Source organism: Musca vetustissima, unplaced genomic scaffold, assembly GCF_032173495.1.
Source record: "Musca vetustissima isolate MV318-11 ecotype Yass unplaced genomic scaffold, APGP_CSIRO_Mvet_v1 utg80187, whole genome shotgun sequence".
In the NCBI taxonomy this organism is placed as follows: domain Eukaryota; kingdom Metazoa; phylum Arthropoda; class Insecta; order Diptera; family Muscidae; genus Musca; species Musca vetustissima.
In genome coordinates this window covers 10769-82857 of record NW_026887036.1, presented here as the reverse complement: position 1 = coordinate 82857, position 72089 = coordinate 10769, and the positions used below count along the sequence as shown (strand labels likewise).

General features: G+C 37.4%; 3 protein-coding genes across 3 annotated transcripts; 2 read left to right on the top strand and 1 right to left on the bottom strand.

Annotated features, from left to right (window-relative positions):
• Nucleotides 1-11219: 11219 nt before the first annotated feature.
• On the top strand, nucleotides 11220-14996 carry LOC133334513 (venom protease-like). The gene is made up of 5 exons (XM_061542827.1): nucleotides 11220-11242; nucleotides 11278-11308; nucleotides 13752-13888; nucleotides 14042-14621; nucleotides 14689-14996. The coding sequence occupies exons 1-5, from the start codon at nucleotides 11220-11222 to the stop codon at nucleotides 14959-14961; spliced, it is 1044 nt and encodes a 347-aa protein (XP_061398811.1). The 3' UTR covers nucleotides 14962-14996.
• A 4037-nt stretch (nucleotides 14997-19033) lies between these two features.
• LOC133334512 (lon protease homolog, mitochondrial-like) lies at nucleotides 19034-26290 on the bottom strand. Its single transcript, XM_061542826.1, has 10 exons — nucleotides 25922-26290; nucleotides 25583-25835; nucleotides 22841-23004; nucleotides 22521-22801; nucleotides 22330-22459; nucleotides 21665-22199; nucleotides 21413-21605; nucleotides 20628-21350; nucleotides 19282-19471; nucleotides 19034-19213 (listed from the first exon to the last, which is right to left on the bottom strand). Exons 1-10 carry the CDS (start codon nucleotides 26288-26290, stop codon nucleotides 19034-19036), a joined length of 3018 nt encoding a protein of 1005 aa, XP_061398810.1.
• Nucleotides 26291-37197: 10907 nt separating this feature from the next.
• On the top strand, nucleotides 37198-53996 carry LOC133334511 (cysteine sulfinic acid decarboxylase-like). The gene is made up of 6 exons (XM_061542824.1): nucleotides 37198-37403; nucleotides 49686-49873; nucleotides 49990-50115; nucleotides 50479-50827; nucleotides 53258-53746; nucleotides 53808-53996. The coding sequence occupies exons 1-6, from the start codon at nucleotides 37317-37319 to the stop codon at nucleotides 53994-53996; spliced, it is 1428 nt and encodes a 475-aa protein (XP_061398808.1). The 5' UTR covers nucleotides 37198-37316.
• Nucleotides 53997-72089: the final 18093 nt, after the last annotated feature.

The window sequence follows — 72089 nt, the reverse complement described above, 5'->3', positions numbered from 1 at the left end:
TTGGGCGATCATAAATAAAGACCATAAAGGTTTCCCAAACCAAATCAATTTACACTTCCACTGTATGTATTTGAAATGCATTGTAGTTTTATGTATTAATATGTAGCTTTAGAGTTAAGAAAATATTATAAATAAAATAAGTTCACCTCGAACCACGGAACAGACAACATCATGTGTTTCTTTTTTCACAGTTTTCTTCCGTGATGAGTCGGCTCATCATCAACCGAAATAGACAGTAATGCAAGTAATAGGGAAGTATTGCGATCAGCGTTGCCGTTTTGAGCATTTCGGTCCTATACACCATTACTTTATTACTTAGATGGCTTGTAACAGAACGTTTGTTCCATAAGCAGAGCTTAAATAAGATTTCCAGGCGCGTCGATCTTGTGCGCACTCATCCAATTTGAAAGACCATCTTCCGTGATGTTGTATTCTTCCTTCCATCTGATTCGTGACCTTCCCCTTCTGCGTAAACCATCACTTGGCTCGCTTTTATATACCTTTTGATCTGGGGCATCTTCATCCATTCTTACAAGATGGCCTAGCCATCGTAGTCCCTGCAGCTCAATACGACAGACTATGTAGATGTCCACGTACAGATTGTAAAGCTCGTGGTTCATTCGAAGCCGATATTCACCGTCAACGCAAATCGGCCGTAGATCTTGCTCATGTACCCATGTTTCTGATCCATACAACAGTATGGGTTGTATCAGCGTCTTGGAGTATGAGTTTGGTCTGGCGGGAGGTGGTCTTCTTTCTAAACTGCTTACTTAGACCCTATTAGCATCTGTCTTGTTCGTTGTCTATTAGTCTTGTTCGTTGATACCATCGTCATTTACTGCCAGACCCACTTTGGCAGACTCCTTCTCAATTTGTTCAAAGGCTGTTGTTACCGCTCGCAATGTTCGACCCATTATATTGATGTCATCGGCGTAGGCGAGTAACATGTGTTGTTTGGTGTACAGAGTGCCATTTCTGTTCACCTTCGTGTCTCGTATGACCTTTTCCAGCAGGATGTTAAAAAGATCACACGACAAACTGTCACCTCGTCTGAATCCTCGTTCGGTATTTAAATGATGACCTTGTGCCACCTAAAGTTATCCTGCATAGCCGTATTAATTTTGCAGGAATGCCAAACGCAGACATGGCATTAAACACCTCTGAACGGATAGGGCTATATAATGCGGCTTTATAGTTGACGAATAGGTCGAGTTGTTTTTCCAGGATTTGGCGATTGAAAATCTGATCAATGGTGGATTTGCCATGACTGAAGCCCCATTGGTATGGTCCATGACATTATTGGACCATTGGAAGGAGACTTATTCCTCTATAGTTGGCACCATGGACGTAAGCAGGATGATTTTTTTTCACAGTAAATTTATGTTTGCAACAGTGAATTTTTTCATTTTGTACTACCCGTACTGTAACTGCCATCAGGTTTCCATCTTTCACTCTACAGGAGGATGTGCCTCCAGCAAAGCTTTCGGTTTGGTGTTTTACTCGTTGGTAAAATTTCCGCACTTCATTCTGATTCCTGTACATCTCGTACGTTTTTCTTGTTCTTTCTTTTTTCTGAAAATACATTTTTCCTCTCTCCTTTTCTCCCGATAATTCTCCGTCGCATTACCTGTTGCTACTGTCTGCAGGGTTGCCCTATACGCTGCGTTTTTTACATCAGTAGCATTGTAGGGAGGGGCAATTCTTTGCCATTGTGCTTCTATACTATTATCGGGACAAGAAGTGCTTTCGTCAAGCAGGTGGGATTCTTTTTCCCCATATTTATATAAGCTCTTTGTTTCATATAAATTTTTATAAGTTATATTACTTTGCATACATTTACTAACATAACGGCTATTTACTACGTAAAGGAATCGATGTGCATGAAAACCTTCACCCTGGCCATGATAAGTGCACTGATGAAATATGAACCTGTTCTGACTACCAAAAACGTAAGTGTTATATATGAATGTCTGGATAAAATGTCATTAAATAATAAGCAACGAATACAAAACACGTTTTCAAAAGCCTATGGGATATGGAATGGAATCTCAGATATTTTAAGAAAATAATGAAATTGGGAGAATTTTAGGAGACTGCAATGTAGAAGATGTGTACCCACGAGAACGCCTCTACAGTACACAGTAGGAATAAAAAAGGTTCAATGAGAACAGTTTATCCTCCCTGGTACTGTGTTCTATTATTATATATTTTTAGACAATGTTGAAAAATGTAATTTTTAACAAGGTAAATTTATCATTATATCAGTAAATTTTTTGACATATTTATATAACTCAAGAAGTATCAGCTGTTCCTTTTTTAATGATCTCATAAATTGACCTTGTTTTTAGATTGCCTAAAATTTCACTTTTTAACCTTGTCCACCAACATTTATTAGAGCAGAAATATAATGCATTATGCATAATATTTGATAATATATACAAAAATTAAAAACACATTTCTCTTTCCTTCGGAATTTGTATTACCCATATAACATGCAAAATATTTGGAGATAACGAAAGTAAATACGGGCAACTCTCAATATTTTAGAAAATAAAAATTCAAATATATTTGATATTTTTAAATTAAGAAAAAGATCTGAAGAAAGACCTCTAGAACTCTATACAATACATCCTCTTTTCAAAATAATAGCATCTTTTTTAATTGCAGTCGGTATTTCATTTATGGAATACCCCGGGAAATATAGGGCAGATTTTATAAAAAAAATCTTAGATCAGTCTGAAACAAATATGAGAGTAAAAAAGAATTAGAACAAACCAATTACGAGGCAAGCTTTGGCCTAAAAAAACGGAAATAAAAAGATATCCTGCAGCAATGCGAAACAGAAACTAAGGGTCAGATCGGTCCACCAATCACCCATGGTAAATTTGACTGTGTCCCACTGGAGACATACAATAAAATGTAAAAGGAGTAAACTCAACATGCTAGGGACTCGACCTTCGTACAAAGTGGTAAGAAGACAGACTAACCGTCGATTTATCCTAAAATATCAAATTAATTTGAAAAATAGTTCCAATATACCGAATAATAGGAGGTACGGTTCCATGAGGACTTCCCCGAATATTCTGTTTATAATTTTTGGAAGAGAGATTATCTACCCTATGAGAACCCAAAATATCAAATTACAGCTAATTCAATTGAAACTCGTGCCCAATATTCCAAAGATTCGATTATATGGGAGGCTTGAGGGCGAATTTCCTTCCCCCTAATTACGGAAGCTGGCTCTTCGCACATATAACTACTTTATAAAAGCTATACTGTAAGCCGGCATTTAATGTTTTTTCTTCGCGTTTCATTTTCTCTGTTTTGAAATTCAAGATAATTTTTTTTTTGTTTCATAACAACAACATCAAAATTCTGTTAAAACTTGAAGATGATGGAGGCGATCAGTGAAAACATATGACATACATACATGTACCATATTACATACTTATAATAGTAGTTAATATCAAATATTGCCAATTTGCCCACCCCGCATACTTGCGAATTGTAGATATGCATACAGATGTAGTGAATGGGTTTACACTAAGGTGCAAAAGTGGTATGCAAAACGATTTTATATTTTTTTTTTCAGGTTTTTAGTAGAAAACGTTAATTCAGCCTGGCTGATTTGGGTTTTATACAGGAAAACTTGAATTCAGCCTGGCTGAATGAGGTTTTCTACAGGAAAACTTCAATTCAGCCTGGCTGAATTAGGTTTTCTATAGGAAAACTTCAATTCAGCCTGGCTGAATTAGGTTTTCTATAGGAAAACTTCAATTCAGCCTGGCTGAATTAGGTTTTCTATAGGAAAACTTCAATTCAGCCTGGCTGAATTAGGTTTTCTATAGGAAAACTTCAATTCATCCTGGCTGAATTAGGTTTTCTATAGGAAAACTTCAATTCAGCCTGGCTGAATTAGGTTTTCTATAGGAAAACTTCAATTCAGCCTGGCTGAATTAGGTTTTCTATAGGAAAACTTCAATTCAGCCTGGCTGAATTAGGTTTTCTATAGGAAAACTTCAATTCAGCCTGGCTGAATGAGGTTTTCTGTAGGAAAACTTCAATTCAGCCTGGCTGAATTATGTTTTCTATAGGAAAACTTCAATTCAGCCTGGCTGAATTAGGTTTTCTATAGGAAAACTTCAATTCAGCCTGGCTGAATTAGGTTTTCTATAGGAAAACTTCAATTCAGCCTGGCTGAATTAGGTTTTCTATAGGAAAACTTCAATTCAGCCTGGCTGAATTAGGTTTTCTATAGGAAAACTTCAATTCAGCCTGGCTGAATTAGGTTTTCTATAGGAAAACTTCAATTCAGCCTGGCTGAATTGAGGTTTCTATAGGAAAACTTCAATTCAGCCTGGCTGAATTGAGGTTTCTATAGGAAAATCTTAATTTTTCCTTGATATTTTCTATAGAAAAGTATAAAAAAATGTGTCTCTTCACTTTTGTGTCACACTGTATGTACTTGTATTGTTTTATTATTATTTATAGATACGCGATACAGGCGACATTTAATTCGAACTTGAATTTTACTTAAAACACAGTCAACGTACGAAAATAATCACATAAAATTTGTTCAACACAAAAAAACGAAACAAACACCAACCTAAACAAAAAAAGCGGGAAATCAACCGGCAGCCAAACAGGCATATAATTTTTTTTGTTTGACCGGCATCTGATAGCCAGCCGAACCACGACGAGAAGAGAACAATTTGTTGCTGAACTGAAACATTGAAATTCACAAAACTTCGTTGCTTTATTTTAGTCACTGACAGTTGCCATTCGATTTCAGTGGCAATCATCGTTCGTCCGAATAATTTTTCAGTTTCGCTGAGTGCGCGAGTGAAATAAATCGCATGTTTAAAGAAAAAAATTAAAGAGAGTTATAGAAAAAATTTATGCCGGAATTAAGGTGATTAAGAGCCGTTTTTTTTATTAAAAAATATTTCAATAAAAATTTATAAAAAAGTGGGATTTAAAAAAATTCCCTCGGGGAGGTGTGAAACTTCAATTAAAGATGAGTTGCGATTAAAAAAGAGCGACATGTTCGAAGTGCTTCATACAAATTATTCAAACCTCATTGTTAAATTTTTAAGTTCCGGAAAGTCGTATCTATTCGGAACATAATATCATCGTAAATAATCATATAAATCGAATATAATCCAGCTATTTATAATCATCAGAAAGTGTTCCAATTTTCAAATAATGGTGGCGATTTTCTAGATGTCTTCGACTGATAAAAAAAAACATTTTAAAGAACAACAGGAAGCCCTTATAAAGATCGGTCTCGTTCAGAAGATATATAGAAGAAGAAAACCATTCAAATCTCCATCCGTTAATAGTTTCTCTAGTAAAGTCAGAACAAAATTCCCATTTTTGTGATTCATTGGCTTGTGAGCTATTCAGCTTTTGGTCTGCGTTTCAATACTAATTTTATATGATTTTTTTTGTGATAGAGATTTTGATTGGTATGTGCTTGGAATAATAATTGCCTTATTTTGTGGTAAATGAAACTATAAATATGTTTGTGTATGTGTGTGTATCAGATGTTTATTTCCCCTGGATCGGAATATTACATCAATATTGAAATGACAGGAGTCATAAGGTAGAGTGAGCTAATAAGACAAGGTAATGAAACCCTCAAGTATATTAAACCCAGTGAGCGGAATAGTTTAGTAGGACGGTACCGATCATATGATACCCTATCCAACTACCACGGAACTCTTAACTTTCTGTGGATCTATTTACTTACTTACTTAGCTGGCTTGTGACAGAACATTTGTTCCATAAGTCGAGCTTTAAAAAAATGCAGGCGCGTCAGCTCTTCCATTTTGAAATACCATGTTCCGAAATGTTGTATTCAACTTGATCTTTCCATCGAATTCCTAGCCTTCCCCTTCTTCGTGAACCATCAGTTAGCTCGCTTTTATATGCCTTTTGAGCTGAGGCATCCTCATCATTCTCACAACATGACCCAGCCAACCATGTTCCGAAATGTTGTCTTCCAATTAATCTTTCCGTCGAATTCTTGGTCTTTCCCTTCTACGTGATCCATCTGGTTGGCTCGCTTTAATATGCCTTTTGAGCTAAGGTATCCTCATCCATTCTCACAACATGACCTAGCCACCACCTAGACGCTGCAGCTCGATACGTCTGACTATGTCGATGTCCGAAAATATATGGCAGAACTTATGGTTCATTCGACGCCGATATCATCCGTCGACGCAGATCGACTCAAAGATCTTTCGCAGAATTTTTATCTCAAACACTCCAAGAGCTGCCTCATCTGCCTGCGCAAATACCCATGCTTCAGATCCATACACCAGCGTCTTACAGAGTGGGAGTTTGGTCTGGCAGAAGTGTGAGTTTGGTCTAAACTGCTTACTTAGACCATAGTAGCATCTGTTGGCCAACACTATACTCCTCCGGATTTCAAAGCTGATTTTATTAGTTTTATTTATGGCGGTACCGAGGTATATAAAACCGTAATATCGTTTCAAGTTCCACAGTTGGTCTGAGTCTACATGGTACATTCGACACCGATATCAACCGTCGACGCAGATTGGCCCATAGATATTTTGGAGAAAATTTTGGTCACACGAGAGGCTGTTACCTTCTCCGAACCCTCGTTCGGTATTAAAGGGCCCTTTCCGACTTTAACTGCTGATCTTGTGCCACTCAAAATTATCCTGCATAACCGTATTAATTTTGCAGGAATGCCGAACGCAGACATGACTTTAAACACCTCTGAATGGACAGGGCTGCCGAATGCGGCTTTTAAGATGACGAATGGGTGAAATTTGTCTATATGTTTTTGTGGGTCTTTTCCAGTAGTTGGCGCAGTGTGAAAATCTGGTCTATGCCAGGTCTAAAGCCGCATTGGTATGGCCCAATAATGTCATTGACCATTATTGGTTTCAGTCATTCACCCAGAACGCTGGATAGCACTTTATATTCGATGGGAAGGAGACTCATTCATCTATAGTTGGCATATATGTGATGTGTAGGAGTCAGAATGAAGTCCGGACATTTTGCGAACGAGTAAAACACTAAACCGAAGGCTTTGGTGCAGGCACATCCTCCTGTAGAGATGAAGATGGAAACCTGGTGACAGATAAAGATAGCGTGTTGAGAATCTGGAAAGAGCATTTGGAAAAGCTTCTGGTATCATTTAGTGTCGTTGAAGAAGATACCCCAGAACCAATAAGAGATGACGGTATAGAGTGTATACCACCTAGCCAAGATGAGGTAGAGTAGCAATTAATCGACTGAAGAACAATAAAGCAGCAGATACTGATGGATTACCAGCCGATCTATTCAAGACCGGTGGCCAGACGCTCGTCAGGAGCATACGTCAGCTGATTAGTACAGAGGAATGCATGCCCAATGATTGAAACATCAGCATCCTGTGCCTCGTGCACAAAAAAGGAGGCAAAACGATAACTATAAAGGAATAAGTCTCTTCCCTTATGGCAGAACGGTTGTTCCATAAGCCGAGCTTAAAAAAGAGCGCGACGGTCTTGTGCGCATCTCATCCAATTTGAAAGATCACGTTCCGAGATGTTGTTTTCTACTTAATCTTGATCCATTGGTTCGTGGCCTTGGCTCTTGACTTGGTTGTCGTATCCACGGGTCTGATCAATTTCAAGAAAACTTCCGATACCATCAGACAAACTGCCATATGGTAGGCATGGAGCAAAAAAAAGGGAGGATCCTAGAAAATAATCCGAATAATAAGAGCAATGCAGAACTCTTAGTAATTCACAGCGGGAACATAAGCCAACCATTTCGCATCTAGGTAGGAGTAAAACAAGGATGCCCTCTGTCATCCCTACTCTTCACAATTGTACTGGATGAAATAATGAATGAAGTCTGCTCTCGAAGAAGATACGTAACTAAAAGGCTAACAAAAGCAAGAGCAGCATTCGGTCGACTGCAAGGTGTATGGTGAAGTACACATATATCCAGGAAAACAAAGCTTAAAATATTCGAAGGATGAATAAAGTCCATTCTGCTTTACGGCAGTGTGTCAAATACCATCACGCAAAATCAACTGGTATTCATAAACATATGCCTCAGGATCATATGCAGAATATTTCGGCCCAACACCATAAGTAACGTAGAACTTTGGAACCTAACGAACCAGGAACCCATACACAAATAGATAAAAAGTAGGAGATGCATTGGCCACACCTTAAGAAAAAATGTCCATAGCATAACCAGAATGGCACTTGAATGGAATCCCCAGGGATCCAGAAATCGAGGTCGAACAAAATAAGATAACCTTACATGGGAAGACTAAACGAGTAAAATGACGGTGTTTTGTGGAAGCCCTATGCTCCGAAGAGGAGTAGCATGGAAAAAATGTATCACATTGTGGTTTCCTCTGAATGAAATGAGAAGGTAAAGAATTTTCCAAGAAGTATTGCAAATAATGTAGCTGAATTAACTCGACCATATCGTCAATGAAGTTTTCAAAGTATGAAGGGAGTAAAAAACCCAACCTAAGTTCCTGGAACTGTCAAGCAAACCATGACACACATTAAGGAAATGCCACAAAGCCATGGTGAAGACGCTTTTTTGTTACCGCTGTGGAAATCCAAGTACGACCACTCCGAGGTGTCCGAACTGTCATCAGGGAAACCGGCAAAAGGGCATGGAATCAGCATGGAATATTTCAAATGATGATCTTACAGAATATACATGCAAATCGAAGATTGTAGCTTCCTAAAAAATAATTTCCATTGATTTTTGATTTCATGTAATAAATTATATCATCAGCCATAGTATTAGGCATAAACATAGACACAAAGGACATTTTAATGACCGGCGCCATTGATAATGGCCCTTGGGTAAGGACTACAATTCATGTCACATCATCATCAGCTTAATCTCAGGTCATTGTTGGTATATTAACTGTATTTAGAGGGAAATAAAACAAATTTGGTTGGGCGCCATTCTTTGTGTCTTCTGCTATTCATTTTCTACCATCTAAAAAAATAGAGGGAAGAATTGTAACTTACATAGGATAGTCATGCTGTGTTGTCTTTGTGATTAATTTAATGTTGAGATCAATGTTTAATATAGGTCCTTGTTTTGATATACCCCACAAATAAATGTTTTTTCCTTTTTAAATGGAAAATTTCGTAATTTGCACAGCCAACCAATCGACCTCGTTAATTATGATGCCTCTGTGGCCTGTTTTAAATAATAAATTGAATAATAGGTTTTATTCACACATATCATCAGTCGGTGGAGAGAAGAGACTCATAATATGGTGGAAGAAGTGAGCAAAGACATTGCTAAGGGCAAGACATGAAAGGATGAACCTCAGAACCAAGAGATCCGGTTTATCTCTGTCATTTTTCGCCATTGTGCCTCATATACCTGCATATTTCATGACGTGTCTTTAACTATGCATTTGCTTACTTCTTCCACCATCTTATCAGTCTCTCCTCTCCTCCGGTATTCTAAGACAGTTATGATGGTCTCACCGTGTTCCCCCTTCTATCAGAGAGCTGATAAATTTCATATTTTCTACATATCCGCTTATGAATAAGCTACGATGAAGCTTATTAACAACAACAATACTAATAGCAATTTTATATTTGTTGTATTTTCCCAATGCTTCAATTTTCCTGGAAAATTAAAAATTGTATTAATACGGAACATGTCATAAGAATTTGCTGTCATAAAACTACTCCGCTATTTTTTCTCTAGAGAAATTGTAGTGGTCACCTAAACAGATGTTTGATAAAAAAATAGCTTACTTCGATACCCTACTGTAAATTAAATTAATATATTTTTTTTCAAAATTTCAACAGCTTATAATACCAAATGCCTATGCCGATAAACCGGAACGTAGAATAAGCAATAACAAATGCAAAAAAATGTTGCCTAAAATCACATTAATAATTGCATTGTGTACACAATTATTGGACCTGTCAAATTGTTTACTCTCCAAAGATTATATCGGTAAGTTGATTGACATTTGGGTTAAAATGTTGTTGGGCAAATAGACTCAGAGAAAAAGTGTCTATAAAATTAACAAAAAAATAAATAATAAGAGGTATTTGATTTGATTCAGAATCAAGGGCTATTAATGAGATCATCTAGGAAGATCGGCTGCTTCTCAAGTTTGCTGTCAAAAGCCGTTATTGTGAATAGTCCATGCACTATGAAAACGTAAAGAAAACACACATTTTTGACATTAGAAAAAAAAACAGATGATCAAGGTCTATTAATTAGATCATTCAGGGAGACCAGCTGGATATCAGCTGATTCTCATGTTTGCTGTCAAAATCCATTATTGTGAATTGATTTCTATTATGAAAACGTAAACAATGTAAATATATTTGACATTAGCAAGTCCCATAAATAAAGCCATCCAGGGAGAACGGCTGGATATCAGCTGCCACTCAAGTTTACTGTCAAAATTCACTATTGTGAATTGACTTCCATTATGAAAACGAAAACAAAGTCCAAATTGTTGACATTAGACTTGAGAAACCACGGCTGTCTTCCAATTTCGATTGCTACCTGGGTTGACCTTATTAATAGATCTTGGACATTAGACATGAGAACGAACAGGTGACTTTCGTTAGTTGGGTGACCTGATTAATAGATAGTTTAGATAGTTTGGCTACGTCTTAATGGGTGACCAAGGCCTATAAATAAGGTCATCCAGGGAGACCAGCTGGCTATCAGCTGCCTCTCAAGTTTGCTGTCAAAATTCCTTATTGTGAATTGTCTTCCATTATAAAAACGTAAACAAGGACCAAATTTTTGACATTAGACTTGAGAAAAAAAACATCTGACTTTCGCTAGCAGGGTGCCCTTATTAATAGATCTAGATGGGTTATCTTATTAATAGACCTTGTCTACATAAAACTGATACCTCAATTTCGATCATAAAATAACCATATAACCTCACATTTTTTTCTTCGAGTGTATAAATATTATTAATATCCCAGGCAATTATAATCCGCAGCAAAAACAATAGAATGACATTAAATGAACTAAAGATGATATTCGAATTATTATTCGTGTTTTTTGCTAACTGCATTGTATAACTGTTTGTTAATGATACTGATTATGACCCTTCCCTCACGCTCTTTCCCAACACCTTTTCCTATTAGATTTACTTGATTTAACGGACAACGATGAATTCTATTGGGGACGTCAGGAGAATAATGCCGCTGTTCGTGCACTGCAATCGAATGAACAACAGTCATCTGAAAATGTAACCGATTTCAAGATACGTCATCATTTGCGGAGACGTCGCCAGGCGAATATTAATTTTGTACAGGTAAGTGTCGGAGAATGTGAAAAGGTGATAAAGACTATCCGCGCCTAGAGCTCTTCCCAGCCTTTAGAAAATATTCTTTAAAAATCCACGCCTAAGCCTCTTCCCAGCCTTTAGAAAATATTCTTTAAAAAATCACGCCTAGAGCTCTTCCCAGCCTTGAGAAATGATTCTTTAAAAATTCACGCCTAGAGCTCTTCCCAGCCTTGAGAAATGATTCTTTAAAAATTCACGCCTAGAGCTCTTCCCAGCCTTGAGAAATGATTCTTTAAAAATTCACGCCTAGAGCTCTTCCCAGCTTTGAGAAAATATTCTTTAAAAATCCACGCGTAGAGCTCTTCCCAGCCTTGAGAAAATATTCTTTAAAAATCCACGCCTATAGAGCCTCATTGCCTTGAGAAAATATTCTTTAAAAATCCACGCCTATAGAGCCTCATTGCCTTGAGAAAATATTCTTTAAAAATCCAAGCCTATAGAGCCTCATTGCCTTGAGAAAATATTCTTTAAAAATCCACGCCTAGAGCTCTTCCCAGCCTTAAAAAAACCTTTTTTAAAAATCCACGCCTAGAGCTCTTCCCAGCCTTGAAAAAATATTCTTTAAAAATCCACGCCTAGAGCTCTTCCCAGCCTTGAGAAAATATTCTTTAAAAATCCACGCCTAGAGCTCTTCCAATCCTTGACAAAATTTTCTTAATTTTTTTTTATGGGAAAACCGTTCTTTTGGATCATGCCGAGAAAATCTTCTTTAAAAATCCACGCCTATAGAGCCTCCTTGCCTTGAGAAAATCTTCTTTAAAAATCCACGCCTATAGAGCCTCCTTGCCTTGAGAAAATCTTCTTTAAAAATCCACGCCTATAGAGCCTCCTTGCCTTGAGAAAATCTTCTTTAAAAATCCACGCCTATAGAGCCTCCTTGCCTTGAGAAAATCTTCTTTAAAAATCCACGCCTATAGAGCCTCCTTGCCTTGAGAAAATCTTCTTTAAAAATCCACGCCTATAGAGCCTCCTTGCCTTGAGAAAATCTTCTTTAAAAATCCACGCCTATAGAGCCTCCTTGCCTTGAGAAAATCTTCTTTAAAAATCCACGCCTATAGAGCCTCCTTGCCTTGAGAAAATCTTCTTTAAAAATCCACGCCTATAGAGCCTCCTTGCCTTGAGAAAATCTTCTTTAAAAATCCACGCCTATAGAGCCTCCTTGCCTTGAGAAAATCTTCTTTAAAAATCCACGCCTATAGAGCCTCCTTGCCTTGAGAAAATCTTCTTTAAAAATCCACGCCTATAGAGCCTCCTTGCCTTGAGAAAATCTTCTTTAAAAATCCACGCCTATAGAGCCTCCTTGCCTTGAGAAAATCTTCTTTAAAAATCCACGCCTATAGAGCCTCCTTGCCTTGAGAAAATCTTCTTTAAAAATCCACGCCTATAGAGCCTCCTTGCCTTGAGAAAATCTTCTTTAAAAATCCACGCCTATAGAGCCTCCTTGCCTTGAGAAAATCTTCTTTAAAAATCCACGCCTATAGAGCCTCCTTGCCTTGAGAAAATCTTCTTTAAAAATCCACGCCTATAGAGCCTCCTTGCCTTGAGAAAATCTTCTTTAAAAATCCACGCCTATAGAGCCTCCTTGCCTTGAGAAAATCTTCTTTAAAAATCCACGCCTATAGAGCCTCCTTGCCTTGAGAAAATCTTCTTTAAAAATCCACGCCTATAGAGCCTCCTTGCCTTGAGAAAATCTTCTTTAAAAATCCACGCCTATAGAGCCTCCTTGCCTTGAGAAAATCTTCTTTAAAAATCCACGCCTATAGAGCCTCCTTGCCTTGAGAAAATCTTCTTTAAAAATCCACGCCTATAGAGCCTCCTTGCCTTGAGAAAATCTTCTTTAAAAATCCACGCCTATAGAGCCTCCTTGCCTTGAGAAAATCTTCTTTAAAAATCCACGCCTATAGAGCCTCCTTGCCTTGAGAAAATCTTCTTTAAAAATCCACGCCTAGAGCTCTTCCCAGCCTTGAGAAAATATTCTTTAAAAATCCACGCCTAGAGCTCTTCCCAGCCTTGAGAAAATATTCTTAAAAAATCCACGCCTAGAGCTCTTCCCAGCCTTGAGAAAATATTCTTAAAAAATCCACGCCTAGAGCTCTTCCCAGCCTTGAGAAAATATTCTTAAAAAATCCACGCCTAGAGCTCTTCCCAGCCTTGAGAAAATATTCTTTAAAAATCCACGCCTAGAGCTCTTCCCAGCCTTGAGAAAATATTCTTTAAAAATTCACGCCTATAGAGCCTCCTTGCCTTGAGAAAATATTCTTTAAAAATTCACGCCTATAGAGCCTCCTTGCCTTGAGAAAATATTCTTAAAAATCCACGCCTATAGAGCCTCCTTGCCTTGAGAAAATATTCTTTAAAAATCCACGCCTAGAGCTCTTCCAATCCTTGACCAAATCTTCATTTTTTATAGGAGAACCGTTCTTTCGGATCCTGCCGTACACCCTCGGGAGAAGAGGGTACCTGTCGTCACATTGTCTACTGTCGTATGCCCGAATTGAAGGATGACGTGTGGCGTTTGGTATCACACTTATGTGTCATTCAGGGAAGGTAAGAATCAATAGACTTCTAGGGGTAAAATACCTCTTAATGGGTTTCTTTGATACCTCTCAAAGGGTCTGCTGTGTGTAGAAGGTCCCCTAAGACCCATATTCTACCAAAAATCTTTTATAATCCCATATCTCTTTCTCTCTCCCCTTCCAGCACAATTGGCATGTGTTGCCCTATGCGTATTTTAGATCGCCTGGGACCCCAAATCCTCACCAATGAAGATGTTACCGAACCCCGGGTTGTTAATGTCCACGCCGAACAAAGAGGTTGTGGTGTAACGACAAAACAATTTCCACGAGTATCACGTGGACGTCCGGCGGAACCCGATGAATGGCCATGGATGGCTGCCCTGTTGAGACCAGGTCTTCCACACGTTTGGTGTGGTGGTGTTTTAGTGACAGATCGTCATGTCCTCACCGCCGCTCATTGTGTATATAAAATCAAAAAGGAAGATATGTTTGTTCGCCTCGGCGAATATAATACCCTACTGATGAATGAGACAAGGGCAAGAGATTTCCGTATTGCAAATATGATAACCCACATCGATTATGATCCGCTAACCTATGAAAATGATATTGCCCTGATACGTATCGATAGGCCGACAATATTTAATACCTATATTTGGCCGGTTTGTATGCCACCGATTGGTGAGGATTGGAGCGGGGGTATGGGCATCGTGACCGGTTGGGGTACACAGACATTCGGGGGGCCGCATTCGGATATTTTAATGGAGGTGAGACACTCACTGAAACCTATATATACCCTATTGGATCTAATGTTCTTCTTAATTTCTTTTATAGGCATCCTTGCCCATTTGGAAATTGCAAGATTGCCGTGACGCCATTGTGGAGCGAGTCCCCGACACTATGCTCTGTGCCGGTTATCCTGAAGGTGGCCAAGACTCATGTCAAGGTGACAGTGGTGGCCCGCTGTTGGTTCAATTACCCAATAGACGTTGGGTCACTGTTGGGATCGTTTCCTGGGGTATACGCTGTGGTGAGCCGAATCGTCCGGGCATGTATACCCGTGTGGATAGATACTTACATTGGATTATTGAAAATTCCGATATCTAATTGTCGGATCTAAAGTGTTATGCCGTATTTTATTATTGTCATATAAATATATATAAATCAGGTTAAGTTGTCTAAATAGATTTAAGATATATAATTTTTTTCAAGAACTAAAATAAAAAGAAAATGATAAAAAAATATTAAAAAAAAATACTTTTAAGAGTCTAAAGTTAGGTTAGGGATGTACGGTTGTTAGTAACAACCCTCCACTCGGAGACTGATAACCATTGTGGTCATCATTTTTTACCTGCAAAGAGAAAGAGAAGAGAGAGTGGAAGAGCAAGCAAAAATAGTGAGAGAAGGAGAGCGGAGAAATGGTTAATTTATGCATGCCGGATTTTTTACAAAGCCTAGGATCTGGTTGGAGTCTATTTTAGAGAAATGGCTAGATTATCAATTTCATATCTTCCAAACTGATTTGTCAAAGCCTAGGATCTGGTTGGAGTCTATTTTAGAGAAAATGGGTAGATTATCAATTTCATATCTTCCAAACTTATTATGTCTTCTGCCGATCACCGATGGACATTTACAGAGGATATGTTCAATTGTTTCCAGTTCTTCTTCGTCCTCACATAGACGACAATAATCCTCTTCGCCGGAGTCCCACTTCGAAGTAAGAGGTCGAATCTTGCAGTGACCTGTTATGATCCCCACAATGATTTTGATCTCTCTCTTATTATGTGCCAGCAGCGAAGATGTTCTTTTGCGAGAGAATTCAGGCCAGATATATTTTGAGATTCTGCAACCAGGTTCTCTCGGTCATCTGTTAGCCACTACCTAGCAGAAGAACAAGCGGATTTTCCCAATAAAATAGCCAATGGGTGGTTTCAATAGGAAGATTGGACGTTTGTGAGCCCCCTCGAGCAAGCTCGTCGGCTATCTCATTCCCTTCACAGCCACTATGTCCTGGAACCCAACATAAGCTAACTATCTGTCGTATATCATTCAGAGCGACTTGCAATCATGAACTGCTTTTGAGTTTATAGTACACGACTTCAACGCCTTAAGGGCCGCCTAACTATCGACATATATAGTCATCGGTCCCGTAATGTCGCCAGTAAGTAATATTACTATCTATCTACTAAAGTCTCTGTGAGAGGGAACATAGTCCCTAATCTGAATATTTCCCCTCAAGAGGTCACAGCCTGTTATTGTGTTTAGGATACTAGCGTGACCATAGTTCAGCGATTTCCAGGCATCCGTTTCCCAGAGCCTCAGAGCACACCTGGCCGTCTGGAATTTAATCAGAATGTCCAGTGGTTGGAGATTCAAGATTCCATTCAAGGCAACCTGTGGTGTACTTCTTAGCGCTCCGGTGATCAGGATTGAAGCCGATCGCTGTCTGTAGCATCTTTTTGTTGACTTCTGCCACCAAACAAGCTAACCATGTATAAGAATGGGGAGAACGATCGTCACATACAGCCAGTGTATGATCTCCGGTCTTAGTCCCCAGCTCTTACCTATGGAGTTCTTGCATGAGTAGAGTGCTAGCAGTCCTTTCTTAGAGCGTTCCTCAACATTCCTATTCCACGTAAATTTGCGGTTAAGGATAGTACCAAGGTATTTTGCTTCTTCAGAAAGGGTTAGAGCCACTCCTCCCAGTGATGGCAGACGGAAACTAGGAATCTTACGTCTCCTAGTGAAGAGCACCAATTTTGTCTTAGAGGGGTTTATGCCAAGACCTTTGACGTATGCCCAGAGTAGCCATGCCTAAGAGTAGCCAGAGGACTCCATATTCTTCTCGATGCATCCAACCACCTCATGTAAGGTTGTATCCACTGATTTGCCTTTGATGTATGCATGCTGGGAGTTGCTAAGTTTGCTTTGCTCAATAGTGTTTCTAACTTCTGAGTCTAGTAACCTTTCTAAAGTCTTCAGTAGAAAGGAAGAGAGGCTAATCTGTCTAAAGTCTTTTGGTAACGTATGACTCGGCTCCCCGGCTTTCGGGATGAAGGTCACTGTTACCTCTTTTCATAGACTAGGAATGTATGATAGAAGTCGACAAGCCCTAAAAATGTTCTACAGAGAGGCAGGGTTGAAAACTATTTACCAACCATACCAGTTTTGGGTAGTTGATGCGCACACTGCGCACCCTCCCTATAGTCCTTACAACCAGGAAAGTGGGTTGACGATAGAAGATCAAGAGTCTCACTGCCAGAGTTTGTCCACGTTCCATCACTTTGCTTAATACTACTTATAGATTTTGGATCTTTAGATAGTACTCTGCGAAATCTGGCCGCTTCGTTGACTCACTATAGCAGACCCAAGACTTACGTTTAGCCTTCTTGATTTCGCTATTGTACCTATTGGACTGTCTTCTATAAACGTCCCAATCTGTACCGGAATTTGCCTTACTAGCTTGCAGCCTTCCTCAAGGATGAAAGGTTTTGTGATCACCATACCGGCTGAGATTTTTTCCCAAGGTATGTTAGGGAACAAGAAGCCTCATAGCTCTTCAGAAGAGTGACCGTAACATTGTTCACAGCTTCTTCAACATCCTCAAACGTTTTTAGACTCAGGAATGACTCAGGAATGCGGCTGCTGTTTTTGCTTTGAATTTTTCCCAGTTTGTCTTCCGAGGATTCCTATAAGGCTTCTGTTTACCCCTGGAGGTAGGAATCTGGAAAGATATCAGTCTATGATCCAAAAAGGAGTATTTCCCAGATACTTCCCAGTTCATAACCCCTCAATACTCAATTTATCATTGCGGGGTACTGAGGTCTTAGAAGTCTCAGGCACCAGCTTCTTAGGTGTACTAGAACCTCCGACAGGTTTCTCCTTCTTTGAAGGAACTACCGTGATGGTCTTTGTATCAGTACCAGTATACGATTCTACAGCCAATTGCCTGAGTAATTTCGCGACATCACTACAGGCCGTGGAGATTGAGTGTAGATAGCCAGGGTTTACTTCCCTAGTCAGCAACTGGGAGGGCTCTCCTTGCTTCGGAGGAGACGCCATGATCGCTACTTTTCACCGTAGTTTCCATGATGTCTTCCTCATCCGACAAGGGCGAGTCATACCAGAGCTAATGCTCTCCTGAGGGGAGGGTGGAATATTAAAATTCGGCTCCATAAAAAATGCTGTGAGGGGTTGAGATCGACCATGTCATAACCTCTTACCATGGCAAGGACTTGTCATCTAAGTGTGAATAAACTTGGTGTCAATAAGGCTCGTTCTAATACAGTCGGGACCCTGACAGCAAACCGTAGAACGCTGATGGGCACGAGGTCGCATGACACCCCAGCGTTAGGAGGGACACTTTTAAAAGGTTGTGACCCAGACCTTTTGAGATGGTTATATAGGGGCGCCATTCTCGCCAGGGATCATAGGCACTCGGTCATTTCCTCCGATATTCTTCCCCTGAGCCCGATGATTGTCCGCGACTGTTTATTTGTTAGTCACAGCTACCCAATGAATAGTATTGGGCTTCCCACTATCCACAACCTGTGGACGCGCCCGTTAGCATTCAGCTCCGCTCCCCAAAGGCGGAGAAAAATATGCTTAGGCTTGGGAAAATATTCTTTAAAATCCACGCCTTAAAAAGCTCTTCCAATATTGGAGAAAATATTCTTAAAAAAATTCACATATCGAATTCTTTAAACCTTAAGAAAAAATCCTTTAAACTCTACGCTTTTTCACAGATGCCACAATGTGTTTTTATTGTTGTAAGTTGTTCTTTGTTTTAAAACTATTTTCGTTTTTATTAATAATATTAACAATTACATGTCTATATATATTTTAACTCACTATAATTAACAATTCTATTGTGTGTGGATTTCGAAGTGTCTTTTTTTACATAAAAATTGTAAAAAAAAACAGAAGCAAAAAACAAACAATAAATGTAATAAAAAACAGTTACAAATATAACAGTTCCTTACAATTACATAATACAATAAAAAATAATTAGTTTCGTTTTGGTTTTGTTGTTTTTTGTATGAATGATGAGAGAAAGCAAAGAAGTCAAACGCGAAGAAAACAAAAAATGAAATTAATTCCTTTTCATTAAAATATAAACTCGTATAATGCTTAGCATTAATGACATTATGGATGATTATAAATCGTAACTATTCTACGGTTATTGTTGTTGCTGCTTTTGTTTTTGTTCTTCCTGATGGCCAAAGGCAATCCGATAGACATCATCGTAAACGGAGGCAAAGTGAACTTCTAGGCCATCAGTGATAAAGGCGGGTAATTCATCGTAATCTTTGCGATTTTCTTCGGGTAGAATGATGCATGTTACGCCACTGCGTTTAGCCTGGAATCGGAAGAAATATACAATTAATTATAACACAAAAAATCACCTATCTGAAATATAGGTCTTACCGCAATAGTCTTTTCCTTGATACCACCCACAGGCAGTACTCGGCCTTTAAGTGAAACTTCTCCAGTCATGGCAATATTTTGTCTGACAGGTTTATTCAAAGCCAATGACATAAGGGCGGTAACAATTGTCACACCAGCACTGGGACCATCTTTGGGTGTTGCACCCTCAGGAACGTGTAAATGAACATTGCTGGAATAAAAAAGAAATATTTTTTTTAAAAACATTTTATAAAATTCCACTTGAAAAAATATTTTTATAAAAATCCTAATATTTTTATAAAAATCCACGCCTTGAAAAAATATTTTTTATAAAAATCCAGGCATTGAAAAAATATTTTTTTAAAATCCACGCATTGAAAAAAATATTTTTTAAAATATTCTATGCCTTCAAAAAAAATATTTTTTATGAAAATCCACTCTTAAAAAAATATTTTTTAAAATATTCTACGCCTTGAAAAAATATTTTTTAAAATATTCTACGCCTTGAAAAAAATATTTTTTATGAAAATCCACGCCTTAAAAATTTTTTTTTATAAAAATCCACGCCTTGAAAAAATATTTTTATAAAAAATCACGCTTTGAAAAAAATATTTTAATAAAAAATCACCCCTTGAAAAAAAATATTTTTTTAAAAATCCACGCCTTGAAAAAATATTTTTATAAAAATTTACGCCTTAAAAAAATATTTTTATAAAAATATACGCCTTGAAAAAAACATATTTTTATCAAAATCCACGCTTTGGAAAAAATATTTTTATAAAAATCCACGCATTAGGAAAAATATTTTTATAAAAATCCAAGCCTTGAAAAAATATTTTTTTTTTATAAAATCCACGCCTTGAAAAAATATTTTTATAAAAATTCAAGCCTTGAAAAATTTTTTTTTATAAAATCCACGCCTTGAAAAAATATTTTTCTAAAAATTCACGCCATGGAAAACTATTTTTATAAAAATCCAACCCTTTGAAAAAATATTTTTATAAAAATCCACCCCTTGAAAAAATATTTTTATAAAAATCCACGTCTTGAAAAAATATTTTTAAAAAAATCCACGCCTTGAAAAAATATTTTTATAAAAATCCACGCCTTGAAAAAAAAAACATTTTTAAAAATATTCCACGCTTTGAAAAAAATATTTTTATAAAAGTCCACGCCTTGAAAAAATATATTCTAAAAAAATCTACGCCTTGAAAAAATATATTCTAAAAAATCTACGCCTTGAAAAAATAGTTTTTATAAAAATCCAGGCCTTAAAAAAAAATTTTTATAAAAATCCACGCCTCTTGTTGCCCTTTAGAAAAATATTTTTAAACATTTAATTTAAAAATTTATGATCCAATACTTACGTGGTATCTAAGAAATTGTTACTGGCATCGACGGTACTCATATAATTCCGTGCAACAGTTAAAGCGATTTGTGCCGACTCCTTCATGACATCTCCCAAATTACCCGTGACATTAACACTGCCGCTGGCTCCCTCCGATTTCGATGACTTCACCAAAGAACGTGGCGCTGTTTCAATATATAATGCTGAACCACCCATTGCTGTCCATGCTAGGCCCATAACAACACCGGGAGGTGTTTGTTCATACATACGATCCGACGAGAAGACATGTTTACCCAAGAATGTGGTCAAATTATTGGCATTCACTTCAAAGTGGTCACCCTCCTTTTGCACCAATTTAAAGGCCACCTTGCGTACAACTTTCTCAACATGTTTCTGGAGATTACGTACACCCGATTCACGGCAATAACTGCGAATCAACGTATTCAAAGCATCATCGGTAATGGTCAGTTGTTTCTCATCGACACCACAATCACGCATAGCTTGAGGAATTAAATATTGCCGAGCGATGGCAACCTTTTCCTCAGCCACATAGCCAGACATTTCAATAAGTTCCATACGATCACGCAAAGGTTCGGGTATGGTGTGGATAACATTGGCCGTGCAAATGAAAAGTACACGAGACAAATCGACGGGAACATCCAAGTAGTGGTCAAGGAAATTGGCATTTTGTTCGGGATCTAAGAGTTCCAACAGGGCAGAGCTGGGATCGCCTTGATAGCCGCTAAAATTTAACAAAAATCCTTAATAAATTGAGGTTTTATTGGACCTTTGAAAACAGCTTACCGTCCAATTTTATCCACCTCATCAATAAGTACCAAAGGATTTTCAGTCTTGGTCTTTTTAATGCATTGAATCACCTTGCCGGGCATGGCACCAACATATGTACGGCGATGACCTTTGATTTCGGCCACATCTGTCATGCCACCCACACTGAAACGGAAATATTCACGGTTCAAAGCCCGGGCAATGGAACGAGCTGAAATAAAAATGTCATTAACTTTTGGAACCTTGACTCTATTTGATATCTCTCCTTACCAATACTAGTTTTACCCACACCAGGTGGTCCATGGAAACACAAAATTTTACCCTGTGTTGTACCCTTCAGCTGTGAGACGGCAATAAATTCCAAAATTCTCTTCTTGATGTCATCCATACCGTAATGATCATGATCCAAAATCTCGGTGGCCTGTTCTAGACTGAGGTTCTCTTCACTGGAAACACCCCATGGCAACGAAGTCAACCAATCCAAATAGTTACGGGTCACATTAAATTCCGAACTATGTGATTCAAGGAAATTCAATTTATTCAACTCTTCATCGATGACAGCCATAACATTTTCTGGGACATTTTTATCCTTCAGTTTTTCACGATATTTTTCACCAATGGCATCCTTGTCATCCTTCTCGATGCCCAGTTCCTTTTTGATGGCTCGCAACTGTTCGTGTAGAATATATTTACGATGTTGTTGCTTGACTTTCTCCTCAACTTCGCGGCCGATTTTCTGTTGCAATTTCGAGAGTTCCAATTCTTTTTTCAAAATGGCCAAGGCCAAGTGAAGACGTTTGGTGATCTGGAAGGGGAAGAGGAAGAAAGGAGAGGCTTAAAAAAAATTTTTTTTAAAAATTCACGTCTTAGGAGAGCCTTGAGATTTTTTTAGAAGAGCCTTAAGTTTTTTTTTTAATCCAGGCTTCGTTACTTACATCCATTTCCTCCATAACTTTTTGGAGTTCTTCTGGATCGGCAGCCGACAAGGAGGCACCCAAATCGCACAGATACACAGGATTATCAACGACACGTTGATTTTGATGCAACATTTGTTGTAAACTTTCCCTGTAATAGAAGAAAACCAATTAATTACCCTTCCATAGAAAAATTTTAACCATTCACCTACCTATACAGCGGATTCATAATAACAATATCGCGTATGGTCTTAATAACTTCTTGCGTCAAGGCCTTTATTTCTTCAGTCTGTTTGAAGTTATCATGTTTAACATTGACAACTTCAACCATTAAAACTGGCATTGGTTCGGAAGGAGCTTCTGGTTCTGTAGATGTTGTCGATTCGGTGCTGGGTTTTTCCTTATCCTCAGTTACAGTTTCAGCACCAGTACTACTGGCTTTAGTATCTTCAGGTGTTAAAGGAGTCTTCACGACATTAGCATCATATAATGTCTCTGTGGTTGAGGTAGTAGTAGTTTCTTCTGGTGGTACTTCACGTTTTTGCAGACGTCCTGTTCTTGCCTTCCTGGCCATTTTACGACGTTCAAGCTCGTTATTGGATTTGCTGCTGCCGGTACTACCAGTTTTTGCCGTTTCATCTGCTGGTATTTGCATTTTAATATTAAATAGTGGATAATGTATTGTTGTTGTTTTTTCTGAGTAGAAACAAGAAAGAAATGAATCGGAGAGATAGAAGACAAAAGACATATAAAATGCATATACTCCGATTTTGAAGGAGAATACATAATGAATGAAATGTTGGGAGAGCTGGAAGTGGGGAACAAATGTGGAGAGGACATTGAAAGCTTTGAGACCCTATATACAACACTTATAAAGGTCTTAAGTTCGGCTGGGCATTCTGCCTTGTATATGAGGTGCCTAAAACCAAAATACGCGCCAGTGAAAAATTGCAACTTTCTATACGGCTGCTTCCGAAATGAGCATGATTTCAAAGGATTTACTTAAATACTTGTCCTTCCGGAGAACTTCTGCAGATAGTAGACGAATGAAGTAACTTTTAAAGGTCTATTAATAACGTCATATATATGGAAAGCTTCCGAAGTTCTTGTGTAAATTCATAATCTTATGAAGGATTTCTGTATAGCTCCGATGACGGAGTGAAATTCATTCAGCGCTGCAACAACTACATCAGTATGAATACTAATTAGACTTGCTCGATAGGCAACTTGATCTTGAGGCTCCCTTTTATAACGTTGGAACTTCCTCTCATGCAGATCCTTCCTGACACGCTTGGGTGGGGTATTTTTACCCACATATGACAATGATTATCCCTGAATCACCCAAGCAGGTACTACAACGAAAGTATATTGCTATGCTGACGTAAGGGAAGGATGGGGAAGCAGCCTGTTGCAGTTTTTAGGGCGTCGTTCTGACAGGCCTGAATATGTCTCCATAACGTAGCATAGTATTCGCAGACTGGGGAGAAGCAATGCCAAAAAAAGTCTTCGCTGTTGGTGTTAAAAGTGAAATCAGAAGAGATCTTATACGACGCAGTACTCTTCGCTTCGCCCTATCAGTCTGGGAATGCTCGACAAACTGTTGGATAAAATAACTTGCACATCTCTTCGGATCAGTCACAGTTTCGTCGTTTAACGTGACTGTGGTCCTATCATCCTTCTAACCAGGGTTCGAGAGCGACCTCACCTTTGTCCACAGTTTACTCACACCGGTTCCGATGTTGACACTCTTCAGATGCTCCAACCATTTATTCCGCTTATGCTTTGCGACTAATATACTGACCTCCAATCTGAGTTTCCTGACCCTGGGATCTGCTGGTTTAGGTCGACGGAGCTCATAACGCTCATTTGGTACACCAACTGTCTCTGCTGGAAATTAGGTCTCATCTGGGGCATTCGACCAGCAGATATAAATCTAGCGGTTGCAGCTGCAATGATGTCCTGAAATTTCCTTTCTGGTACCTGTACACCAAAAGTAATAGAAAGTTTTCTGAAACGCTGATTGGTAAACTCTCTGAATCCTTGACGTTTGGCATTCCGATGGTTAAGGAAAGTATGGCGTTCAGAGATGATGAAATCGGGCAGTCTTTTGATGGAGACGATTATGTCGGGCTGCCAGTTGACGTAATTTATCTGACGGGGTGACACAATGGTTATGTCTGGCGAACAGTGACACTCTCCTCTTATTCAGTGGAAGACGTGGATCTATCAATTTACTCTGCCAGCACTGTTCACATCTGATCATTACCTAGGACGGAATCCCACAACTCATGGTGAGAATTGAAATCTCATAGTACCAGAAGGCTATTGCCCTCCAATAGCAAGTTAATGTTAGGCAAATAATACGGTTCACATCTGTTAATCGGTTGTATATACACGTTACATTCCATGTATGGGTCACTAGAGTGACGATCTGGTGCGATCCTTCATCAGAACTTTGTAACCATCAAGATAAAAGGTTGTGCAATGTTCGGTTCAAATCGGACATTCCTTTCGGCTGATATTGGATTTATAAATATTGAAAATGTTGACCATTTGTGGGGAGGTATCAGAAGGAGTGGACCAATGGGGCCCATTTTCCAACTTGATCTAGGCTTGGCAAAGATAATAGGTCGGGCCAAGTTTGGTTCAAATCGGATATTTCATTCGCCTGATATTGGATTTACAAATATTGAATATTTTGACCATTTTTAGGGGAGGTACCAGAAGGACTTGATCTAGGCTTGGTTAAGACAATAGGTTGTGCCAAGTTTGGTTCAAATTGTATAGCCCGTTCGCATGATATATTATAAAATATTTATTTCACCATTTTGTGGGTGAGGTACCAGAAGGATTGAAGGATTTAAAGGGGAATTCAAAAAATTCTGGAGTAGTTCAAATATTTTACACCTTAAGCCTTAATGATTTTAGCCTCAACAGGGCCTTAAAACAGATATAAATGAATTTCAATCTTTAGAAGGTCCTTTGAGGGGTTTGATCTCTTCCGATACAAAACTATTTCGAAATTAAAAACAAATCTATAGTCGTTTATAACACAATTTGGCAATCCTATATAAGAAACCCCTAGAAACTCTCTTAATTAAACATTTCTCTTGAAAATTCAAATCAAAGAGAGAAAATTCTTCCCCCTCTTTCTCCCTTCATCGAACAGCTGAGTTCCAATGTTTTCTTTTTTTTTCTCGGAGGGAAGATGACTAGATAATGAATGGATGAATTAAATTACATCTCAAATGAATTAATATTTCAAAATGTTTACCTTGTGGCACAAGTTCTTCCAGAATTTGCCCTGTTATCTTGATACGTCTGTGGGCCACAACAACCATACGCAACTTATCACCCAAATCTTGAAGTTCTTGAATTTGGGCAAAGGTACCCACTTTGTAGACATCATCCAGATTTTGTACAACTTCCGCTTCATTTGTGCTATCTTTTTTAAGGAAGACACCAACATAGGGTTGATTCAGAGTCACTTTACGTCTAATCAAATCAATTAATTGGGGATTGGTGATCTACAACAACAATTGAACACGAAGTTAATTGTCAACAAACTTTATATAAGCACCGCCAGCTGACTGGGAAGAAGAACTCTACTCACCTCCATAATTTTCATAAAACGAGGAAACACTGGATTACGATGTGTCGTCAGCAGTGGAACATGTGGCCACACCTCCGGCACCGCAACAGTTGCCGGTAATTTTTGATCTTTGTTGACAATAAAATCCTGAGCATCCAAGAGATCTTCATCTTCGCCCTGCTTGTTATTACTGCTGCAAAATGTTCTCGAACTTACTGCCCCCAATGCCGTACGCAATTGTTGTTGTTGCCGCCGCAGCTGAGCATTGAAATTATTTCTCGCAATCAACACCGCCGAGGAGTTGCGTGGAGAAGCCACTCGGAATGCCTGCAATTGGCTAATCTGGCGAACATTGAAGAGGCGCTGTTTTGTAACCAAACGAGACAACATTTCACTGGAACTTTTTCTTGATTCGAAACGCACAAAATTACGAACTAAAAATCAATCAAGTTGCTGATGCAATGTTCAATCTTTCTGGACAAAATTTTCGGCCAAAAAAATGCCCGTAGTACCGCTCTGCTTCTTTATCAGACTTCTTTACGCCGCAATTTCTCTTTACTATCTGAAAGAAGAATTGAAATGGAAAATTGACATTTCGATTATGTGATTTCGTAAGTGAAATGTCAATATTTTAAGAGAGAAAACAGTGGGGAAGAGAGTTGTTCTGACATCATGTGCATGGCCCTATTATAATGGCGTTATTTTTTCAATGAACATTTCGCCTGTGATTGCGGCGAATTCATTTACCGGTAAATATTTTAGCAATAACTGTTACAGAAAATGAATATATTTTAGAATATTTTAATATATTTGTTGATATTTTGATATTTATTTCTCAAATAATATACAGTTTAATTAACATTAAATAAATATTGATATTTTTAAATCGTTTTCGGTAAATAAAAATATTTACTTGAAGTCTAGGCTGTTTGTTTATGCTTTCTTATTGTGAATGAAAAATCACAATACTCGTTTGTGTTGTGGGCTTGTCATAGCTGTGTTCGTGTATTTTCCATACCATTTGATTGAGGTTATAATAATTGAGTTCGCAACGGAAATTCGATTTTTTTGATTATTAGTAATTAATGTTCAGTTCCCATATTGCAAGAATCTAATTTTTTTCGATGCCAAGGAAAAATGGTTATCGTTGTAAAAATGTTACATACATTTTTTCAATGAAAATGTAGAGTGAAATTTGCAGTGGGGTTAGAGAATAAATAAATTAGATCGATATAAAATACATATACTTACTTATAGCTTTGATCCCCATAGAGGGGCTGAAAAAAGAAGGCACGTGTATTCTACAGAAATGTGCGTCATAATGTTTTACTATAAGTCTCAGAATAGACTAAAACTCATAAATCAGCTTAAGGGAACCCCACCCATTCTCGATTTTAATTTTTCAAGAATTTCAATGGGCTGGTAAATCAATACCAATGCTTGTTAAGGTTTGTAACTTTGCACATATATATTTGAAGATTTAAAAGAGAAGAAAAATAATTTACAAAAAATTTTTGTTATTTTTTGTTGTTGTTTTTTGTAATTAATGAAAAGTCCTTATTTTTTATGGCGGGCATGATAACTCCTCACTGGAACATCGGAATCCGAAAATTCCAACGGTGTTAGAAAGAGTACATGTCTGGCTCTCGTATGAACTAGGATTATTGACTTCGCTCTAAAATTAACAAAATAGTGGACCTTTGAAAAAATATTCTTGGAAAATCGCCGATTTTTTACCAAAAACCAAGTTAAAAAATAAGGAAGATATTCACCGATTGGCTTTATCCTAGTTCATACGAGAGCTATACACTCCCAGAGAAACGTTGCAAAATTTTGAACCGATTGGATTATTAGTTTTTGAGTTATCGTGCCCGCCATTCGCAAAAAAATGTTTAGAGAAAAACGCGTTTAAAGTTTGAGAACCCCTTTAGCCGTCACTTGATGCTGACACAATAAATCGGCTATATCTTCAAGAGTTCTTGAGATTTTCACTTGAAATTTTGTAGGGACATTCTTTAATCAGTGTAGATTCGAATTATATCAACAAAAATTTTGACCCCGAGAATGGGGGGGGGGGGGGGGGTCCCCTTAAATGGTAAAAATTTAAAAAAAAACAGAAAATCTTTTTAGGGTTAAATCGTACTTATTACTAGTTTTTGCCTTCTTCTTTTTTAAGCCCCTCTTTCATAATCTGTTGGACTTTCCCGGTGATTTTTTTTGTGTTGCACAGTGTAATATACGCCTCTTGAATGAATTATTATTTTGGATGGGTACAAATGTACCACGGTTATTGATCTACGTAGGCAATAACTTTAAAAATTTATACAAATTATTGTTCTGTTCCTGTACTTTTTTAATAGTAAATCTATTAAAAGGGAAACATTTCAAAATTGCTCTCAGGGTTTTGAAATAATTTGAAAAGTTCGGGAACGCAAATCTAGTAAATATGCCAAAATTAGATGGCAATACTTCAAAATCAGCATAACAGCCAATCAGAAGTTTGCATTCCTGTTTACCATTTTTACTCGGACAAATTTTTCGAGTAAAAAGTTTACAAAGAGGATGCCATTTTGTTTTGTGTTCGGATAAAAAGTTGCAAAACTTGTAAAATTAGTAGATTCTTTTAGGTTCTGGAACGGAACTTTTAATAGTTTTGTTATTTCCATGGCCCAATAATAATGTCGTGCGATAATGCAAAATGATTTTACCCCATAGATCCAGCTGTTGTTGAAAATAAATGCCAAAAATGTTGCAAATTAAAAGAAAAAAAATATAAATGAAAATCTCCAAATTTTAAAGAGCTTGTTTAGTAATACTTTTTTAACATTTTTTTTACAAGAATTTGTGTAAAAATTTTTATGAATCGGTTTATTTTTACAAAATGTTTTTAACATATCACAGTACAACAACCGTTGTTTATTGTACAAATTCGTCCATGTGGCTACCTTACTGAGTATAACATAATTTCATCCGATCTGTCAAAATTATTTTAATTTTGAATTCATCGTCTGAAAACGTATACACAAAATTTGACAGTTTGGGGGATTTTCAACCAAATTTGCTTATAATATTCGCCTCCTACACGACCTTTTTAATGGACGTTGGTTATTTCGTTAGTTACACCTTGAAACAATTATTTTAGACCCAGTAGATGTGGCAATTCACTTCGAAATTCGAATTTTCTAGTTTATTAATAATTAATGTTCTAATAATAGTTATTATTTTATTTTCGATATCATAAACGAAACATTTTTATAGTAGTAACAATTTGTACATTCATGCAAGTTCTGGAACCGAGACAATTATATAATGATGAATGATAATTTTCGAATTTCTCTAAAGGTTCTATTTAGTATTAATATGCGACTCAATGTTTTACTTTAAGGCTATATTTTCTACGGCGGATGTTGACGTCTCGAGGCCATATCCAAAATCAGAAATAGCATTTTTCTATTGCATTTTCGTCAATACAAGAACGTTCGGTCTTATACATATATGTAATTTCAAACAATATTAAAGGATAATTTTTTTAAGACAAACTCAAAAACATTTTAAAGAAATTAATATAGCACTATCTGTATATGGCCGAATATGCCCACTTTAAAATGTCGAATCTACCCCGAAGGTACTTTTTATAGTTTTCATTTCATTTTTTCTTTCATTCTGCTAAAAACATTATTGGTCTGTTCCCGTACTGCAAGAATCTACTCGATTTTACTATTTTCTTCGACATCATAAAGGAAAATTCGTTATCGTAGTAAAAAGTAGATTCTTGCAGTACCGGAACAGACCATATATTTTTAATTATTTTTCTGAGAGTAAACATTGTAATTAACGGCCTAAACATTGTAATTAAATACCTACGATATGGAATGGAAATATTACGAAAACATCTGTAAAAATACAAAAAAAAAAAGTGAATCTAAATGAGATTTTAAACTTTGCGACATGATTTCCAATGAGAGCTTCAAATCGAAAACGTCAATGCTGAAGGTGTCCCGATGCCGTCGCCCTGTCGCTTACACAAAAAAAAATAAATAAATCATCATTTATGAACGATTCGATATTGAACGAGAACGATATTGAGATTTCACTCTTTTACTACTATTAATGAAGTACGGGAACAAAACATAGACTTTTCTATTGTGAATTAAATTGCACAATAATATTTCGCTTCTTCAAATACCTGGTGTAAAAGGTCACAAAAGTTTTGTTTTTCCAAAATTCAATTAATAGAATATATAGATTCTTGTAGGTTATCGAATTTTTATGACATTGAATAAAGAAAAATGTTCATGTATGTTTTTATAACAAAATAAATCCTTTTTGAGTGTCAGTAAATTGATATTTTTATTAAATATTTATGATATGAAATATATTTTGGCAAAATATATATTTCATTACTTTAATGTTGTATCATGTTCTGCAAAAAAATGCCTTAAAAAATCCATTTAGCAAAATGCTGTTTGATGTTTTTACTTAACGCCTAAAAGTATGCTATACATTATTGCATGCGTGGCTTATGCGTGTTAATGAAATGTTTACATTCAATGGATACAATTTCTGTATATTTAATAAAAATATTAATTTAGAATTATTATCTATCCATTTATATAAATTTATTTGATTTTTAAAACCATCTAAAGAAAATACTCTGATGACAGTATTTGTATGTCTTAAAAGACCTAGAATATATATCCTATATACAACATCTTCAATTTGGGAAGCGAGAAGGGAGACTTTTAAAGCCAATATAGAATGTAGAGAAGGATGAGGAAATTTTTATAAGAGATCAGAAGAAAGACATAATACAGGAAAGAAATCAAAATTAATGACCGACAACGTTTGTTTGTTTATGTTTATTCGGATTATTGTTTATTCGGATTATTTCCAATTTTGTTGACCCCATGAAAAAAATTTCTATGAAATCAACACCCGTTGGTTTCGGCAATTAGTAATAACAAACCCCGATTTAATTAATCTAAATTAATGAGCGAAGGCTATAGAAAGGTGTTAAGGGTTAAACAAATTCTAATCAGTTAATAATCCCAAAGATAGAGACATGTCTATATTATTTTTTGTGCTCTACTTGTCGAGGAGGTCCACACAGTCCATAGAGATTTCGTTGGAATATTATCATCAAACAGTCGGTGGATTTTTTGCTATGTGATTTTTTCTTTATTTCATACATAAAATGCATTTATGTGTATATGAAGAGATGTGTTCATTTCATTAATTAAATAGATTAAAATTTAATTGCTGTAGACAGTTGATCATCAAATGCTCTAATTAAAATCCTGTAAACCTAGCCATGCCGATTAAATGTGTGTGCAGTTGGAAGCGCTTGATAGTGATTATGTTATGTACATAAATATATGTGTGGATTTACATACATACAATTATAATCAATTTTGAAAGGTACCCTACAATATGCTAACTAGGACTTACAATAATTTTATATTTATTACTAGGATGTTGTTTCTCATGTTGGGCGCCATTTATTGATTTGTTCTGTGGATTTTATTTTTTGGAGGGATAATCAATTTTTTATGATGTATACCTTTCAATATGTAAACTACAACTTGCAATAAAATTATTTTTATATCCAACATCTGTTTCCATGTTGGGCGCCATTTATGGAATTCTTCTGTAGATTTATTTTTTTTTTTGAAAGATCAATTTTCTATGATGTATACAATATAATATGTTAATTAGACTTTACTAAAATGTAATATTTATGACTAGCGTTGTTCCCAATGTTGGGCGCCAATAGTATATCTTTTTTAATTTTTTTTTTTCGAAAATGCATACCTAACTTGCTGTAGTATGACCTGGTTAACATATTGTAGGACTAGGTCATACAATAGTTTTATAATTGGAACTAAAAGTTGTTTCCAACGTTGGGCGCCAATTATAGATTTGTTTAATTTTTTTTTTAATTCATTTTTATGATGGATACTCTCTAATATGTTAACTAGGACTAACAATAAATAATATTTATGGCCAACAACTGTTCCCAATGTTCGATTTGCACGACATTTGGCATAGAGTACTGATTTAAGTCTAGAATGATGCGTGTTAAGTTTCGTCAAAATCGGTTCAGATTTAGTTATAGCTCCCATATATAATTTCATCCGATTTTAGATAAATAGTGCACCAAAGTTCCTATATATCCTTCGATTTGCACGAAATTTGGCATAACGTACTGTATTAAGTCTAGAATGATGTGTATTAAGTTTCGTGAAAATCGGTTCAGATTTAGATATAGCTCCCATATATATTTTCGTACGATTTAAAATAAATGGTGCACCAAAATCCCTATCTTTCTTTCGATTTGCGCGAAATTTGGCATAGCGTACTGAATTAAATCTGGAATGAATGATGTGTGATAAGTTTCAAATTTTAATATTTGTGATTAACCACTGTTTGGGCGCCATTTATTAAATCCTTCCGTACGATTTTTAAACTTTTTTTATTTTTGTAAAATCAATTTTCTATGTTTGGTACCCAACAAGATAAAGGTTACCACTTCAAATTTAATTATAACAACAAGTGTGGTCTAACTGTTGGGCGCCATTTATTAAATTTTCTATAATGGATACCCATGGTAGTATTAATTACGGCTAATAATAATACTTTTAACTGTTGGGCGCCATTTTTAAGATTCTTCTACAGATTTCTATTTTGTTTAACTCTATCTGCTGGGCGCCATTTTTATATTCTTCTGCAAATTTTTATTTTTTCCAGTAAAAATCAATTTTTTATAGTACGTTTACATTTAACCGGATTTCGTCAACCCAGTGGGTTTCAATTGTCAATTCCTCTGCATATATGTCAAATAAATCCTCATAAAGTTGGTTAACCCGGTAAAAATTTCTAATGTATATGCCGTTTTATAATGGATACCTGTTAACTACAACAGTTGGGCGCCACTTTTTAAAATTCATTTGTAGGTCGATTTTAACTTTTTTATTTTTGAAAAAAATCTATATTCTTTATTCCCCAACATCCATCTCCACATTCCTATTCTAATATTCACCGGTATTTATGTGATATTTTTAGAAGCAAAAAAAAATCAATTATGCCATTGCCAATTAAAAAAAATTGTCCCTTGTTCCAAAATCTGCTCAGACTAATAAAAACCTTATCAGTTTTATTGGAATGGCAACATATATTCCCAAAAATATAAATACAATAATGAAGAATATGCAGAAGCGTTTGCATCATCCTGTGATCAGTCATTAAACCTGAAGCCACCGACCAGAGACACTCAAAACGGACATACAAACAAAAATAGACTCACAAAAAATCCAAGAACCTTTGGATAGAACATTACGAAAACGTGAATGTAATATTTTTTGTCATTCTTTTTTCATTCAATCTCGATTATGTCAGTCACTCAGAAATCAATGGCATTTGATATTTTTCTTATCAACCAAAAACACAATTATTTCTGATTGCCAAAATTTTATGACCTGCTAGGGGAGCGACAACAACTAGTAAAACATTCATAATGACAAATTAATGTTTGGCCATATTTTAAATTTAGTCGAAAAGATCATCAAAAATGTGTGTTTGCTTTTGCGATACGATAACTCAGGAGACATGTTAGGTCAAGTTCAGCTTTCTGTTGTTGTTCTTTTATTCTAAATTCTAAAAATGTGCATCTGTTTCAGGTTTTGGCGGGATTTGTTTTTTCTGCCAACAAACATATTCTCAAAAAAAAAAAAAAATGATCAGGGTGTAGAGAGAGAGAAAGAAAGACAGAAAGTATTATCTCCGGAATTCTATTAACAGTCTATTAACAGTCCCAACTCTGCTACAATTTAAGTCAACTGTGAAGATTCCGATCAAAAGTCTTTCGATGTCTTTGGTATTTAGATTCCCATCTCTGGCTGTTTATGAAGAACTCCACAACGTCATAATCTGCAAAGTATCATCGGATGTCTCCCATCTTTGGTCGTTAATTATACTTTTTGCTCACCGTTCCAATAAGCAATAAGGATATCTGGTCGATCTGGACATCTATATAGACGCTTACGTCTTATGTATATATCTTGTTCTCTTAGAATACTCCCAACTTTGTTCGCCAGCTACCAGCTTCACTTACTGGGCCTCAAAATTTTTTTCCAATTCTTGAGTATCTGCTCGTCTACTAAGACTTCAGTAACACGTTTCGCTCCCTGTTCCTCGTTTCGCTTCCTGAAGTATCTATAATGAAATCTATATATAGCCGTTTATAACACTCTCTGGTCTCTATGAACACTATATGGCATTGATAATCAATATTGTCGCTTCTCTGGCCCTTAACTATTATTTTTTGTTCCTCCAACCGCCATTAATTTTTCATCCTTTTAGTACCGATGAAGACATTCATAATACTCCCTAAGGCTAAAATTTCCTGTTGTTCACAAAAACGTTCATCTTTGCAGGTCTCTAAATAATGCAGTCTCTGATCCTCTGGCCCCCTATATATGCTTCTTCCCCTATTCATTTATAGAGACTCCCATAGAGTCTCTCGTCTATAGGAGCTTTCAGGCCTCGTCTATAAAAGCTGAACTTTCACATTCCGTCGTATACGGAAAATTTTCTTGAAGACCTCGTCTATGAACAACGGTCTTTCTAATCTATCGAAAGTGGATTCTAAGGTGTTTTCTATAAAAGACGGCCTTTCAGGCTATAGAAGATGGGCTTTCCATCCTCATCGTCTATAGAAGGACGGAATTTCAGGCCTCTGTCTATAGAATGATGGCCTTTCAGATTTAGGTTATAGAAACCGACTTTTCGGACCACATCTATATATGATTTTTCAGGCCTCGTCAGTAGAATATGGCCAATCAGTAGAAACGGCCATAGATTCTCCAAATTTTTTCGAGATAGTTTATAGAAGTCAGGAAATCTTTCGAAGTTCGTATTTATAAGTCTTCGGCCACCTTAAAAGTCCGCATGACTTGCTGGATTTCAGCAGAGAAGAATATCTGGCAATTATCCTGAGCTGTAAAGCTAAACAAATATTTGAAGAATATTTTCTCCAGGGGAAGAACTTCTGACCCTAGTTTTATAAGGTTTTTGTTTTCAATTGATCTATGGAAGACTAACTTACCCTCAATTCATATATAAAAGTTCTCCTAGACCTCAATTTTTTTATAGAACACACGGGTAATTTGTTTCGATATGGAAGACTCTATGGCCCACATGTTATCTATAGGCGAGTCTCTGGCCTCCAGCTTGTCTATGGAAGACTGAAGGGGCTTCCGCTTGTCAATGGAAGACTGTTGGCATTCTGATTTTTTTTGGAAGAACCTCTGCCCTTCAGATCATCTATAAAAACCTTCTGAACCTATGATAGGATGTACAATTCTCCTTATACCTTATCCAGAAATTTTCAAAGACCTGAGCCTCTATTCATCTATAGAATACCTCAGCTTGCCTATAGAGGGCTCACGGGACCTCGGCTTGACTACAGAAGACTCTCTGACCCTCAGATCGCGTAAAGACATCTTACTGGCCTTTCGATAGTTTTGGAAGACACTCTACCCCTCCGATTATCTATAAAAACTTTCTGGTCTTAAATACTTCCTATACCTTCTGACCCTTCGGGACTTAAATACTCCCTATACCTTCTGACCCATCTAAACCTCAATAGAAGCCTTTAATTTGCTTCAGAGGTTTCCATGGCCCTTAGCTTTTATAGGCGAGTCTCTGGCCTCCAGCTTGTCTATGGAAGACTGAAGGGGTTCAGCTTGTCAATGGAAGACTGTTGGCATTCTGATTTTTTTGGAAGAACCTCTGCCCTTCAGATCATCTATAAAAACCTTCTGAACCTATGATAGGATGTACAATTCTCCTTAGATCTTATCCAGAAATTTTCAAAGACCTGAGCCTCTATTCATCTATAGAATACCTCAGCTTGCCTATAGAGGGCTCACGGGACCTCGGCTTGACTACAGAAGACTCTTTGACCCTGAGATCGCGTAAAGATATCTTACTGGCCTTTCGATAGTTTTGGAAGACACTCTACCCCTCCGATTATCTATAAAAACCTTCTGGACTTAAATACTCCCTATACCTTCTGACCCTTCGGGACTTAAATACTCCCTATACCTTCTGACCCATCTAAACCTCAATAGAAGCCTTTAATTTGGATATAGAAAGCTACCTGTCCATCAGCTTTAGAGGTTTCCATGGCCCTTAGCTTCCTTGAGTAGGAGTCACTGGACCTTGTCTATAGAAGACTTTGTGGTCCTAAGTTCGCGTACTCTCAAACCTTCTGATTGTTTTGGAAGGCATTATTCCCTTCTGTTCATCTACAGAAGGCTTCTTAAAATCGGATATAGAAGGCTCCCTTGACCGTGCGATTTCACTGACTTCTAAGAGCATCAATTCCTCCAAAGGGTACATCCCGACTCAATTTCCTCTCCGACCATTCAGGACCTCTAGAGATCACTTCTTAGCTTTCATGCACCCTAGTACTTCCATAGTAGATACACTAACCCCTTTGGTTTCTCAATAAAGGACTTCCTTTAGAAACAATTTCCATGTATACAATTTTTCTTCCCACCCAGCCCATTGTGCAAGTGGATCTATGACAGGTGAAACATTTTTTGTTTATTTTTTTCCATTCCGCCAAAGAAAGTCAAATACGACAAACAGTCTTATCCAGTTTTGTTTTTGTTTCATTGGAACAAGAATACGTTAATTGAATACAGAACAGAACATAATCACAGCCGCGGAGCGTGTACGGTGCCATAAATGCTACCACTAGCCAAGCGATTATTGTTGTGGTTCTTTTGGATCGTGCAATGCAAAATGATAATGAGTGGGTCGGGAGTGTGGTTCGTCTGGTTGTTTTTTATTGCATTGTATTTGTATTCACTTAACAATCTGCAATCAATTGTAGCCGGTCCGACGCCCCTTCCCCTCGCCCCACTCGCTCGAACCATAACAAATCGTTTGAAAGAGAGTAAGACCCTTTTGATATTTAGAGCAATGAGCTCGGACAGCAACACCAACAACAATAAAATACGCATAGTATTGATAATATACGGAAAACAGCATAGCTTTAGTAAAAGTTCGAAGCATTCTGAGATGTCATAACGTTCGGGTACCTTGAATCAAACGGTTGGATTTTCGAAAATTGAAAAAATAAATGAAGTAAAAAAATAATTAAAAGATTCAAAAATAACTACCAAAGAATACGAAGTGAAAGAAAGAAATTCCAAAACAAAGTGTAACCAAAATGTTGTCGCACAATGGTACTGCCACGAATGGCCACTTTAACAAAAGTGCACCAATTAAGCCATCAAAAAATACCAATGCCGGGAAACAACAACAACAGCAGCAGTCACCTAAAGAGGTGTCCGAGATACGTCTTAATTTAGCCAACGATTGGAAAGTTTTAAATTCCATCCATCAAATGTTGCTGGATGAGAAGGCATTTTGTGCCGATCCCAAGGAATGGCATGAGAAAATTGTGGATTTTGTCCAGCCGGAAGAATTGAAGGTAAGGTTTTACAGTGGGCAGAATGAGGGTGTAACAGACCATTACTCAGACCTCACAGCGGAATTAAGTGACCTCTTCCACAAATATTTTCCTAAGGACTATAAAATAACATTTCAAACTTTAGTTATTTATGTAAGCGTCATTTTCATGTGTAAGACTTCATTCTATGTGTTTCCGCTCAATGAAAGAACTACTCAGTAATGTATTCTGAATAATTCATCAAAAGAAAGTTCCCGCAAATCTCAACTCTATCCTGAGGAAAACAGCTCTTCTAAGAAAATGATCGTAATTCAACCAAAACATAATAGTTACTTATTACAAGCGTCTTTTGAAGCGCAAAACGTCATATAATATATTTCAATCCAAAGAACAGAATAAAGTAAACGCATTTCTAAGTGTTTTTCCCAAAGAGCTCTAGGTCCCAACTTGGTAAAATATCCCGAATAAATAGCTTACTAAAATTATTTGAAGTAATTGGGGTATTTATTTAATGAAGCGTCATTTTCAAGCATAAGACTTCATCATACATGTTTCCGCTCAATGAACGATCTACTCATAGAAGTATTTTGACGAATTCATCCAAACAAAGCCCCCTCAAATTTCAGCTCCTTCCTGGAGAAAATACCTTTTCAAATAAAATTATCGTAATTTAACCAAAACATAATGGTTACTTATTACAAGCGTCATTTTGAAGCGCAAAACGTCATTTAATGTATTTCAATCCAAAGAACAGATTAAAGTGAACACATTTCTAAGTAATTTTCCCAAACAGCTCTAGGACCCAACTCGACTCGATATTGGTAAAATATCCCGAATAAATATCTTACTAAGATTATTTGAAGTAATTGGAGTGTTTACTTAATGAAGCGTCATTTTCAAGCGTAAGACTTCGTTCTATCTGTTTCCACTCAATGAACGATCTACTCAGAGAAGTATTCCGGACAATTCATCCAAATAAGCTCCCCTCAAATCTCAACTCGTTCTAGGAGAAAAAAACTCTTAAAAATTCGTTTCCACTAATTTCCCCTAATCAAAATGGTTACTTATTTAATGCTTCATTTTGAAGCGCAAAACGCCATTTAATGTGTTTCATTTGCGAGAATAGAATAAAGTCCACCTATTTTCGCGTATTTTTCTCAAAGAACACTAGTTCCCAACTCCAAAAATTGGGAAAATCTTCCACTCAAATACTGTACAAAATAATTTGCAGTAGGAGCCCTTTAAATATATAGTTATTTACACAAAGCGGGTTTTTGAAGCGTATAACTTAAGTGTATGTGTTTGACCACAGAAAGAGAAATAATGTAGATCCATTACTGCTGATTTCTTGCACTAAGCTCAAGGATCTAACTCCATGTAAAATTAAGAAAATCTCCTCATTCAAATAATCGAAAAGTATTTTAAATTCTAGTAATTATAAGTGTAACTTATTATTGCGCCATTTTCAAGCGTAAGACCTCATTCTATACATTTCCACTCAATGAAAGGGCTACTCAGATATGTATTTCGGACAATTCATCCCAATAAGGTCCCACTAAATATCAACTCCTTCATGGAGAAAAGAGCTCTTCAAATAAAATTATCCGAACCTAATCAAAACATAATGGTTACTTATTCAAAGCGTCATTTTGAAGCGCAAAACGTCATTTTGAAACGCAAAACGTCATTTAACGTAATTCATCTCAGAGAGCAGAATAAAGTCCACCTAATTCTGTGTAATATTCCCAAAGTACTCGGAGACCCAACTCCACCCGATATTCCCAAAATCCCCACACAAATGATATACAAAGTAATTTGCCTTAATTCGAATGTTTATTTAATGAAGCGTAAATATCAAGCGTAAGACTTCATTCTAATTGTTCCAACTCAATGAAAGGACTACTCAGGAATGTGTTCCGGACAATTCATCCAAATAAGGTTCCCCTAAATATCAACTGCTTCCTGGAGAAAACTGCTCTTCAAAGAAAATGATTGCAATTTAACCAAAACATAATGGTTACTTATTCAAAGCGTCATTTTGAAGCGAAAAACGTCATTTAATGTGTTTCATCTCAAAGAGCAGAATAAAGTCCAACTAATTCTCTGTAATATTCCCAAAGAACTCTAGAACCCATCTCTACTTGATATTGACAAAATCTCCCACACAAATAATATACAAAGTTAATTGGCGTAATTCGAAAGTTTCTTTAATGAAGCGTGATTTTCGAGCGTAAAACTTCCTTCGATGTGTTTCCGCTCAATGAACGAACTACTCAAAGAAGTATTTTGAAGAGTTCATCCAAACAAAGACCCCTCAAATATCAAATTATTCCTTGTTAAAACAGCTCTTCAAATAAAATTTTGAAACTTAACAGAAACATAATGGTTACTTATTTCAAGCGTCATTTTGAAGCGCAAAACGTCATTTAATGTATTTCATCTCAGAGAACAGAATAGAGTCCACCTAATTCTGTGTAATATTTTCAAAGAACTCTAGGATCTAAATATCAAGCCCTTCTTGGAGAAAAAAAGCTCTTAAAAATCCGTTTCTTGTAATTTCCCCTTAACAGAATGGTTACTTACTTCAAGCGTCGTTTTGAAGCGTAAGACTTCGTTTTATGTGTTTCAACGCAGAGAGAAAAATAAAGTGCACCTATTTCTGTGTATTTTTCCCAAAGAGTATTAGGGCCCAACTCAAGTCGATATTGGCGAAATCTTCTCCACAAACAATGTTAAAAATAATTTACAGTAAGTGGCCTTATACTAAATGGTTACTCATTTTACGCATCGTTTTGAAGCTTAAGATGTTGTCGTATGTGTTTCTCCTCGTAGAGCAGAATAATGTCCACATATTTCTGCGCATTTTCCCCGCGAAATTCAATGACCTAGATCAATTCGATGTTGATAAAAAACTCATATTTAAGCAATCGACAAAAGATGCTTTAAATGTTAGTAACTAGAGTGGTTACTTACTTGGAGCGTTATTTTTAAGCGTAAGACCTATTTCTATTTGTTTCAACCTAGTGAGAGTATTATTCTGAGATACTTTCTGAATAACTCTTTCAAACAATTTGCTCTTCTATCTCAATTACTTTTCGGAGAAAACTTCCTATCAATACAAAGTATCCAAATTTCCCTTAAACGAACTGGTTATTACAATTCCCCTTAAACGTACTGGTTACTTATTCAAAGCGTTATTTTGAGGCGCAAAACGTCACTTTATGTGTTTTACCTTAAAGAGCCGAATGAAGTCCAACTATTTCTAGATATTTTTCCCAAAGAACTATATGACAAAAATCTACTTGATATTAGCAAAAACTTTCGTTGAAAAGGTGCACAAAAATGTTGATTTGATGTAGGTAGACAGGTAACTTATTTAAAACGTCTTTTTGAAGCGTAAGACTTGATTCTACATAGTTCATTGCAGATAACGGAATAAAGTGAAGACGTTTCTGAGTATAATTCCCAAAGGACTAATTTATACTCCTTCTTTATGAAAATCCTCATTTAAAGGCAATGATGAGATATTTTTGTAATTTCACTAAACCAGAATGGCAACTTCATTGGAGCGGCGATTTGAAGCGTAAGACTGCATTTTATGGGCTTCATGTCTGAGTGGAGAATAAAGATAATCCTTTTCTGAGTATTTTATCCATAGGACAAAAGCGCATATCTGTACTCCTTTTTAATGAAAATCCCCATTCAAAAGAAAAATCAAAGCAGTTTTGTAATTTCACGTAAACATAATGGTTACTTTAATGGAGTGGCATTTTGAAGCGTAAAAATTCATTCTACGAGTTTTATCCGTGAGAGTTAGATGAAGGTAATCCATTTCTGAGTATTTTGTCTAAAGGACATTAGCTTCTAACTCTAATCATTGACTTTGAAAATTCCTATTTAGGAATAATGTCGAAAGATTTTTGTAGATACAATTAAACAGAATGGTTACTTCATTTAGGCGCCGTTTCCAAACGTAAGGCATCATTCTACGCTTTGGAAGTCTGAGAGGGGAATGAAGGTAACACATTTTTGAGTATTTTACCCAAGTATCAATAAAAGTCAACACAACTCTACGAAGGCGAAAAATCACATTCAAAAACCATGTTGAGATCTCTTTGCAATTCCCATGAAACCGAATACATAGTTACTTCTTTGAAGCGCCATTTAAAGCGTGAGATTTCTCTTTATGGGTTCCTTGTCCGAGAGTGGAATGAAGAAAACGTATTTTTGAGTACTTTTTCCAACAGAATATATAACCTATCACTACTTCTTGCTTGGGAAATATATTCTATTAATAATAATCCCGAAGGAATTGCCTAATTTTTTCTTAACAAAATGGTTACTTAATTGGAACGCCTTTTTGAAGTCCAATACTTTATTTTATGAATTTCTCGCCTGAGGATAGAATAAATATAATTAGTTTCAGAGTAGAAATTACGCTTGTGGGTTATATCACCTGAATCTACTCCTTTTTAAAGAACTGTCCCATTACAAATATTGCCGATCGAATTTCCCAATATGCCCAAACGAGAATGGTTACTTAATTGGAGCGCCTTTAGTAAGCGGAAGACTTCATTTTATGGGGTTGTTCTCCAAATATGGAGTAAAGCCAACTAGTTTTCGAGTATTTTCTCCAAAGGACTAGAATGACTATATGTACTCCTTGTCAGAAAAAATCATCCATTAAAAGTAATGCCGAACGAATTTCCTTATTTGTTCTTAATAGAATGGTTACTTCATTGGATCGCCTTTGACAAGCGCAAGACTTCATCCTGTGGGGTTCTTCTCCGAGGACGGAATGAACACAACTCACTTCCGTATATTTTCTCCAAAGGAATGTATCATCTATCTTTAATCCTTGTTTAAAAAAATTTTCATTAAAAATAATGTTAAAGGAAATTCCCAATCTGTCTTAAACATAATGATTACTTAATTGGAGCGCTTTTTTTCAAGCGCCAGACTTCAGTTTATGGGATACTTCTCTGAGGACAGAATAAAGCCAACTATGTTTCGAGTATTTTCTGCAAAGGACTATAGTATCTACCTCTACTCCTAGTTATGGAAATGTTACACTGGAAATAAATCCGAAAGAATTTCCTGATTTCTCTTAAACATAATTGTTACTTAATTGGAGCGCCTTTGACAAGCTCAAGACTTCATTTTATGGGGTTCTTCTTCAAAGACGGAATGAAGACAAATCATTTCTGTGTATTTTCTCCAAAGGAATATATTACCTATCTCTAATTTTAGGTCGAAAAAATGTACCATAAAAAATGTCCAAACTATTTCGTAATTTGCCGCAAACTGCATGGTTACTTAATTGGAACGCCTTTGGCAAGTGCAAGACTTCATTTTATGGGGTTCTACTCCGAGGACGGAATAAAGCCAACACATTTCCGAGTATTTTAACCACAGGACTATAGTATCTATCTCTACTCAATATCAAGGAAATGTTACATTGTAAATTATGAGAGAGTTACCTAATTTGTCCATAACAGAATGGTTATCTAATTGGAACGCCTTTTTGAAGTCCAATACTTTACTCTATGGGTTCCTTATGTGAGGATGGAATAAAGCCTTTTTATTTCCGAACATTTTCTCCAAAGGACTTTAGCGCTTATCTCCAATGCTTGTATCATAAAATCTCCATTTAAGACCATTGTTGAAATTATTTTGTAATTTCCCGTTAACATACTGATTACTTAATTGGAACGCCTTTCAAGGCGTAACGATACTTTTTGGATGTTTAAAGTGTGAGAGTAGATTAAAGGAAAATATTAAAAATATGTTTCTTCCACGTATCTGTAGGGCCAATATCGGTTCCTATTTAATGAAAAATCACCTTTAACAATTATCCAAAATTTGCTGTAACATAAAAAAGGTTATTGAGTTGATGCATCACATAGAGGGCTTAGACCTCGAGTAAACTCTGCTTAACATCTCATAGTGAATTTTCTTTTCTCGAAGCATCGTATGCTCGATTTACTTTGAAGAAAAGTTTCCACTGACCAACATTTAATAGTTCGATTGTTGTCCATCTATCTAGAGAATTTTTATTGATTATTTCATAGGCCTAGCAGATGTCCATTGAACTGTTGTCATGGTTGATTTACTGGCAACAGCTGATAAGAAGCGTTGTGGGAAATGTATTTCATAATTGAAAATCTATAGGGGATTTTCCAATAATAACAATGATGAATGGAAGTTTCCGAAGGGTGGAAGAGCTATTGGTGGGAATTTCGAGAATTTTTAAAGTAGATTTTCTAAAGGGGTACCCCAGTTATACCGCATGGATTTTTAAAGTAGATAGGCTTGTTTTTTGGAAGTAGATTTTCTCAGGGAGTATCACAGATACAAGGCGTGAATATTGAAAGTAGATTTTCTCAAGATATACCGCAGCTATAAGGGGTGTTTTATGTAGATTTTCTCAAGGTTTTGTAGAGCTCTGGGCGTGGATTTTTAAAGTAGATTTTCTCAAGGATTGTAAGAGCTCTAGGCGTGGATTTTTAAAGTAGATATTCTCAAGGATTGGAAGAGCTCTAGGCGTGGATTTTTAAAGTAGATTTTCTCAAGGATTGGAAGAGCTCTAGGCGTGGATTTTTAAAGTAGATTTTCTCAAGGATTAGAAGAGCTCTAGGCGTGGATTTTTAAAGTAGATTTTCTCAAGGATTAGAAGAGCTCTAGGCGTGGATTTTTAAAGTAGATTTTCTCAAGGATTTGAAGAGCTCTAGGCGTGGATTTTTAAAGTAGATTTTTCTCAAGGATTTGAAGAGCTCTAGGCGTGGCTTTTAAAGTAGATTTTTCTCAAGGATCCCAAGCAATTCAATTCAATTAGCTGGCTTGTTTACAGAACGGTTGTTCCATAAGCCGAGCTTAAAAATTATTTCCAAGCGTGTCGGTCTTGTGCGCAAGTCCACCAATTTGGAAGACCGCGTTCCAAGATGTTGTTTTCTACTTGGTCTTTCCATCTAATTCGTGGCCTTCCCCTTCTACGGGAACCATCAGTAGGCTCACTTTTATATGCCTTTTGAGCTGGGGCATTTTCATTCATCCGCACAACATGGCCTAGCCACCGTAGTCGCTGCAGCTCAATACGACTGACTATGTCGATGTCCGCGTATGAATTGTAAAGCTCGTGGTTCATTCGACGCCGATATTCACCGTCGACGATGACGGCCCGTAGATCTTTCGGAGAATTTTTCTCTCAAACACCCCAAGAGCTGCCTCATCTGCTTGCGCAAATACCCATGCTTCTGATCCATATAATAGCACGGGTAGTATCAGCGTCTTGTAAAGTGTGTGTTTGGTCTGGCGGGAGGTGGCCTTGTTTCTAAACTGCTTACTTAGACCATAGTAGCATCTGTTGGCCATCACAATCCTTCTCCGAATTTCTAAACTGATGTCATTCGTTTTATTTATGGCGGTACCAAGGTATATAAAGTCTTTAACTACCTCGAAGATGTAGTTCTCAAGTTCCACAGTTGGTCCTAGTCTACTGGACGTCTTGCGCGTTGATACCATCAGCTTGGTCTTCTCGCCGTTTACTGCCAGACCCACTTTGGCAGACTCCTTTTCAATTTGTTCAAAGGTGGCTGCTACCGCTCGCAATGTTCGACCCATTATATCGATGTCATCGGCGTAGGCGAGTAACATGTGTTGTTTGGTGTACAGAGTGCCATTTCTGTTCACCTTTGTGTCTCGTATGACCTTTTCCAGTAGGATGTTAAAAAGATCACACGACAAACTATCACCTTGTCTGAATCCTCGTTCGGTATTGAAGGGCTCCGAGAGGTCCTTTCCTACTTTAACTGCCGACCTTGTGCCACTTAAAGTTATCCTGCATAGCCGTATTAATTTTGCAGGAATGCCGAACGCAGACATGCTTTAAGGATCCCAAGCAGGATCCCATATATAAGGCGTGGATTTTTAAAGTAGATTTTCTTAAGGATCCCAAGCAGGATTCCATATATAAGGCGTGGATTTTTAGAGTCGATTTTCTTAAGGATCCCATATATAAAGCGTGGATTTTTTAAGTAGATTTTCTTAAGGATCCCAAGCAGGATTCCATATATAAGGCGTGGATTTTTAAAGTAGATTTTCTTAAGGATCCCAAGCAGGATCAAATATATAAGGCGTGGATTTTTAAAATAGATTTTCTTAAGGATCCCAAGCAGGATCCCATATATAAGGCGTGGATTTTTAAAATAGATTTTCTTAAGGATCCCAAGCAGGATCCCATATATAAGGCGTGGATTTTTAAAATAGATTTTCTTAAGGATCCCAAGCAGGATCCCATATATAAGTCGTGGATTTTTAAAGTAGATTTTCTCAAGGATTTGAAGAGCTCTAGGCGTGGATTTTTAAAGTAGATTTTTATATTTTTATTTCACTTTCAACAAAATGGCGCCCAACGTTAGTACCATGTAGGTTCCCACATCATTGCAAGGTTTTTTATTTTATTATTAAGTGAAAATGCCCAAGCGATGTTTGTTGTTTTTTCTCTTTTTCCATCTGAATGCACTCCATGTGAAAATCTTCGAATACCGAAAACAAAAAACGCCGACCCATTGGAAAGTTGTGTCTTTGCCACATCACTCTAAATCATGTCCGAACTAATCAAGCAAATGGTGATTTATAGCAGGCGTTATATTTTGGACTTGTATTTCAGTATTTATGGCCTGGCGAATCTGATAAGCGTTGTCGGCGGTGCCATTACCATTTGCGTTGACAAACAAATGATGAATTGCTCGAAATAATGGCTTTCTTTTGCTGTTCCGACCGCCACCCCCGCAATAACAGTGGGGAGTGTTTTCTCTCTCTTCAGACAATGAAAATTATGACATTTCGAAGTTCACAACTTTGTCGCCGAAATGGAAACTGAGCAAAAAAAATGGACAAGACACTTGTTGAGATGACAAGACAACAACAACAACTGCGACGACTTCAAACTAAGGAAAAAATAGGTGCAGTGCCTAAGTTATGGCTTGATTTTAGTACAGAGTTTGTTCGTAGCACAATGCCGACAATGGGGGGGAGATGGTGACGATGATGACGCTGACATTGGAAAATGCGATGACAAACTTAGTAAAACTCCAAAACAAAAAGTATAACCCAAAACGGCTGACACCCGACATGAATCCACAGCTACTAGCATACCAGCGAACAGACAATTGCAACTGCCACAACTTCTGTTGCAACTCCAACTATGGCCAGTCATCGGTTGGCTGGCTGACTGCCTGCCTGCCTCCATGGCTGGCAGTTCGTTTGCTTGTAACTGACATGTTGACAAAACATTTGCCCGGCTGCTGCAGATGATGATTGGTCACACGGCCTCAGACAAAGGCGGGCAACCACAGCGGACTTTATGATCACATTCTCGCGCGCACACTCGCCGTTATTTCAAGTGAAAACGCCCGCGAAAAGAAAACAATTTTTCCACAAAGCCGCAGTCAAACTTGACACACATTTCTAATTGCAAATCCATGACAAGTTACTACACCGACAGCAAAAACAACTTCGAGCGCCAAAACATGGCTTTAAGCGCACGCTTAGCCGCCTAATATTAAAAGCTTAAAATCTGAATCTTGGTAGAAATGAAAGGCAGGGTGACATATTCCCCCAAACGTGGGCTGTAAAAAATATAAACAGCTGTGTCACCTCGCGACAGATTATAGGCGAAATGTTTGTAAACAAAAGCAAATGGAAATCGAAGTCATATAGCCTAGGGAGGCCTTGAGAAAATATACTTCAAAAATCCAGACCTTACAGGTTGGATACTCCTAGAGGAAATCTACCTTCATAATCCACACCTTATAACTGGGTACCGTCTGAGAAAATCTACTCTAAGGCGTGGATTTTTAAAAGAAGATTTTTTCAAGGCTAGCCTAAGGCGTGGATTTTTAAAAGAATATTTTTCGAAGGCTAGCCTAAGGCGTGGATTTCTAAAAGAAGATTTTTTCAAGGCTAGCCTAAGGCGTGGATTTTTAAAAGAAGATTTTTTCAAGGCTAGCCTAAGGCGTGGATTTTTAAAAGAAGATTTTTTCAAGGCTAGCCTAAGGCGTGGATTTTTAAAAGAAGATTTTTTCAAGGCTAGCCTAAGGCGTGGATTTTTAAAAGAAGATTTTTTCAAGGCTAGCCTAAGGCGTGGATTTTTAAAAGAAGATTTTTTCAAGGCTAGCCTAAGGCGTGGATTTTTAAAAGAAGATTTTTTCAAGGCTAGCCTAAGGCGTGGATTTTTAAAAGAAGATTTTTCAAGGCTAGCCTAAGGCGTTGAATTTTAAAAGTAGATTTTTTAAAGGCTAGCCTAAGGCGTGGATTTTTAAAAGAATATTTTTCTAATTTTTTTCAAAGTCTCCAATAGGCGTGGATTTTTAAAAGATTTTTATATTTTTCGAAGGCTAGCCTAAGGCGTGGATTTTTAAAAGAATATTTTTTCGAAGGCTAGCCTAAGGCGTGGATTTTTAAAAGAATATTTTCAAGGCTAGCCTAAGGCGTGGATTTTTAAAAGAATTCAAGGCTAGCCTAAGGCGTGGATTTTTAAAAGAATATTTTTCGAAGGCTAGCCTAAGGCGTGGATTTTTAAAAGAATATTTTTCGAAGGCTAGCCTAAGGCGTGGATTTTTAAAAGAATATTTTTCGAAGGCTAGCCTAAGGCGTGGATTTTTAAAAGAATATTTTTCGAAGGCTAGCCTAAGGCGTGGATTTTTAAAAGAATATTTTTCGAAGGCTAGCCTAAGGCGTGGATTTTTAAAAGAATATTTTTCGAAGGCTAGCCTAAGGCGTGGATTTTTAAAAGAATATTTTTCGAAGGCTAGCCTAAGGCGTGGATTTTTAAAAGAATATTTTTCGAAGGCTAGCCTAAGGCGTGGATTTTTAAAAGAATATTTTTTCAAGGCTAGCCTAAGGCGTGGATTTTTAAAAGAATATTTTTCGAAGGCTAGCCTAAGGCGTGGATTTTTAAAAGAATATTTTTCGAAGGCTAGCCTAAGGCGTGGATTTTTAAAAGAATATTTTTCGAAGGCTAGCCTAAGGCGTGGATTTTTAAAAGAATATTTTTCGAAGGCTAGCCTAAGGCGTGGATTTTTAAAAGAATATTTTTCGAAGGCTAGCCTAAGGCGTGGATTTTTAAAAGAATATTTTTCGAAGGCTAGCCTAAGGCGTGGATTTTTAAAAGAATATTTTTCTAAAGGCGTGGATTTTTAAAAGAAGATTTTTTTTTAAAAGAAGGCTAGCCTAAGGCGTGGATTTTTAAAAGAATATTTTTCGAAGGCTAGCCTAAGGCGTGGATTTTTAAAAGAATATTTTTTCAAGGCTAGCCTAAGGCGTGGATTTTTAAAAGAAGATTTTTTCAAGGCTAGCCTAAGGCGTGGATTTTTAAAAGAAGATTTTTTCAAGGCTAGCCTAAGGCGTGGATTTTTAAAAGAAGATTTTTTCAAGGCTAGCCTAAGGCGTGGATTTTTAAAAGAAGATTTTTTCAAGGCTAGCCTAAGGCGTGGATTTTTAAAAGAAGATTTTTTCAAGGCTAGCCTAAGGCGTGGATTTTTAAAAGAAGATTTTTTCAAGGCTAGCCTAAGGCGTGGATTTTTAAAAGAAGATTTTTTCAAGGCTAGCCTAAGGCGTGGATTTTTAAAAGAAGATTTTTTCAAGGCTAGCCTAAGGCGTGGATTTTTAAAAGAAGATTTTTTCAAGGCTAGCCTAAGGCGTGGATTTTTAAAAGAAGATTTTTTCAAGGCTAGCCTAAGGCGTGGATTTTTAAAAGAAGATTTTTCAAGGCTAGCCTAAGGCGTGGATTTTTAAAAGAAGATTTTTTCAAGGCTAGCCTAAGGCGTGGATTTTTAAAAGAAGATTTTTTCAAGGCTAACCTAAGGCGTGGATTTTTAAAAGAAGATTTTTTTCAAGGCTAACCTAAGGCGTGGATTTTTAAAAGAAGATTTTTTCAAGGCTAGCCTAAGGCGTGGATTTTTAAAAGAAGATTTTTTCAAGGCTAGCCTAAGGCGTGGATTTTTAAAAGAAGATTTTTTCAAGGCTAGCCTAAGGCGTGGATTTTTAAAAGAATAGTTTTTCAAGGCTAGCCTAAGGCGTGGATTTTTAAAAGAATAGTTTTTCAAGGCTAGCCTAAGGCGTGGATTTTTAAAAGAATAGTTTTTCAAGGCTAGCCTAAGGCGTGGATTTTTAAAAGAATAGTTTTTCAAGGCTAGCCTAAGGCGTGGATTTTTAAAAGAATATTTTTTTTCAAGTAGCCTGAATTTTTTTATTTTTTTTTTACTTTTTTCATTTTTTTTTACTTTTTTCCCCTACTTTTAGAATTTAATCGATTTAAAAATCGAGGAGAATCAAAACCACACCCTTGAGGAAATACAAAAAATCTGCCAGCAGGTGATACGCTATTCGGTGAAAACCAGTCATGGTCGTTTCCACAATCAGTTATTTGGACAAATGGATCCATATGGCTTGGCGGGCAGTTGGATCACGGAGGCCCTCAACACAAGTGCGTAAGTTTGCCAAAAAAAGAACAGGACGAAGATGGAAAGTCTCCTGGGGAGATGAGCCGACCACACCCAACCAATGACATGTTTTCCCCTCTCTCTCTCCTCCTTGCCTTTTTCAGATACACATTTGAAGTGGCGCCAGTCTTTAGCCTGATCGAAACCGAAATTGTGCGCAAAGTTTGTGAGCTGTGCGGCTATGGTCAAGGTGATGGCATTTTTTCGCCTGGCGGATCAATTTCAAATATGTGAGTATCGGATGTTTTGAAACAGAAAAAAAATAAAAATAAAAACAAATTTTGCGAGGCTGAGAGAATTCCACTGAAGTGTTGCTATGACCTGAGGCCATAAATCATAACGAGGCGAGCTTGGAGCGGCACACTTGATGTCCATACATACATAAAGGGGCACTTGACATTTTGAGAGATTGAGCCGAAATGCAAAAACCAAAAAAAAAAAAAAAAAAAAAAATTTCAGAAAAAAATTGTCAAAATAATGACCATGGTCAAAATTAATTAACTGTTGTTATTGTTGTTGATACATGGCCTTTACTGCTACAACAACAAAAACAAAATTGAAAAAATATTTATTTGCCTAATTTTGTTTTTCAGGTATGGCATTGTTTTGGCCCGCTATAGACAATTTCCAGAAATCAAATCGAAGGGTATGTTCGGCATTCCACCCATGGTCATCTTCACTTCGGAAGAGTCCCACTATAGTTTTAAGAAGGCCGCCCATTGGTTGGGCTTTGGTGTGGATAATTGTGTCATGGTCAAGACCAATGACAAGGGGCAAATGTTACCCGAAGATTTGGAGCGGAAAATTCTGGAAGCCAAGTCCCAGGGCAAGGTTCCGTTGTTTGTCAATGCCACAGCAGGAACCACGGTGCTGGGAGCCTTTGATGATTTCAGCCGGATAGCTGAGGTTTGCCAGAGGCATAATTTGTGGATGCATGTTGATGTGAGTAAATTTTTTCAAGGCGTGGATTTTTATAAAAATATATTTTCAAGGCGTGGATTTTTATAAAAATATTTTTTCAAGGCGTGGATTTTTATAAAAAAAAAATTTCAAGGCGTGGATTTTTATAAAAATATTTTTTCAAGGCGTGGATTTTTATAAAAATATTTTTTCAAGGCGTGGATTTTTATAAAAATATTTTTTCAAGGCGTGGATTTTTATAAAAATATTTTTTTCAAGGCGTGGATTTTTATAAAAATATTTTTTTAAAGGCGTGGATTTTTATAAAAATATTTTTTTCAAGGCGTGGATTTTTATAAAAATATTTTTTTCAAGGCGTGGATTTTTATAAAAATATTTTTTTCAAGGCGTGGATTTTTATAAAAATATTTTTTTAAAGGCGTGGATTTTTATAAAAATATTTTTTCAAGGCGTGGATTTTTATAAAAAAAAAATTTCAAGGCGTGGATTTTTATAAAAATATTTTTTCAAGGCGTGGATTTTTATAAAAATATTTTTTCAAGGCGTGGATTTTTATAAAAATATGTGCGTTTTCAAGGCGTGGATTTTTATAAAAATATTTTTTTCAAGGCGTGGATTTTTATAAAAATATTTTTTTAAAGGCGTGGATTTTTATAAAAATATTTTTTTCAAGGCGTGGATTTTTATAAAAATATTTTTTTCAAGGCGTGGATTTTTATAAAAATATTTTTTTCAAGGCGTGGATTTTTATAAAAATATTTTTTTAAAGGCGTGGATTTTTATAAAAATATTTTTTTCAAGGCGTGGATTTTTATAAAAATATTTTTTTCAAGGCGTGGATTTTTATAAAAATATTTTTTTTTTAAGGCGTGGATTTTTATAAAAATATTTTTTTTCAAGGCGTGGATTTTTATAAAAATATTTTTTTTCAAGGCGTGGATTTTTATAAAAATATTTTTTCAAGGCGTGGATTTTTATAAAAATATTTTTTCAAGGCGTGGATTTTTATAAAAATATTTTTTTCAAGGCGTGGATTTTTAAAAAAATATTTTTGCAAGGCGTGGATTTTTATAAAAAATATTTTTTCAAGGCGTGGATTTTTATAAAAAATATTTTTTCAAGGCGTGGATTTTTATAAAAATATTTTTTCAAGGCCTGGATTTTTATAAAAAATATTTTTTTCAAGGCGTGGATTTTTATAAAAATATTTTTTTCACGGCGTGGATTTTTATAAAAAATATTTTTTCAAGGCGTGGATTTTTATAAAAATATTTTTTTCAAGGCGTGGATTTTTATAAAAAATATTTTTTCAAGGCGTGGATTTTTATAAAAAATAGTTTTTCAAGGCGTGGATTTTTATAAAAATATTTTTTCAAGGCTTGGTTTTTATAAAAATATTTTTTTCAAGGCTTGGATTTTTATAAAAATATTTTTTCAAGGCGTGGATTTTTATAAAAAATATTTTTTCAAGGCGTGGATTTTTATAAAAAATATTTTTTCAAGGCGTGGATTTTTATAAAAAATATTTTTTCAAGGCGTGGATTTTTATAAAAATATTTTTTCAAGGCGTGGATTTTTATAAAAAATATTTTTTCAAGGCGTGGATTTTTATAAAAATATTTTTTCAAAGTGTGGATTTTTTCAAGGCGTGGATTTTTATAAAAATATTTTTTCAAAGTGTGGATTTTTTCAAGGCGTGGATTTTTATAAAAATATTTTTTCAAGGCGTGGATTTTTATAAAAATATTTTTTCAAAGTGTGGATTTTTTCAAGGCGTGGATTTTTATAAAAATATTTTTTCAAGGCGTGGATTTTTATAAAAATATTTTTTCAAGGCGTGGATTTTTATAAAAATATTTTTTCAAGGCGTGGATTTTTATAAAAATATTTTTTCAAGGCGTGGATTTTTATAAAAATATTTTTTCAAGGCGTGGATTTTTATAAAAATATTTTTTCAAGGCGTGGATTTTTATAAAAATATTTTTTCAAGGTGTGGATTTTTTAAAGAATTTTTTCAAGGTGTGGATTTTTTAAAGAAGATTTTTTCAAGGCGTGGATTTTTATAAAAATATTTTTTCAAGGCGTGGATTTTTATAAAAATATTTTTTCAAGGTGTGGATTTTTTCAAGGCGTGGATTTTTATAAAAATATTTTTTCAAGGCGTGGATTTTTATAAAAATATTTTTTCAAGGCGTGGATTTTCATAAAAATATTTTTTCAAGGCGTGGATTTTCATAAAAATATTTTTTCAAGGCGTGGATTTTTATAAAAATATTTTTTCAAGGCGTGGATTTTTATAAAAATATTTTTTCAAGGCCTGGATTTTTATAAAAATATTTTTTCAAGTCCTGGATTTTTTTAAAAATATTTTTTCAAGTCCTGGATTTTTTTAAAAATATTTTTTCAAGGTGTGGATTTTTATAAAAATATTTTCTTTCTTTCTATTTTCAGGCCTGCCTGGGTGGGTCTGCCCTGCTCTCCTACAAAAACCGCCATCTACTGAAAGGCTTAGAAAAATCCGATTCCTTTTCCTGGAACCCCCATAAATCTCTAGGTGCTCCCTTGCAGTGTGCCCTATTTCTGACCCGCCATGCTGAGCTGCTGCCTCAGGCCAATAGTACCGCCGTGCATTATCTCTTCCAACAGGATAAATTCTATGACGTGTCCTATGATACGGGCAATAAGAGTATACAGTGTGGCCGAAAAATTGACGCTTTCAAATTTTGGATTATGCTCAAGGCCCGAGGTTATGGCAGCTTCGGACGTCTGGTCGATCATGCTTTGGATATTTCAAAGCTGTTTATGGAGAAAATGAAACAAAGACAGGGTTATCGTTTGGTCCTCGACGACTATCAATATTCGAATGTGTGTTTCTGGTATGTGCCGAAGGCGATGAGGAACCAAAGGGAGGATGAGCAGTGGTGGCAGAAGTTGTATGAGGTAGGGTCTTCTATTTTCGTATATTTTTAAAATTTATTAATTTTGTTTCTGGATTTTCTAGGTGGCCCCCAAAGTCAAGGAACTGATGATACGCCAGGGTACCCTCATGCTGGGCTATTCCCCCTTGCAGTACCGCAACATTGGCAATTTCTTCCGCATGGTCTTCACCTGTTTCCCAGTGCTGCAGGACAGCGAATTGGATTGGATTTTGGATGAAATTGAAAGATTGGCTGAAAGCTGTTGTCCCTAAAGGAGAGACGGGGGAACTTGGGACCCATTTTTTTTCTTCTTCTTCAATATTATCTGCCATATGTTATTAGTATTTAGGTTAGACTTAGGTTTTAGTTTTGTAGGCAACATTATGTGTATTATTTTTCCGATCAATATAAAAAACTATTAATTGGCATATGGAGGCCGAACTTCTTTTGGTGGTTCATAATCCGCACAACAAGCTATTAAGCCATTAAGGCTAAGTACCCTGAACATTACATTACGAAAACTTCGACACTTCATTACGACGACGACGATTTCGTGTCATTGCCTAATGTCGTGTATCGAAAAACAATGCTAGCAGACGTTTGGCTGACGCCTCACATCACGTCGTGATACATTTGTGTTAATGATGCTGGTGGTACTCTGGCACTGACATCTCGAAAAAAACAACAACAAAAACCAAACTTCAATGTCTTCAATTACCCATGGCATGGAAGATGTTGGAAATTATGTTTACGCTTCGATTTTTTTGCGAACTTAGTTTTTTGGTGCAGGGTTCGTATGGACCGAACAAAGACTCCAACGCAGTTGACACATATGTGTACCGGAAAGTTTGAAGGGGATACGATTCGATTAAGGGGTCAGGTGGGAATGACTTTTTAAAACAAAAAAAGGAAAAAGATTTCCAAGCGCGTCGGTCTTGTGCGCATCTCCTCCAATTTGAAAGACCACGTTCCAAGATATTGTTTTCTACTTGGCCTTCCCCTTCTACGGGAACCATCAGTAGGCTCGCCTTTATATGCCTTTTGGGCTGGGGCATTCTCATTCATTTGCACAACATGGCCTAGCCATCGTAGTCGCTGCAGCTCAATACGACCGACTATGCCGATGTCCGCGTATAAATTGTAAAGCTCGTGGTTCATTCGACGCCGATCGGCCCGTAGAACTTTCGGAGAATTTTTCTTTCAAACAACCCCAAGAGCTGCCTCATCTGCTTGCGCAAGTAACCATGCTTCAGATCCATATAACAGCACGGGTAGTATCAGCGTTTTGTAAAATGTGAATTTGGTCTGGCGGGAGGTGGCCTTGTTTCTAAACTGCTTACTTCGACCATAGTAGCATCTGTTGGCCATCACAATCCTTTTCCGAATTTCAAAACTGATGTCATTCGTTTTATTTATGGCGGTACCAAGGTATATAACATCTTTAACTACCTCGAAGCTGTAGTTCTTAAGTTCCACAGTTGGTCCGAGTCCACTGGAAGTCTTGTGTGCTGATACCATTAGCTTGGCCTTCTCGTCGTTTACTGTCAGATCCATCTTGGCAGACTTCTTTTCGATTTGTTCAAAGGCGGCTATTACCGCTCGCAATGTTCGTCCCATTATATCGATGTTATCGGCGTAGGTGAGTAACATATGTTGTTTGGTATACAGAGTGTCATTTCTTTTCACCCTTGCCTATCGTATGACCTTCTCCAGCAGGATGTTAAAAAGGTCGCATGACAAACTGTCACTTTGTCTGAATCCTCGTTCGGTATTGAAGGTCTCCGATAGGTCCTTTCCCACTCTAACTGCTGACCTTGTGCCACTTACAATTATCCTGTATAGCTGTATTAATTTTGCAGGAATGCCGAACATAGACATGGCTTTAAACACCTCTGAATGGATAGGGCTGTCGAATGCGGCTTTATAGTCGACAAATAGGTGGTATGTGTCGATGTGTTTTTCGTGGGTCTTTTCCAGGATTTGACGCAAAGTGAAAATCTGGTCAATGGTGGTTTTGCCAGCTCTGAAGCCGCTTTAATATGGTCCGAAGATGTCATTGACTATTGGCATCAATCGTTCACACAGCACACTGGATAGCACTTTATATGCGATGGGAAGAAGGTTAATTCCTCCATAGTAGGCACCTTTTTATGTACACGGGACATAGGATGCTGAGGTTCCAATCATTGGGCATGCATTCATCTAGCCAAATTGTACTAATCAGCTGGTGCATGCTTCAGACCAGCATCTGACCACCAGTCTTGGATAGTTCGGCTTGTAACCCATCGGCACCTGCTCCTTTCTTATTCTTCAGCCGATTGATTGCTATTCTGACTTCATCTTGGCTATGTGGTATACACTCCATACCGTCATCTATTATTGGTTCTGAGGTATCCTCTTCACCGCTACTATTTGATACCAGAAGTTTCTCAAAATGCTCCTTCCAGATCCTCAACACGCTGTCTGTATCTGTCACGAGGTTTCCTTCTTTATCTCTACAGGAGGATGTGCCTTCGGTTTGGTGTTTTACTCGTTGGTAAAATTTCCGGACTTCATTCTGACTCCTGTACATCTCGATTAGCTCACGCTCACGTTTTTCTTGTTCTTTCTTCTGAAAATACGTTTCTCCTCTCTCCTTTTCTCTCGATAGTTCTCCATCGCATTGCGTATTGCTACTGTCTGCAGGGTTGCCCTATACGCGGCGTTTTTCATATCAGTAGCATTGCGACACTTCAGATCGTACCACGGATTTCCAAGTATTGCTTTTGCTGCAGTTTGTAGGGAGTGGACAATTCTCTGCCACTGTGCTTCTATACTATTTTCGGGACAAGAAGTGCTTTCTTCAAGCAGTTGGGTAAGTTGAGCGGAGTTGGCCTCGGCTACCTGTTGTGTTTGCAGCTTTTCGACGTCGAGTTTCCGTGTTGTGTTAGATCGCAACTTTGCTGCAACATTAAGACGTGTGCGAACTTTGGCTGCCACAAGATAATGGTCCGAATCGATATTCGCTCCTCGGATCTATCGAACGTCTAATACACTGGATGAATGCCTTCCATCTATCACAACATGGACAATTTGATTTCTCGTTGCTTGATCAGGAGAAATCCGGGTGGCCTTGTGTATATCGAGATGCTCGAATCTGGTGCTGCAAACAACCATGTTTTTGCTGCCGCGAAGTCAATCAACCTCATGCCGTTGCCGGATGTTTCTTCATGAAGGCTGAATTTTCCCACAGTGGGGCCAAAAATATTTTCCCTTCCGATTTTTGTATTAAAATCTTCCAGCAGAATTTTAATGTCATGGCCAGGGCAGCGATCATATGCTGTTTCTAGGTGGCCATAAAATATGTCTTTGGTCTGCTCATCTTTATCTTCGGTCGGAGCATAGGTGCAAATAAGACTAATTTCGCTTTTATGCGGATAATAGAAATTCGCTCATCTACTGCAGTGAATCTGGAGACAAGGTCTTTTGTTCTCCTGTTCACCTTAAATCCGCAGCCAAATTCATGTCTAGTTCAATGGCAGCTATAATACAGGGCGTAATCCATCTGATTTACTTACGCCAGTCGCTTTCCATCGCATTTGCTGTAAGGCAATAATATCGGCTTTGAGTACTTCTTGAGTACATCCGCCAATGCGAAAACTGCGCCTGTTATGTACAAGGTGCGCATATTCAGATTTGCAGATTGTAGTTCTTTATACGTTTGCGGGGGTCATCAACATTAGGGGGGTTTGGTTTTCTTTTTTTTTTGCTTTTTCATAGTTGGTTGGGTTTCGCGAGTGTGGGCAACTAACCCGACGCCTCAACCGATTTTTTTATAGTTCTTATGGTGAACTCGCGGTACATATTAGGTCACTATTTCAACGGGTGATGAAAAATAGCTACCCCAGGTGAGACCGCGGGGAGGTCAGTGTTCACAATTGAGATGAAAGAGGGACCAAGATAAGCCTGGACTTCGCCATGTTAAAGCCAATAAGAGCCGTTACTTGGTATCTATCATCCCTCACGCCACCCCCAAGATGAAGTCAGAATAGCAATTAATCGGCTGAAGAGTAATAAAGCAGCAGGAGCCTACGGGTTACCAGCCGAACTATTTAAGACTGGTGGTCAGATGCTGGTCAGGAGCATACATCAGCTGATTAGTACAATTTGGCTAGAGAAATGCATGCCCAATGATTGGAACCTCAGCTTTCTGTGTCCCGTGCACAAAAAAGGAGACAAGACGATATGTGCCAACTATAGAGAAATAAGTCTCCTTCCCATCGCATATAAAGTGCTATCCAGCGCACTGTGTGAACGACTGAAGCCAATGGTCAATGACATTATTGGACCATACCAATGCGGCTTCGGACCTGAAAAATCCACCATTGACCAGATTTTCACTCTGCGCCAAATCCTGAAAAAGACCCACTAAAAACATATCGACACATATCACATATTCGTCGACTATAAGGCCGCTTTCGACAGCCCTATCCGTTCAGAGGTGTATAAACCCATGTATATGTTCGGCATTCCTGCAAAATTAATACGGCTATGCAGGATAACTTTAACTGGCACAAGGTCAGCAGTTAAAGTCGCAAAAGACCTATCGGATCCGAACGAGGATTCATACCGAACGAGGATTCAGACAAAGTGACAGTTGGTCGTGTGATCTTTTTAACATCCTGCTGGAAAAGATCGTAGGAGAGGCAAAAGAGAACAGAAGTGGCACTCTGTGCACCAAGCAACACATGTTACTTGCCTACGCCGATGACATCGAGATAATGGGTCGAACATTGACAGCGGTAACAACCACATTTGAACAATTTGAGAAGGAGTCTGGCAAAGTGGGTCTGGCAGTAAACGGCGAGAAGACCAAGCTGATGGTATCAACGCGCAAGACGTCCAGTAGACTCGGACCAACTGTGGAACTTGAGAACTACAGCTTCGAGGTAGTCAAAGATTTTATATACCTTGGTGCCGCCATAAACAAAACGAATGACATCAGTTTTGAAATTCGGAGGAGTATAGTGATGGCCAACCGATGCTACTATGGTCTGAGCAAACATCTCCTGCCAAACCAAAGTCACACTCTACATGACGCTTATACTACCCGTGCTGTTATATGGATCTGAAGCATGAGTACTTGAACAAGCAGATGAGGCAGCTCTTGGGGTGTTTAAAAGAAAAATTCTCCGAAAGATCTATGGGCCGATCTGCGTTGATGGTGAATATCGCCGTCGAATGAACCATGAGTTGTACGAGCTATTCTCGGACATCGACATTGTTAGACGTATTGAGCTGCAGCCACTACGTTGGTTAGGTCATGTTGTGAGAATGGGCCGATCTGCGTTGATGGTGAATATCGCCGTCGAATGAACCATGAGTTGTACCAGCTATTCTCGGATATCGACATTGTTAGACGTATTGAGCTGCAGCGACTACGTTGTCTAGGTCATGTTATGAGAATGGATGAAGATGCCCCAGCCCAGAAGGCATATAAAATCGAACCAGCTGATGGTTCACCGACGCGCCTTGAAATTTTTTTTAAGCTCGGCTTATCGAACGAAAGTTCTGTCACAAGCCAGCTAAGTAGGAGATATTATTATTATAAAATATTTTAATACTTTTACGTTGGGCGCCATTTTCCTGTTTTGTTATTTTTTAAAGAATATTTAATTACAATGCCTAGATTTTTATAAAAAATATTTTTTAAGGATTTTTATAAAAATAATTTTTCATGTTGGGCGCCATTTTTCCTCATTTGATTATTTCTAGTCCCACCTAACCCCTTAAAGTCTGATTGTATGTGTTCGAACACATGGTGGCTGTTTGTTTTTTTGGCAGTTCATAACAAGAAGGGCTTTTGCCCGCTATGCCACTCCTTAGTGATTTGTGCAACAGCGTTTTGTTGTTGTTGTTGTTTGCAATTCTTCCTTAGTTGGATATTCGTTTATTTGTCCTCATACCCAAAGGTTGTCTTAGTTTTTATGTTTGGTTATATTTCAATTCGTTTTTTCTCTTTGTTTGCCTTCATGGGATTCAAGTTCAAAAGAAAAAATCATGAATTTACTGGTTGCCATTTTTGTTGTTGTTGTTGTATTTTATTTTTTTTTGTACAACTTTTTTTGTTGTTTTTATGTTTGATGTAAGTACATGAACACAGCTTGAAAGCACGTTTCATTTGTTCTGTTGCATGGCTGGTTGGCTGGCTCGACATGCGTTTGCCAATTGTGGATTTTTTTTTGCAGTTGTTCTTGTTGCTGCTGCTGGTTGGTCCCATTATGGATCCTCATAAGGCAATGTTAGGCTGCAACACACACACACATAACTTGGGTTGATTGCTTGCGAACGATTACAGCAATTCATTCGATGGAGGAGATGCGTTTCTTTTGTTCGATTTCTGTAATTTTTTTCTCAACTCCGTAACTAAGTTTTTTTCGTCTTGTAAGCCGCTGACATTGTCATCATGTGCATATATATACACATACATAAATATGTATGTATATAGCCGGGAGTGTATATATATTAGTATGCCCACTGTAAATGTCAAAAATAATAAGTTTCGTTCGTCGAGCATTGTCGTATGTTGGGCATTTGCGGTTCGTTTTTATGTGTTATTGTTTTTTAAGCTTGCTCTTAGTTTCAACTTTTTTTCTCGATTTGTTCTTTATGTTATAATTTACTTGAGATCCTTCCTCCGCTCTCCCTCCGACCCTTATGTAGGCATTTCTTGTGACTTTGTGTTTAATATTTTCTTTTTTTTTTTTGCAAAAATCACTTAACACTTGCGTGTAATTTATGAGTTCAATGCTGGCATTCGAGTTCCCAAAACAAGATCTTCGATGATTTTGGAACAACAAAGTGATATTTCTTGGAAGGTCTTCCATAAGTTCTCAAAACGTGACAATAGGAAAACAATTTTTGGATCAAAAATTTGATATTAATCTGTTGGGCGCCACTTTTTCATTGGCTTCTGGTTATCTGTTCGGGTGTTTTGAAGTAAACATATTTATTTCATATTTTTCACACGTTGGGCGCCACTTTTCCGTTGGCTTCGGGTTATCTGTTCGGGTGTTTTAAAGTAAAATTATTTGTTTCATATTTTTCACACGTTGGGCGCCACTATTTTCATCGTACTCTTATTAAAGTGTCCCCTTCTGGCATCGTGTAGATTTGAAATTCTCAAACCAAGGCATTCGATGGTGCAGCAAATGCAGGATTTTTGAACTGAAATAGAATACTTCGTTGAAGGTCTGAAACAATTTCTCAAAATTTGTCAATATGTCAACAATTTTTGGAGCTTAATATGTTGGGCGCCATTTTTTCTATCAGCACCTGCTTACATGTTCGAGAGTTTAGAAATTACAAGGTTCGAATATTTGGAGTTCCCAAGCGAAGGTCCAAGTTGGTCTAAGGTTTTGTGAACAGCTACTTCGAAGGTCTGACACAATTTCTAATTAGTCAAATTGGATATAACGATTTGGAGTTCCAAAACGAAGGTGAACCAACAATGGGCTAGAAATGGGTATTAATCAGTTGGGCGTCACTCTTCTATGACCTTCTGCTTACCTTTTCGGATTGGGCGCCACAATTTTCATCATCTTTCGGATAAATGTGCGACAAATTTTGAATTAGAAACTGGATATTATTCCATTGGGCGCCACTTTTCTATGAGCTTCTGCTTACCCTTTTGAGAGTTTTGAATAAACCAGATTGCATCCGAAACTGGATATTAATCAGTTGGGCGCCACTTTTGTCATCAGTCTCTGGTTACCTATTCGGAATCTTTCACTATTTCTATCATCTTTCGCTAGGCTGTACGACAATTTTTGGTTTAGAAACTGTTGGGCGCCACTTTTCTCAACAGCTTCTACATATCTGTTTAGGTGTTTTGATCTAAGTACATTTTTACCAGTTTTTTTTACACGTGGGACGCCAATATTTTCATCATCTGTGCGACAATTTTTGCATCCGGATAGGATATTATCCGTTGGGCGCCACTTTCTTCATCAGCTTCTGATTCTCTGTTCGGATGTTTCGAAGTAACATTTTTGTTGACTAGTTTTTTACAAGTTGGGCGACACTATTTTCATTCTATTTAGAATAGATGTACTACAACTACGGCCACGAACCGGATTTATATATATCAGTTGGACGCCACTTGCTTCAGCAGTTTCTGTTTACCTTTTTAGAAGTTTTTAATACGTAGATTTTGATGATCTCGTGTTTACACCTTGGGCGCCACTATTTTCAATTTTTGGATCCATTAGCTTTTTATTACTTGTTTGGGTGTTTTGTAGTAACAATACCTGTTTTTATATTTTGCGCACCACTATTTCCATTATTTTCGCGACATCTTTGGATCAGAACCTGGATATAAATCAGTTGTGTGTCACCGTTCATCAGCATCCACTCTCTTGTTCCGATGTTTTGAAGTAAGAAGGTTTTGATATGTTTGTTTTTACAGGTTGGGCGCCACTTTTTCAATCAGCTTCTGTTTAATTGTTTGGGAGTTTTATCTTCTTCAGACCGAAATGAACCGGAGAAACAAGTGCGAATAGCAAACTGATGATCAGAAGGATAAACCTGACCGTTTTTCCACTTCCTCGGAAGTGAAAAGGAGGTTCGGCTAATATATAGGGAAGGGAGAGCCATCCCAAATTAAAAGAAGACTGCCACGAGAATACATCGATGGAGGGCAGCGAAGCTGGCTTTAATATCCAGAAGACGAACGCTGCATAGGAATCTTCCGTGAAGGCCGGGAATCCCAAACGGAATAACCGGATTTTACGAAAGATGAGGGTAGCAACAATAGGCAAAGAACCGCGATGTTCTGAGACGATAAATGAAATACGATTGACATGGACGTCCGTCTAGACTACCATACCACAGCTCTCAGCTATTTCTAAGCTCCAATATTATTGCAATAGATCGCCAATAGCAATCTCAAAGCTTATAACCTGGACCAGCTCTTAGCAAGCTCCAACCTCTATACGAATTATATATTTCTATATTTTTTGACGAAGGAATAGAGTATCGACGTTAAGGCGACTGGCTCGCCCGCAGTTTCGGTAATAGTTAGTAAGGTTTCAATCCTGCAATTATCACGATTCCAGGTATTATGAAATCTAGGCAAGCTTCAAGCTTATGACCGACCCCAAGTTTATAACACAGCTTAGAATTTTTGCCGAGTACTCTGATGTCAGATGTTTTCACCGAGATTCTCTAAAAAACTCGGAACAACTTCAAAAAAAAAAAAAAAAAAAAAAAAAAAACTGTTATCTGTGTATCCAACCACCAGATTTTATAGAGCTTCCAGTTCATTGTTAGCTTTAGTTCTTAAAAGATACCAGCTTTTAGCGATCTCATAACCTGCTCTTCGCTCTTAGCGAGCGACCATTTCCATATCAAGACGGTTGAGTCTGCACGTACTTCCTGGTCGGACCGAGCCTTAGTTTCACCACATTCAGACTCTAAGTGAATATTGAGTGTTAAATAGCCAGCACGTACGTCCCGGCAAGCTCTTCGCTTTTGACCAGCACCCCGTTCATAGTCAGTTCCTTCCTTTCAATATATTATTTAGATTGTAACTGCCAGAGTATTATGTGAGGACACTTATGTGAAGACTCGAAGTTCGTACATCTTTACAAGCTCTCTGTTTTTGTTTTTTGCCAGCATCAGTTCATAGTCAGTTTTTACCTTTCGACATCTCATATCCATATTGTAAACATCATAGTATTATAATGAGGATCGAAAATATTACCCTCGTGTTTTTGCTAAAGATTTGTTGGTCCTTAGGTAGTCCCCTCAAGTTTTCTGTTGGGTGCCACTACATATACAGCGACTATTTTCATATCTAGACGGATGAGTATGGAGTATGGGATTTTGAGTGTCTGAAGTTGATACAATCTGTTCATAATTGACATATCAATTAATATTATTTTAAGGTGAAACTGTTGGGCGCCATTTCCCTGAACTTTGAACAACTGTAATTGGGAGGTAGAGTCTTTGCTTCATTGATTTCGAACTCTTATGTATAGACCGAAGTTCGTACTTCTTAGCAAGTTCTCTGTTTTTTGTCAGCACAGTTTATAGTCACCCCTTACCATCTGATATCTCATATTCATATTGTAAACATCACCGTATTATAGTGAGGACCGAAAATATTACCCACTTCTGTTTTTACTAAAGATGAGTATTGCGCATGGGATTTGGAGTCTCTGAAGTTGATGCAAACGATTCATAATTGATGGATACATTTATATTATGTTATAAATGAAAGTGTTGGGCGCCATTTCCGTGAACTTTGAAATGTCTATGAATAAGTTCAACTGTCATTGGTAGGCAGAGTCTTAGCTTCATTGATTTCGGACTATTATGTGAATACTGGAAGTCCGTCCTTTTTAGCAAGCTCTCCGTTTTTTGCCAGCACCAGTTCATAGTCATATCTATTGTAAACATCAGTTTCACAGTTTCTTCAGTTTCACACCGGCCACATCTTTCATTAACCGCACGCTACGCTTGGCCGTATTCTTCATCTTCCAGGGCGGCACATCCACAAACCCCTTCATCGCAGCAGTATAGTCGTTGTTCGTCTTATTGGCAGTATCATCGGTAAGCTTCGTCATAGCCACCATTTCCTTCTTATTCTGAAATTCGCCGTTGTCCTCGGATTTCATCTTCTCGGCCGCAGTTTCAGGATTTATAGCCAAAATCTTCCTGACCGGAACATCCGTAACTAGCGGCTTCTGCATACCACCACTATTATTTTTTGTTGTGGGTTCAGCGCCATTGTCCGCCGGCTTAATCTTCCTACCGGCAAAACTACCCACGGACAGCTCACACTTCCCAGCAGGCATTCTTTTATGGATTTGCTCATCGGATTCATCGTCACATCCGAACCCTGTTCCATAACAGGTTTCTCCGCATCAGCAACTCCATCCGTCTTTTCCATGGCCAACTCGACTGGAGCTACTTCCTGTGCAAATGGAATATTACTATGAACAAATGTAATATTACTTACTTGCCGCTCCTTATTGTCATTGGCAACCACTCGTATGACCAACTGGTCACGTTCGGCGTCTGCTGCTTCCCGTGCATTCTTCGAAATTGCCAATTTTTCAGACAGCTTCTTTACATGCATTTCACAGGATTTCGCGGTGTGGTTAGCTGCCATAATGTCTGCGGCATTGGCGACCACTTGTTTGGCCAAATTATCTCGTTCGGCCTCTGTTGATCGATGGTTCTTCTCCGAAAGATCCAGTTCTTTCAAAAGATTCCTTCTCTCTTCTGGTTAGCTGCCATAATGTCTGCGGCATTGGCGACCACTTGCTTGGCCAAATTATCTCGTTCGGCCTCTGTTGATCGATGGTTCTTCTCCGAAAGATACAGTTCATTCAAAAGATTCCTTTTCTCTTCTTCCCAGAATTTTTTCTGCTGCCTGGGCTTTCTCTGCAGCCGCTACCAATTCACCTTTAAGCTTGCTAACTTGACAGTACAATTCGATGTATGTATCTCTAGACTCTCTATAACTTGCCTGCGCCCTTTCTTTAGGGCAACCATTGGCATCTTCCGATTTTTTAGAGCAACTTCTAGCTCGTTATTCCTTGCCCGTAACTCCGCCACGTCACGGATTTTCTCTTCCAATGCTCGTTGAAGGCTGCCCATTTGTTCTTGTGCTGGCCTAGAACCTCCTGTCATATTGGATTTCTACTCCAATATCTCCAACTGAAGTTCGGTCGGTGCCGAGGCTCTGCTTAGCTTATCTTCTAGAGGAAGGGACTCCATAACCTCCTTCCTTTCATCTGCAGCCGCTATGCTCAGAATCGAAGCTTCATTGGCATGGATTTATCCCAGTGGATGGTAGTATTCAATTTTACTGAAGATAGAAAAAACATGTTGGGAATCTCTGCACATTTACATTTCTTTGTTTACTTCTTGCAAACGTATACACACAAATGTAAATTGAACAAATACAAAACTGTCCTTTGGACTTCGTTTTATTCTCCCCTTCTTAAAGCGGTACTTGGTTGTGGGTATCATAAGCTGTTGCACACTATCGCCGTAATGATGTCACACGCACATTCGTAAAATAGGAACACTTCTGCTAAAAGTTTGTTAAAGAGCACTTCAGCGACGCAATGCATTACGACAATCACACAAAGAAATAAAAAAAGGGAAAAAATATGAAATGAAAAAAATAAATATACAAAAGATGACGATGATGAAAATTGAAAAAGCAGAAAAACGGCACAAATTATATGTTTTTATAGGTCGTATTTGCTTGCAACGATGAGAAGGATGATGACGATGAAGAGGAGGATGCAAAAAATTGGAATATTAATAAAAACACTTCAACTGCAAGCTTGGCATAAAACGGCAAAAATTGCAATTTCAAAGCATAAGTCACACTCATTTGTGTGGCTAGCTGGTTGGGATGGAAAGTTGGTTGACTGGATAAATGCGAATGCATATCACTAAGCACGTTGGTAGGCCTGCCATTATATTCCGCCAATTGTGGTAGTGTTGTAAATGCTTTGAGTACTCGTTATGTGGCCACGGATGAATTTAATTAGGCACGTGTACTTTTAAACTTTTTAATACAGATTCAGCTTTTTAATTTAGGGGTGTTATTTTCTGTTCGTTATTGTTGTGGTGAATCGAAGTTTTAAACTTATTTTTGAATCAACTTTGAATTCAGTATGAAAGTTTTCAAGGGTTCGCACTGAGGTTATAATGGTCAACAAGTTGAAGCCATATATCAACATTTTAAGGAATATTTTTGGGTATGTCGGATGTTATGAAATAGACTGCCCAGGGAGAATTTGTAAATGCATGGTCAAGCAAATCTCCAGCTTCATTACAAATTTTATCTAGGTCCGTCGGTTTTTGGTCGACATCAATTTCGTTATCCTTGGACATACTAGGGGTCAATTAATCTCCATTTGAATGGGTTCCAGGTTCGTTATGTTCAGCGGGCCTTATGCCATTGGGTCAGAATTTCTAGCCTTATAGATTAATAACGTCTTCTGAAACTTTCCTTTAAAAATCCACGGCTTTTATTTTTGGCTTGACGGTCCGGTTTCACTGTGGCATAGCTGAGTTGCTTTCAGACAGACTCCGAAGATGAGTGCCATGGAGCGACACGGTCAAGATTGGGGTTAAAGTAACCAAAATTGCCATATTGGCGTTCCGTCAGCAGATTGGCGTTCCGTCAGCTTCGTTACCTTTTTCGTGGGACGCCACCTCTGTTTTAAGGAAATTCTTAAAACCCGAATCCTAAAATATTAAATCCCATCCAAATAGTTCTGGCTAGTCAGGCTGTTAAAACACAGAAAAACTGTTGGGTGCCAAATAATTGAAATTAAATAGTAATATTGAATTAGGTCCCCATCCCGCCGAGCGAAGAGAATGCAATTAATACCAGCAACGTTTTTCTTCTCTATTCTAGTCGGTCCTAATATATTGGGCAGGAATTAGGTTTAAATGAAGGGAAAAGATCAGGATTGCGGTTATAATAGCCAAAACTTTGAAGACACCAAAAAGTACAGCTCTATTAGGCTCCTAAATTTATCTTTAAGAACGTACAGGTTTTATTGCTACTCAATGATTGTTTTATATCGTTGGGCGCCACTTCTGGTTTAGGAAAATCGTTAAATTCCGAATTTTAAAATATAAACCCAAGCACATATAATTCAGGAGGAATTTACAAATGTTGGGCGCCACAATATTAAAATTAAATTGTAGGCTTGAGTAGGGTCTCTACCTCGCCGTCTATCCTAGCCGATGCTAAGCTATTGTAGAGGACCTTAGGGGGAAACGGAACAATTTTGCTGTGTATTAAGGACTTCTAAAAGTCTGGTCGATCTAATATGTTGTTCTCAACGTTTCATTATACCCTAAACAACTATGTTGTCAGGGTATTATAGCTTTGTGCAGCCCCAAAAGTTTGTAACGCCGCGAAATATTGGTCCTAGACCCACCTTTAAGTATACCGATCGTCATATCTCGACTAGCTGAGTCGATCCAGACATGTGTGTCCGTCCGTCTGTCCATTATAATTTGTAAACACGATACAGGCCACAGTTATGGATCAATCTTCACGAAATTTTGCATGTAGGATGGGTTCTGCCCAATGAAGACCCCTATTGTTTTTGGAAAAGATCAGTTAATATTTAGGTGATGAAATGGACCAAAAACTTTATTTTTGTCTGATTTTCTGGTCGCTCCACAGGTCGCAATTATGGTCCAAACATCGCGTATTTTTGCATGGAGAAGGGGATCGGGCCAAATAATAAGCAAGCCTGTTTTGACCCATACTTTTGTGTGAAAAATTACAAAATTTGTATTCTATGGCATATATATTTACTCCTGAAGGACATAGACCCGAGAAATTTATAGTATATCCAAAAGGAGTTGTTGGCCTTTAAATTGATACCAACTATATTGTCGTATGTGTTCGGATATGAGAGTTACACTTAAATATTTACAGTTGCTTACGTATTCAGATATTATTTACCACACTGTAGGGTGGAAATATAGCGCTGATCGCTTTTAAAATTTCCATGAGGTTCCGGTTATGGTCAAGGACAACGCCTATAATTTGCGGTGATGATCAGATAATAATTTTGGGATGAAGTGGACCGAAACTTATTTTTATTGTGTTTTTTCAAGTCTATCTATATTGCTCAATTATAAGCAATAAATTGAATGGACTGGAGAATGAATCTGGCCAACTAATTTGATGGGCTTTTGTAATGATCTGTCACTATTCAGCGGGTCAAATCAACCAAGATCTTTCTGTGTAAAATGAAAAAAATTGGATATTATGAAATAAAACATAATTCGAAATAGATGTCATGGCAAGAAATAGGAGCTATCTCTAATCGGTTAAGAGGGTGCAAATATCGCGAAATATTGCCCATTCTTGGAATAAAGATATGCATAAAGTTAGAGTTCCGTGGTAGTTGTGTAGGGTATCATATGGTCGGCCCCGTCCGACTATACTGCTCCGCTCACTGTTTTTTTTTGGTAAAGGAAAATCTATACCTACAAGTTTAAACTTCCGCTGCCAATAATCCTGGTTGAGTTAGGTAGACTGGCTGTTAGAGCAGTTCAAACTTGTTGGGCGCCACATAATTCACATTACAATGTGGCAGATTTGTTGTTAATATACTATTTTTCGTTGGGCGCCACTAAGGTCACCTCCTTCGTAAAGTGATCTCCCTAACGCTGGGGTGTTAGGCGACCTCGTATTGTCTACCGCGTCTACCGGTTGCGGATTGTGAAAAGCCCATCACCATTTAATGGGTAGCTGTGAATCAGAGAAAAAGCGGGTTTTACTAGAGAGCCTCGAAGTAAATGACAGAGTACGAACGGAGCTTGTAGATACCTGAGACCTGAACTGAGTATTCAGCATTGCCAAATCCTATGCATGCTATGTGATCAACACAATGGTAATTCAAGTAACTCCTCTAAGTCAAGAGGAGTCATCAAAAATGCTGGGAGGGAATATAAATCTTGGCGAAGGTTGTTTGCCTTATTCCGGGAACACCCACATGCCCCGTCTTCATTCTACGATCGTGAGCAAATATCTCCATCAAATCCTGTAGTCGAGGGTATCGCTACAGGTATGCAACAGCAAAAATGAATCTGCGTTTAAGAACCACCGGGGAAGAGTGATATCGACACAGCGTTGCCAGACTGTCAGAATCTCTTCATATTCCGAGTCTGAACTCGAGTGATCCAGCAAAGGCCTTGTTAAACACACGATAAGAAATCAGTAGATATCTGAGGCACAAAGGCGGAAATTGGAAAGTATGGACCCGAGAAATAAGTGGGAACAGCAAACTGATCCCCATAATGATAAGCCTGACCTTCCTTCCATGAGCAGACGAATGCTTAAGAGAAAACTGAGCCAAATCAAGGTTAAATGAGACTGCCACGACCGAGAGGCAGATTCAAATAATCCCACTTGACATATTTTCTATGTAGATATTCATCCCGAATATACCGTCACTAAATTTCTCTCTGGCAAATTTACAACTTCTTATGAGAAGGAGTCAGCTTTGGACTCATTTTTGTTTAACAGATTATTTCACATGATTTTTCTCATCTCTAAGAAACGGATCTTCACGATTTTTGAATCATTCCGTCGTTAACCATCGTCCTTCCCTATTGCGTATTCAAAAATTTAGTTTTATTGTATGTCAATAAATTTCAATGCATTTGCCAAAGAACATATTCTTCCTCTACAGACATGTCAATGGATTTTATTTTCGTCCTCATCTTCAGTGACAATTTTTGCAAATTTACAGTTCTTCCTTGCTTTTCGCGATGGAACTATTTAACCGAAAAAATAAAAAGACATACAGTAAATAAAATTTGTGGCGGTCAATTACGTTTTGGGCGTCTCTGACATATGTGTTCTTTTGCATATTAAGCGTATCTCCAGTGCCAAAGTCGTAATCATGGATATTATGTGTGTGTTCCGCATCGTAGGGATGTATATAAGCTCGAGTTTGGTTGTGTTTGTTAAACAAAGGATGACGGCAACTACGATGAAGACAGCAACTGATTATGACGGTATCAGAGACGGCCATGATTAGTTACACAGTGTTTAAAATGTGTTTAAAACTCCAAATATGTCTAATGTAAACTATGTGGTCTAAGTGGCGCCCAACGATACTACCATTTCTAGTATTAGTATTAGAGATCATCTTCTCTCTATCCATCAGTTTCTTCGCCTCTAAAGCGTTGGATAGGGACTTTCACTTTATCAAAGGTCTTACTTTCCAAGGCTTTGGATGTTTCTTTTGATTTAAAATCACCCGTAATTGGGTTACTATAGTTTCTTTTAAACGTCCTCACAAACTTTGCGTTCGTATGAAATTATATCAGATACATTATGTGTCAGATATTAAACTATTTTCGGATTTCAGTATAGCTGTAATAATGCATTACCAATCTATACATTGTACCAATACCTTCTTGATCGGGATCAGCCTTTTTTTCAGACTGTGTGCCACCTTCATGACTTCTGAAATTAATGCACCTTAAAAAGGGAGAATTTGGGAGCTGATAAAGATTTTTTGCAGAACCCCTTAGAAATCGACGATTAATTCACTATAAATACGATTTTCGAGTTGGCAGCAAGTTGACTTTGGTAAAAGCTGCTGTTTATGATCCCAGTGGGGTATAATAATATATCGGGCGCTTACGGTTTACAAAGTATTGGAATGCGAATTTAGACTAGTCCGACAGTAGAATAGAATTTAAATCTTGAGAAGAGTTGAAGGTACTAAAAGCGCGATTAGGTTAATTTGTGGCTATGTGTCGATGAGATCTTGTTGGGCGCCAGTGACATTATACTAACTTGTATAACACTATGAAGAACAATTGTCATTTGTCAGAAGGCTGAAGTAAAACCTAGCCCTGGGGCTAAGTATCAGGTACCATGTTTGTCGCACCCTTCTGTACACGATGAAGAAAGTATTCAACTTCTCAGAAAACTAGTTCTCCTCGTGGACATGCATGAGGAGATGAATATTTCTTATCCGCAATTGTAGTTGTTAGATTACGATGACTTCTGTTAATTCCTCAAGAAACTGTGAACAGTTTACATGAAGCGTCGAAGATGTGTTATTGTCTACCGGGCGCCAATTACTATCGAATGCCTTTAACAACATTACGATGGAAAGTTTGAATATTGATTAGATGTCGTGCATTTCATGTTATGACTTCCGTGCAGAATTAACAGGTGTTAGAAGGCTACAAACTCCGTGCAGATGTTATAAAGAGTCTGCAGTTAAATGAAGGACTAGGAAATTTTTATTCACAAACTGAAATGCCAGGAAAGCATTATGCACAAGCTTTATTATCAGTAATTGTGTCATAGAAGACCTGAAGTATCTGCAAGTCTGATCAAAAGAAGTAAGGGTCCTGAGAATATGTATGTAGAAACTAGTTGAAGTGTCACGGATTCAGTATAAGCAGGCTGAAGGCCCAAACAAACGTTCATTAATAACCTAAAGGGTCACGGAGTCTGCACAGGTAATCTAATGCGTCACAAGCTTTTAACAGATATACTGCAGGGCAAGGCAGTGTGTACAGATGAACCGAACTTTCAGAAAGTCCGAAGGGTTAGGAAGTCTGTAAAGGTTAATTGTTATAGGGGAGTACATCATTGAGGGGATAGAGGGTCATCGAACCTGTTCAGCTGAGCAGAAGCATCAGAGAACTTTCACAGTGAATCTGAAATGTCAGGAGGTCTATGAAGATGAGCTGTTGAAGTAGGAAATCCACTCTTGAGAATAATCTCCAAAAAGTGTATCATAGAGGAGCTGAACAATCAATACTGAAAAAAACATATTAATTATGGTTGAATG

Bases quoted from the DNA above. Each gene is read 5' to 3' on its own strand.
- LOC133334513 (XM_061542827.1), top strand. From the start codon at position 11,220: ATGAACAACAGTCATCTGAAAAT. The intron at 13,889-14,041 runs GTAAGAATCAAT...CTCCCCTTCCAG, and splicing joins TTATGTGTCATTCAGGGAAG to CACAATTGGCATGTGTTGCC. The intron at 14,622-14,688 runs GTGAGACACTCA...TTTCTTTTATAG, and splicing joins ATTCGGATATTTTAATGGAG to GCATCCTTGCCCATTTGGAA.
- LOC133334512 (XM_061542826.1), bottom strand. From the start codon at position 26,290: ATGTTGTCTCGTTTGGTTACAAAACAGCGCCTCTTCAATGTTCGCCAG. The intron at 22,200-22,329 runs GTAAGTAACGAA...TTCCCCTTCCAG, and splicing joins AAGTTATGGAGGAAATGGAT to ATCACCAAACGTCTTCACTT. The intron at 21,606-21,664 runs GTAAGGAGAGAT...TTTTTATTTCAG, and splicing joins TGTGGGTAAAACTAGTATTG to CTCGTTCCATTGCCCGGGCT.
- LOC133334511 (XM_061542824.1), top strand. From the start codon at position 37,317: ATGTTGCTGGATGAGAAGGCATTTTGTGCCGATCCCAAGGAATGGCAT. The intron at 49,874-49,989 runs GTAAGTTTGCCA...TGCCTTTTTCAG, and splicing joins GAGGCCCTCAACACAAGTGC to ATACACATTTGAAGTGGCGC. The intron at 53,747-53,807 runs GTAGGGTCTTCT...TGGATTTTCTAG, and splicing joins GGTGGCAGAAGTTGTATGAG to GTGGCCCCCAAAGTCAAGGA.